At 39.3% G+C, this 60,948-nt stretch overlaps 5 protein-coding genes across 6 annotated transcripts; 3 read left to right on the forward strand and 2 right to left on the reverse strand.

Annotated features, from left to right (window-relative positions):
- Positions 1-31,232: 31,232 nt before the first annotated feature.
- On the reverse strand, positions 31,233-34,530 carry tmem53 (transmembrane protein 53). Its single transcript, XM_067475436.1, has 3 exons — positions 34,292-34,530; positions 34,016-34,119; positions 31,233-33,888 (listed from the first exon to the last, which is right to left on the reverse strand). The coding sequence occupies exons 1-3, from the start codon at positions 34,344-34,346 to the stop codon at positions 33,187-33,189; spliced, it is 861 nt and encodes a 286-aa protein (XP_067331537.1). The 5' UTR covers positions 34,347-34,530; the 3' UTR covers positions 31,233-33,186.
- Positions 34,531-37,124: 2,594 nt separating this feature from the next.
- Positions 37,125-41,532, reverse strand: toe1 (target of EGR1, exonuclease). Of its 2 annotated transcripts, none has more exons than XM_067474624.1 (8): positions 40,946-41,532; positions 40,724-40,764; positions 40,490-40,586; positions 40,045-40,203; positions 39,735-39,848; positions 39,394-39,542; positions 38,397-38,559; positions 37,125-38,175 (listed from the first exon to the last, which is right to left on the reverse strand). In XM_067474624.1, exons 1-8 carry the CDS (start codon positions 41,057-41,059, stop codon positions 37,558-37,560), a joined length of 1,455 nt encoding a protein of 484 aa, XP_067330725.1. In that variant the 5' UTR covers positions 41,060-41,532; the 3' UTR covers positions 37,125-37,557. The 2 variants fall into 2 exon arrangements, with proteins under 2 accessions (XP_067330725.1, XP_067330724.1); XM_067474623.1 differs by having other exon boundaries at positions 37,125-38,244.
- Positions 41,533-41,585: 53 nt separating this feature from the next.
- si:ch73-382f3.1 (uncharacterized protein LOC100151273 homolog) lies at positions 41,586-45,269 on the forward strand. The gene is made up of 4 exons (XM_067474626.1): positions 41,586-41,977; positions 42,236-42,395; positions 43,006-43,190; positions 44,004-45,269. Exons 1-4 carry the CDS (start codon positions 41,828-41,830, stop codon positions 44,385-44,387), a joined length of 879 nt encoding a protein of 292 aa, XP_067330727.1. The 5' UTR covers positions 41,586-41,827; the 3' UTR covers positions 44,388-45,269.
- A 2,400-nt stretch (positions 45,270-47,669) lies between these two features.
- selenop2 (selenoprotein P2) lies at positions 47,670-50,887 on the forward strand. Its single transcript, XM_067474627.1, has 5 exons — positions 47,670-47,822; positions 48,558-48,801; positions 48,948-49,160; positions 49,406-49,514; positions 49,950-50,887. The coding sequence occupies exons 2-5, from the start codon at positions 48,575-48,577 to the stop codon at positions 50,223-50,225; spliced, it is 825 nt and encodes a 274-aa protein (XP_067330728.1). The 5' UTR covers positions 47,670-47,822; positions 48,558-48,574; the 3' UTR covers positions 50,226-50,887.
- A 3,132-nt stretch (positions 50,888-54,019) lies between these two features.
- On the forward strand, positions 54,020-58,048 carry elovl8a (ELOVL fatty acid elongase 8a). The gene is made up of 7 exons (XM_067474674.1): positions 54,020-54,068; positions 54,169-54,356; positions 54,793-54,873; positions 55,070-55,126; positions 55,210-55,324; positions 55,452-55,579; positions 57,398-58,048. Exons 1-7 carry the CDS (start codon positions 54,020-54,022, stop codon positions 57,566-57,568), a joined length of 789 nt encoding a protein of 262 aa, XP_067330775.1. The 3' UTR covers positions 57,569-58,048.
- The last annotated feature ends 2,900 nt before the right edge of the window (positions 58,049-60,948 follow it).

Below are 60,948 nucleotides of genomic sequence, written 5' to 3' on the forward strand. Positions count from 1 at the left end.
TGGTGTTTCACTGTGGTATTTTATTGTATTTTCCAAATCTTAAGCATGGGGGTTTTATGATGCATAAAATCTTGCCTGGGGCCCCAACAGACTCTATGATCGCCACTGTCTACACTTAACCAATACTGTTAAATTCTAGCTGGTGGACACAGTGCAGTATTTAGCAACTGAAACCATATATTTAGAAAAGTCCTCCAACCTTTACAATCATAGAAGTGGTTTTTCCCTACTCCCTTATGTGAGCAACAGAATCACTGGTTGAAATACTGTAGCAGCCCCATGTAGGAAGGCAGGTGTCTATTGTCCCCCATTTTGTAGCAGACACCAAAATGGCGGCTGCTTTCTCTTTCAATGGCACCAAATTGATGGCAAGTTTCACGCAATGCCTAAACAGTCAAAAACTTTGGTTAGAGTTTGAGCATAAGACATCAGGCTTAGATTTAGTAAAAAAAAAAGTCACAGTTCGCCTTAAAAAAACTTCACAAGACATGTGTGACATGAGTGGCTGCAATAACAGCAATAGCAGTAATTTTACATTCACATTACACTTACATTTAGTAATTTAGGGGTGTTATCCAAAGTGTCTTACAACAACAAAAAAAAGTCAAAAGAATCAAAACATTAAAGCAAAGTCCTATCAGAAAAGTATTCCCATTTTACACTAGACACACTAGGCCTTGTTGACCCATCTATCCACCCTTAACCCCAGCTTTCCAATCTTTTGTGGGTTTGAACACGGTGATGGTTTTAGGTTCACTACAGCCAGTAGACATTGTCAAACAATAATAATTGGGTTGTTTTTGGCTGCTGGTACAAACAATCATTATAGTCATATTTTACCAGACAATGTCAGATACTTCCTTCAGGAGTTGATACAGAGCATAAACAGACCTAAGAGCGAGTGATTGTAACTCTCCTTCCAGAGAGTATCCCCTTTCTGGGTGGGTGGATCATTTCTGGAAGTTGTACACCTGTAGCCTACAAAAAAAGAACTGTAGATTATTTCAACTTAATAGCCAGAATGAAGAGAGAATGCTGGAATAAACTCTCCCCCTCTAACAAGCTAATGTCACTCAGTTCCTTTGCTAATACTGTTATGTGGCTTTTTAGATTATACATTTTACTTTAGCTGCTAAGTGTGTTTGACATCAGGTGCCTCTGTTAAGTGTGTGCTCTTCTATTGTGTAAATGTGTTAGAGGGTGTTTTTGAAACAAGATCCACTACAGGGAAGCATGATGGGTAGGTGGGTGGGGGCTTTAATTGTGCTGGCAAATGCACATATGCAGTGTTTTCACATGAACACACAATTACACACAAATGCATGTGTATAGTGTAACCACAACTTCTTTGGAAACCACAAAAAGCCATCTGTGATGATAGAGCATCATGTAAGTGCTATCAGATATACACACACTTCTGTAACTACATTTACTGTATGCTCTGGCTGTGTTTTCACTGACCTCACCAAATTGCTTTACTACACATAACTCAAGTTTTACAGACGGAAACTGACTTCTTTGCTGAAGCTGACTGTCATTTTTAACCTATTTCATTTATTTGAGCAGTTGCCAATAGAGAACAAAATTCCATCTAACTCTCGTTTGTACAAATGTAAAAAAGAGTTTTAGAGCATCAGTGAAAGCAAAGCCTCCAGCTCGTATTTATTGAAGGTGTTAGGTAACATGGTGCCAAATTGTTGTTTAATGATTCTGGTTTCTACAAACAAGTGTGTGTGTGTGTGCGCTGTATCCATGGGCCCTGGTCATAGCTACGGGAAGGCACAAGCCTTGAAATGTTTTCCTAAGGATTGTTTTGAGACTAATTTTGAATCTTTGTTGCTCTTCTAATCTGATTGTTTGTGTATTTGTCTATTTGTCTAATTGAATTTTTTCCATTTTTGTTTTTAACTTCTTTGTATGTTTTGTGCGTATTCATAGATTACTTTGTGCCTCTTTCTGGCATGTTTAGGTTGTTGCTCATCATCTTTGACTTGTTTTTAACTTTTTTTGGTTGTGCTATGAGTATTTTTATATGTGTATACAGAATTGAGCATTTTCAAACAAGGCTTACCAATGGGCCCATGGATTTGAGTCAGTAATCAATCTATTTTTGTGTGTAAGTGATGATTGCACACATTTTTTGTACAGTGAGGTTTCAGTGAACTACTGCTCTGAAACATCAGTCATGGAAAGTGTCCACTACAGCGAGAGACAAGAAAGTGAGAGAAAGAGAGAAAACCTCTTCCGGTCTTTGGAGCTCCAGGTCCTGCATGGCTGAGGATCAACTTTAATTAAACGTTTTGGCCACACAGGTGGTCCCATTTTTGACAAGGTGATTGAAGGCAGAAAGGAAACATTGGGTAATTAAGTAAAGCAAGAAGATAAAATTAGCAAAACTATGTTATATGTGGTGCGTGTCTGTGTGCATCCGTATGCATATATGTGTATATATGTGAACTGTGTATATATGTGTGAACTGAACTGCGACAAAGTAAATCATTATTTATTTGGATGACTGATCCCTTTTAACGTAGCATGAATTCCGATGTAGATCTATTTTTTAGCTCAAATTAGGAGAGAACCAAGCGCTTATTTGACATTGTTAGAGGTTTGTATCATCCATAAGCAAGATTCTCCTTGCTGCAGAATGGTTCCTGTTTGCTTTAACTGGCTTTTGCTAGGGTTTCGTTTTAAATGTCTTCCAGGTTTTAATGAGGTATAATTTCCTGACTCCCATAGAGCACGTTTATTGTGAAATATGTATGAGAAGTGTTCCTAAACAGCAAACATATAAAAAAAAAGAATGAGTACAATAAATTATGAACAGCTGTAGATTGAACCTAGATTGAATTTGAAGGTTTCATCTAGTATTAAACTGTACTAAATTATAATTAGTAGCACATATTTCTGTGTCCTGAAATGCTCCTGTTTCATTTTAATGATTCAAACTCAATAAATTTTTGTGCTTTATCCAAAAGACCACAAAATGAAACAGTATCTCCGGTTAATTTGCCACTTCTTTTATTAAGTGTAATTCCACATTTTTTGAACAAATGTTTTAGATTAAATGCTTTACAGTTGTTCAAGGGCCATAATCCCAGTCTGTCCAAATGGCCGTTTATTGTGACTCAGCCAAAGATAATTTTACTCGAGTAACCGATTACTGACACATTAACAAAAAAATCAAAGGGTTTTTTTTTCCTATTGGGGCCACTTTGCCTTTTTCATATTTCTCCTTCCAGCCTCAGTGCAGCACATCTGTGGCTTGTACAGGTGAGCTGAACATGAGTGTATCTGCTTTCTTGTCACTAACCCTATGTGTACATGGTTTGTGCATGTGTGCCTGTGCGTGTGTGGGTGTGTGTGTGTGTGTGTGTGTTTGCGTGTGTGTGTGTGTGTGTGGCTCTGCAGCAGACTAGCAGATCGTTGCACTGTGCAGGCCACAGGGACAGTGAAATATAGCCACAATTAGCCCTGGACACAGTTCAATGATGATAGAGAGGCTCAGCACCCCTTAGACCATGATTAAAAGGCCTGCCCAGCCCACCACTGATAGAGACAACTGATTTCACATTATTAGTAGTACGATCACTACCAACCAGCAGCAGCAGCAGCTTCATTCTAATGTGATCTGTGATGGTGTTTATTCATTTATCATTTACTACTGAAAATACTTCATCTTAATTGTTATATCTGTTGTGTTCTTTCTTCCTCTTGTTAAACATTTGTAATCAGATGTATAGTGGTTTGTCCTTTACAACCTTGGGGCATGTTCGCTGAATGTGATTTCTCAGCCAATTCCTCACTCAGAGCCATGAAAAAAAATTTTAAAACACATCTGAATTTATGTAAAAAGAAAACAAAAGAAATTATGTTCACCAGAGGACTATGTTTCAGTGGTGGGAAAGTACTAGCATTTAAAAGCATGCAAATAAGTAAAGTTCTCATTATGCAGGTTGGCCTGTCTAAGAATAACATGTATTTCTGTAGATATTGAGCTTTATCTATATTGATATATACTGTAAAGTGTATTTGTATATATTTATTTATTTATTTATTTATTTGTCCTTTCAGCTTATCCCGTGAGTTCAGGGTCGCCACAGCGGATCATTGCCCGCATGTTGATTTGGCACAGTTTTTTTTTACACCGAATGTATTCGTATACTATAATTTGCTTAAATATTCCATGTCCACAAAGTAAGTAAGTAAGCTCTCACATATAGGTTAAATAAAAAGTACACATAGACATTTGCCAAATGTTGAGAATGTAAAGTCACTGAAGTACTTAAGTAAAATCCTCAGATTTGTAATTATGTATAGTACTGCAATGTCACTTTCCACCACTGTACAATTCAATCTCTATTTCATGCATTTGATCCATATCTGTGTATATTTAACACACATTTCACAAAAAGTTTGTTTCTGATCCCTGAATTTCTTGATCTTAGTAGCATTACTGTGTTGTTGTGTTGTTTTTTCTTTTTTCTTGGTGGAGGGGGGTAAATGTGTTTTATTTTCAGATGTGAATATCAGTTATTTAGCTTTTTTATGCATTTTTTAGATGGGTCTGCAGCTCTTTAACCCACCCACCTATTCAATGGGATGTACTCAATTTCCCACCTGCTTCCCTCTGCTTTCTTTTTTCCCCCTTCATTCCCTTTTCCTCGTGCTCGTAGATCAATCCTGAGACCTTCTTTATCTTTTACACATCAGTAGTGCAGCGCCGCTCAGCCCTTTGCCCCATTTATTCTGCACTTTTTTCACATCTGCACCTCTGGTAATGCTGCTGCTCTGTCTCTATTCACTGTTCACATCAAATCTGCACTGGACAAAACTGCTTACCCGACTGACTCCACAGCAGAGAGAGTAACTGTGACAAAGGTCAGAGAGGGTCACAGAGACACAAATACGGGCATTTACCACATACATACATATATATGCCTTGGCAAAGGGACATGTGCCTGCACTTAAGACACAACTAAATACTCTGCAGGAAAACACACACATTGTAGTAGTAATTCAGCTTTCACAAATGCAAATCACGCATCATGCTGTAGAGCTTTCTTAAAAGGTAATATCCAAATACTCATAGACATGCAGTTACACACAGACACTCAAAACACACACACACCGTTGTAGTGACCCTGGGACAGACATCAACAATCACAGCACCCTATCCAAACTGTGAGTGGGGAAAGTCACTCCTTAAAAAAAGGAAAAGGTTGATAGATGGAGGGGTGCTAATGAAATGGAGACATCAAGGAGCATGAAGAGGAGAGGAGGGAGGGAGGGACGGAGCAAGCATGGAAACAACCCAACAGAGAGCGAGAAAGAGAAAGAGAGAGAGGAAGAGAGGGGAATAAGAAGAATAGCCTTTCGCCTGTGTTCCATCAAGGGAGAAATTACACATTTACTAAGGTTTTTTCTTAAGACGACGGCCCTCATAGATCAAACCTCTTGGATGTACCAGGCAATTTTCAACATGAAATATAGACACCACAAATCTATTACACCTGTGTTCCCTTTCCCTTCTCCCATCTGCAGCTTTCTGTCGCGTGTTCTCACAAAGGTTGATGCATCTACATCACTGTCTGCTCTCTTCTCTGTATCTGTCCCTGTGTCCCTCTTCCTCTGGGGCTATGGATTTCCCACTCTCTCTATCTGACATGTACATTATGTTATCCACCGGTACGTCTGCTTGACAAATGGGGAAGTCGATCATATTCAATAATTATCTGACCTTTTCCCTTTGTTGTATTTCTGATGCTTCTTTTAGTGCAGCAACATTAAGAAGATTTGATGATATTTTTCACTGCATTTAACTATAGCCACATAACATTTGTAAGACTGATTTACAAGCCTTTCAATAAGGTGCTTAAAGTTTTTTGTGGACAACCTGTAATTGGTTTAAAATAAAATTTCCAAAGAGACAATTAAAGAAATCTTAGTAAAGATCAGTATATGGTTTATCATTAACCTTTGTTTGGCCTTATAAAAGAAAGCAAAAAAGAAGAGTTTTGAGTAACTGCCTGGTCCCAGTGTTATCAACCTATTTAGTGGTCCATCATCTGTTCTTATAGGCCCAAACTACTTGGTAAGGGAAAATAGTGGGTAAAAATGAAGTCAAAACATTGACTAAATATACATTATGTTTGTGTTTTGACAATTGATGATAATAAACCTAGTGGACTACTGTTAGGCAGAAGGTGGCCTGCTGATCCATAACTTTGGGCATGATAATGACTGATCTCAGACCACATAGGATGATGACAGATGTGTTCTAGGAGAGAGTTCAAGGGAAATCAAAGGGTCCTGTCGTTCCAGGTTACACAAACACCTCCAGTATGGCAAGACCCCAATTGAAAATGTACATTTACATATAGTAATTTAGCACATGCTTTTATCCAAAGCGAGTTACAAGTCTTACAAGCGACTTACAAGTGGGAACATGCTGGACTATACCCTTTAAACACAAGACTTAACAAGAGCCAGAAATGGTAAAGTTGAAGTTAAAAAGGTGTTGATATTATGCATCTATTGTTCTGAAGGCCTGAAGAGCAAAGTGTTAATGAGGTGTTGTTACAGTCTGACGTGTGAATAGAAGATGAGTATCAATGTAGCAGGAGCAAATAAGAGTCATACAGTGCAGCTGCCACCTGGACGACAGGAGGCAGCTGCACTGTTCCAGGATGTGCACATCCTGGAAGTCCTCCTCACAAATAACACAAATAACACACACACACACACACACACACACACACACACATGAGCTGAAGGTCAAGTGATTTGCAGATACCTTTAAGAACATGACCAACGATAGAAAAAAGTAGCACAGTAACAAGTCGTGTGAAAAGAAATTTTGTCTTAAACAAGTTGAAACTGATGCCAGAAAACACATTTCACAATCTAAGTGTAGGTAGCAGCTATGTGTCCCTAGACATACAATAACATTTACTGGGTTTTCAGTGCTGGTGCAGCCTGTAAACATGTCAGGGGTTTGCTTGGGTAATGTGTTTATCAGAAACAGAGATAAAACATTCACAACTCAAACAATGTCTCACAGTGATTTAGTATTTTATGACAATCCCTGGTTGTTGATTTGTCTGTACTAGAAAAATGCATATTTTCTTCAGTGATGGGTGGATAGTGGACTGTTTGCTAGTGTTTCTCTCCTGGACATGTAATTACTAATTGCACAAAAAAAACCTATGTTGTACCATTGTACTTTAACATTGCATCCATCGTGGAGCTCATTCCTCAGCAGAAGTAATACTAACATCCCACCGCTGGTCTGAATCTACTAATACGGATATATGGTTGACACGCCCACCCCCTTCATTACACAACTATTCTGACTGATAAATGCTGTGATAGAGGAGAAAGGAGGGAAGGGAAGGGAGGATCTTCATGTAAAATTCACTTAGCTGCCATATTTTTTCCCTCCAGGACATGATTAATTGCGTTGTAACTTGTTTCAGCACGGGATGGAGGGTGTTCAGAGAAAAATGGCAGCCCAGCACCAAGTCCATTCCTCCCTCTCCTCTCCCTGGTGACCAACTCTTAATACATCCTGAGAAATTGAGGTTAAGAGGGGATATCCAGGGGGTTATCTGACGTTGTGGCGGCCGGCGTGGGGAGATTGATGGTCTTAAGGGGCCGGGGTGCCATGGTCATATTCATATGGTAATTCTTTCGTATTGTCCCTGCGGAAACTGAGGCTTTCTTTAATCTGAGAGGGAAGCCTCCTCTCCCTCTTTCTGTTGAAATGAAGCCCAGCATCACTTTATCATCTCCGCAGATGCTGATGATGACGGCGGGTGGCCAGTGACGTCTGGATAGATGTATCACAGTAACCTGTTTTGTGTGTGTGTAAATTAAAAAGGAGAAGAGGTGGGAGCATTGTTGATCGGATAATGTTGGTGGGTGATTTTGGGGAGGGAATAGTGAACGTGATGATAACTCTATACTGGGTGCTATTTTAATCTCTCACCCTTACAAAAAGGCAAAGATAAGTTCAATCTATTTGTGACTAAGAAGCATTCTGTGCTGACAATCTGGCAATTTTAAGTCCAATGCTGAGATAGAAATCCTCTCTAATAAAGGTATTTTGGTTTTACACTTGTAAATCCACCTATTCAAACGTCCGGGATTGTATGAATGCATTATACCTTTACATGTTATCTTGAATATTTTTTGTAACATATTTTTTTCAAACTGAGCAAACAGATTGTGGAGAAGAGAAAAAAAACATTTTATCTATACTCAACCTTTAAAGCTGAAATCCACAGTTTTACATGTTTTTGTGCATTCTAACAGACATAATAACGTGAATGTTGTACATAAAGTTGGAATCATTTTGTTTTCAGACGCATTCCTCTTTTTAGCTAAGTTTGTTTGCGCTTTAATTTTCACTGCGATATGTTTGGAAGAGATCAATCAATAAAGTTTCGAGAAGATATACAGTTTATCTACCAAGAATAAATCCCATTGTCACAATACTTTCATGAGGTAAAAAATATTTTATTAAGACTTTATAAAAATTAAGATTACTTTTCTTAAGTGGTTCCATGCTTCCTGTTCACTGTCAAATACCTGATGGCCGAACACATGAAGCAAAATGTAAAGAACAGTTGAGTCAAGATGCAGATAATGCACCATAAACCTGTCTGTGGTTGATTTATTCGCTCACATGGTGAATCTATACATCTATACAAGATCAGGCATAATAAATGGCTTATCTATATACTTGGTGGATCTATATATCCAGTACATGTTTGATCAATAGTAATGAATCTGAGCTGAGTAGAAAGACAACAAGATGTCTCCTCTGAGAGTCAACTATACCGGGCCGGTGTTTTGTATGTACACAGATATAGGCAAAAACATCTTTCCTGCCTTTCAACAGGTTTGGGTTGAAAAGTTATGATCTCCTTATTTTGAAATGTCAAAAAAGAAATAATTAAAATATTTTCTTTCTCTCATCAACATAATGTTTGATGAAGATTCAACTAGTACAATTATTATTTTATTAAAAATTATTTAAAGCCAATTTTTTAAATAATTTAATAACTTTTTATATACACTACTCAACCATTTTTGTTACTCCTGATGATGAAAGAACATTTGTTCTAGATGAATATCCATTGCTCTTATTATGATTAGTAAAGGGATGCAACACATGAGTGGCAGGATTTGAACAGGCAAGTTCATAGAACTGGAAAGCAAGAATGACTGAATGACTGCATTTGAATCGTGACATATGTATTTGATTGACCTACAGAAATGCAAATCCAAAAATAAATGCCAGGCAAATATCAACTTTTTTGCAGATGAGTCTGTGTTTTTCTGTCATGGCCCTCTGTGCTAGGACCCTTCCTGTACCAATACAGTGGTTTACTGAAATCAATAAAGGAGGCAGTGTGCTCCTCTTTTCCCCACATCATTATTTGGACAACTATTTGGACCTCAGTTGAAAACAATAAAAGCAGCTAGTATTTGCTTTTTTATGTAAATTTGTGTTGTCACCTGAAAGATCTGTAAATTTTATAATGAACTCACTGCATCAATTTCAACCTCTCTTCAGTCAGAATGACCCGTTCACTGTCATTGACTGTCAGTTATTTGATCTCCCCCAGTAAGATCATTGCAGGCTCCAGTGTCAGGTCATCAAAAGCCAAGTTATAGCTGAAGATTTGCTAATTTTGATATACTGTAGTGAAGAAGATGGAACAGACAGGTGGATTTAAAAAGTAATAAAGTGCATAAATGTGATTTAAAAAGACATTTTCAGCTTAGCATTAGAAATTCTGAGAAACAGTATAAGTGGGAAGTTGATGGAGCCATGCCAGGACACAAACCACAGCTTTGATTAAGTTGGGTCGCAGTGATTTTCTTACCACTGCTCTACTCTTCTTCTCTTCACCAACCAACAATTGACTTCCTGTAGCCCACTGCTGGTGTGTGCACTTTTCCTCATATCACCCCTACTAACATACACACACTCGCCACTGCCTCCTCTTCTTAATCAATACTCATATTAATCATCCAAAATTTCTGTGTGACAAACTAATTATTAATCTGCACCGTCAAGTCCAATACAGTGATAATGAATTTAGTGGGAATGCTGTGGACTCCATCCGTTCATTAACTGATGGCTGCTGTAATGACTGCTCAATGTCACCAGGATATTCTACCGCTATTGATGGATTGGGCGCTCACGCACGCACACATACACACACACACACACACACACACAAGTATGTAGTACATAGGGAGGTGCAGAGGCACGTTTAAATAGAAACTGTTACAGAAACTTGTCTCTACAGTTGCAAACAAACAAGTAGATATCTGCCTCACCCACTACAGGGTGTCATCCTTTTTCTTTTTCTCCCCCTTTACCTTCATCTCTTACCGTCTTTCATCCTGTAGTTTCACTTATCTTCTTCCTCCTGTCCTCCCCCTCTTCATATTGATGTCGTAGCTCCTCGCTCCAATAAGCGTCTAATCAACAGCAGAGGGGATCAGATCAGATCAGATGATGGATCTGAGAATCATTTACTGGGACTGGCCCACTCTGCTAAACCACATTTAGTATACTGTATATCTTCCGGATGACAGCTTGAAGAAATGATGAGCTCTGCGTTCCACATCACAAGTCCACATCCGGCACAAAGTAAGACCTAAAGAAACTTTTTGATTGCCAATTGAACCTTTTTTATTTATTTTTTTATTTATTTTGGGGGTCATTGCTGATGTTTACTATTTGTTCCTATGAGCAAAACTACACACTGACATTTGCTATCTGTTTAAAACTGATGTTGTTGTTGTTGTTGTTTAAAACAACAACAACATCATACACTTATATTGATAATATTAAATGGTAAATGGTCTGCACTTAGAATGCGCTTTTAGACCTTATCTGTACCCAAAGTGCTATTTTACAGCAGGTCAATACTATAATCTGTTAAACAATCAGAAACTAACTTAATATGGGGAATCTCAATGGATTACAATTGTGATCATGATAATATTCCACCTCACCTAAATTGTGAGATTGAATAACTGATGTGGGATCAGCTAATGTTTTTCCTAGAGATGATGCCTCACAGTTCTCAGGTTGTAACCAGTCTGCAAACAGTCCATTCTGATTTTCCCACAAGTGTTACAGAGCTACACCTCTTCACAAACAATCTTTAGGTTTACGGACAGTGGCTTTGTTTCCCCAAAGACATGCAGAGAGCACAACCCACTGACGGCGGCAAGTTTAATTTTGGCCTCACCTTAATTTACCTCAGTGAATTCATATTAGCTAATCTAACCCGCTGACATACATCACCAACAGGAACAAAGAGTGGTTGAAAAGAGGATCTGTGCAGCAAGTCACAAAATAGCCATAATGTAACTGTTTTAATTGTGCAATATTAACAAAGGGGAAAAGGATGTTCACCACTATAGACACTGCACTTGATACTGTTTCCTAATCTTTGAATTCGAAAAAGCACAGCTATGATGGCACAATATTATCGAGAGTAAATATTTTCCTTAAAACACATTAAAGCAAACCTTATCTAACATTAACCCAGAAGTTCTTAAAAGAATAATAAAAATCAATGATTTTTAGGACCCCCAAAAAATCATATTTAAGACTTTTTAAGAGTTTAAGAATTTAAACTAAGAATTAAGAATAAGAATTTAAGAGTTTTTAGAAGTTCTTAAGGCTTTTTAATGCTTAAAATGTATCTTTTGGAATTTTAGACTTTTTTAAAGACCCACAGACACCCTGGATATGACATGCCAATGTGGAAAAAGAAGTTTTGAACTTCATCAGTGTTGACAGAATTTAGTTAGTAGTCTATTTCATAAAAATGAGGAAATATGATACAGTGCTGAGGTGCCTTTCTTTGTTAACTCATGCAGGAAGAGTAGGCAAAAACACCAGACCACCGAACTTCAATTTTATACTTCTTCATTTGCAAGCATTGTTTTCATGGATGAGACTGTACATACATTCCTGTATATCTTGAGTGTGTGTGTTTGCTGTGTGAGTGTGTCAGCACAGGTAGTTTGTCTCCCCTGTGGATGGTCTTGGTAGCAGAGCTGTCATCTGTTTTACGAGGTGCCCATTAAGGAGCTCACATGGATAATGCTGATTGCATGGGGCGCTGCCAAGATATGTGAAGAGTGTGGTTATGTGTGTGTGTGTGAAGGAGGCAGAGGTTTAATGTGTGGTCCTGTGCTTAGACATATAGTATCTATATCTATGTATAACACTAAGCATGTGTGCATATTTGTTGGCAAATTTATCGCAGGATACGTGAACAAATTTGCTAGTGAGAGTGTGGCCGTGCGTGGTGTATGTGTAGAGTTCTGGATGAATGTACAAGGTCGGTGTGTCTGTGTGTGTGTGTGTGTGTGTCATGGTTAATGTTGATTGTGTCGGGGCACAGCGAGGTGCTGCCAGTGCCGCGTCTGCTGAATGACGGAGATGATGTTAACAAGCACAGGGAGGCGGTCACCACCCCCCTGTTTACAATATAGGGGGTGCTAAAGCTGTCGAGACCATAACTACCATGGTGTGGGTGTGGGTGTTTGTGTGTGTGTGTGTGTGTGTGTGCGCACTAATACCTCCTTTTCCTCCACCTCTTTGTTGTCACACTCCTCATCTCTGGATCGCAGCAGAACGGCAGGCCTGGCACTCCAACTGAGAGAGACAGAGGAACAGACCTTTTCAGTTAAGTAGCCCGTGTGCCTGCATGCAGGAGGAATCGACAAATAACAAGGAACAGATGAGAGCACATGTATACAGTGGCAATGGTAATTAGAGCTAAGTGTTTTTGTGTGTGGGTGTGTATGTGTGTGCATGTGAAGGCACAAATATCTCAGGTGTAAGTATGTAATTATTTTAAACATGAAATGACATATTGATTGTGAATCCACTGTGTAATTTTTCAATCTTTAATCGAATCAGTCGCTTACTTTTCTGGAATAACCCAATCAGTATTATTAAAAATGGCAAATAAACAAAAATGTAGTCACAATACAGAATAAAGCTGAGAAAAGTCAGTCTCTCTGAAATTAACAATTAGCACAATGTCAACCAATAAATGTGAATTCTGCCCAGCCTGAAATTTTGTCCAATCACTGCAGCCTTTCGTAAACGTTTGACCTACCGTCCCTGAAGACATTGCACCAGAGCAGCTGACGAGAACAATGTGGAAAAGTGACCGTGCATGCTCACTCATTTGTACTGTATAACAAACTGTGTGTTTGTGCACGTGTTTGTTACTGTTAACATTTAGAACAGTGATGATTATTCTCACTAGAACAGCTTGCCTCTGATTTTTAATGAATTATACAAAAACCTTCCATAATTTTTAGGAACTTATTAGCAAAATTGATAATAATAATAAAAACACAGTGGGCCTCATTCATCACAGATTCATTTTTTAATGGTTGAAAGATACTTTGATTTCCTGTTACTTTAATTTTGTCTATGGGTCTATAGGTAAGTAAACACAGTATTAGTGCCCTGATGTTTACTCTGCAACACTCAGACAAAAGGCCTTAGAGACTTGTACAGTGCAATAATGTTACAAGATTAATTTAAAACAGAACCTGAACACATTTGTTTGCAATCTGGATGAAAGGAAAACTTTTTTTCGTGAAGGTCCAGCTATTACAACTTCTCCACCTCCATTTATAAAGACATTAGCATAATGGCCTACATCTTGAGTCACTTGCTATTCTGGCCCATCTTTTAGCTTTTTGGAATTCAATAGTTGTTACTTAGAGTCAAACTGTAAGATACAAGGCCCTTAATGGGCTAAGCTAAAAGCTTGGCTCTTGTAGAGCACCAGAAGTTAAAAGCTTACACAGAGTTATCATAATAGGCCACGTTTAACGTCAGCCAAGTCATCTTTCTGAAGCGGGCCTAATTTCCCATGATGATGATGATGATCGGCCGGACAACATGCTCAGAAACAATTAGTGCTGGTCGCTGAAGTGGACACTTTCCCCCAGTCAGACACTGAGGGCCAGGGCATAAATAAGTCCCCTTGTCAACCATTGCCAAGCGACAGCTAATGACTCTCATTAATATGCAAAATAGCAGGCATTTTTCTCCCCTTTTGTGTGTGTGTGTGTGTCTCTTTTCATTTTGTGCACTTGGTCCATCCAGTGCAAAGTGACCAGCTCAAGAAAATTTTTAATTGCAAGTCAATTATGTCATTGAGCCTGTTTATATGTTCATTTGTATGCAAATTTGGAAGCTGCTGGGAGAGTAAATGGGTGCTGGCGTCAGACAACATGGAGGGCAGTAACACTCGGTGAACGATGACCTGCACACACGGAGCAGCCACAGTCTGCCATAATGACGTGACTCACCATTGTTTGGGTGCACAAATATCAAAGATACTCAACACTAGTATTGCTAGTATTGGACTTATCAATTCCAGTGGGCTCCTGTGATGCTACATTAAGCTTAGTTTAAGTTTTTGCAGCCGGTTGAAATCAAGTGGTGCAAAGAAGCATCTAGCTTTTGCCAAAAGAGAAAGAATTCTGCCTCCTGCAGACTTATTTGCATGTGGATTGTCTCACTGATGTAAAAGTACCTATGTACATTCAGAAGGAGTTGGAGGGTGAGTGAACAAGACAAGTCTCTTGGTAAAAACTCTGACTAGTTTTAGGCAATAAAAAAATCGTAGAAATTAGAGAGTATTTAGAGAATCTTTGAAGACTGAACCTTCAGAATGTGCTGTGACAATCACATCACACACCCGAATAAAAAAAGAGACAGAAAATCAACACACACACACACACACACACACACACACACACACACACACACACACACACACTAAATAGATTGTCAAGGCTCGGTTGAGTTGAAGATGCTATCAGGTGAAGCTGGTGCCATGCTACCATGTGTGGAAATGTTTGAGTGTTATGTGTTGGTGTGTGTGTGTTATGTGTGTGTGGTCACTGGGTCTTAAAAAGGGAGCACGCCACCCATGTCAGATATACTGCCCTTTCTGCTAACGGCTCCAGAGGCCACAGAGGCTAACTGCCATTGCTGCCCCCACCCCTGCCACCTACACACACACAGCCTCTCACATACACTACTACAGTCCACACAGCGGTGGTCATTCTGTATGTCTCCAACCAGCTACAGGCGACATTCCCGCCACAACTGCCAGTACATTTGACCTTTCCCATCCGGGCCTAATCGGATTGTGTCCCTCTTTATGAAATCAGACGGTAAAGGTCAGCAGGCTGTTTAACATGGGGCGGAGGCCCAGAGCTATGGAATTTGCCTTGGCAGTAAATTACCTTTATTATGTTTGGTCCACGTGATTCTATACCCTCCCAAATGCCGCGGGGCTGTGTAAGTGGTGATACATGGAGAAGGGCCATGGTTTTCTTCAAAAGTACAAAGAAAGTCTTTAGTCTGGAAAAGGAAAACTGAGCTTGAGCGATGCATGATATGACACAACTGCTGCACACTTGCAACACGGTCCAGTTTCTTTCGCCTGCTTTGCTTCGTGTTGCGTGTCCTGTCAGTCTCTCCTTTGTTCTAAAGTAGAAAACACAGATCAATCATGTTGTCACATTATGTTTTTATATGAAGGAGTAGATGGGATTAAAGCCAAACCTGCTGGTGTATCAAGTGATGTATTTACATGACTGGGAGGATAACAGGACTTGTGTGGTTTTCAGTTATAAAAATCCCATACAGTTGCTTTGTGTAGCTAAAGATCTTAGACATAATGTTTAAAACTCAAAGTTCAAAGTTCAGTGGTGGCAGTAGTAATTACAATTATTAAGTTTGGTAATGAGTTATAAAAAGCCACCATAGAGAGGAGGAGTGGGTGAAGGAATAGGTCAGCAAATCTTATCTTAACTTTATGAATGTCTAATAGGAAGCTAGTGTTATATAGCTAAATATATATGTAACAAATTCTAATTTTGGAGGTATATATGTAACAAATTCTAATTTTGGAGGTTGGCTGCAAGTAACTGCAATTCCAGATCCCCTAATTGAGGGGACATCCATTATGATGGAAGTTGAATCTGAGCACATCCAGATGTAGCCCTGAGTTAAAGACCTGATGGACAGAGGCCTCAGCTCACTTTCACTACACGAGTATGGCAAGTCTGTCTCCTCTGCCATCAGATCATCTGATGATAATGATAAAGTGGATTGCCGGAGACGCTCTCATTGTTGGCGGAAGATTCCAACACAGCAATGCTCAGCTGCTGGCTTGTCCATACCTCCATAACACGAGTCTGCTGCCTCTCTTCCTCTTCTTCCTCTTCTTCTTCTTTGTCTTCTTCTCCTTACTTCAGCCGCTCCCTTTAGTGGTTGCCACAGCGGATCCTCCGTTTCCATCTCACTCTGTCTTCTGCGTCTGTTTGTCTTTCTCTGTCACACCAACTTCTTGCATGTCCTCTTCCACAGCATCCATGAACCTCTTCTTTGGCCTTCCTGTTTTCCTCCTGTCCGTCAACTCCGTCCATAACATTCTTTTACTGATATACCCTGCTTTCCTTCTCTGTGCATGCCCAAATCAACTAAGTCTGCTGCCTCTCCACCTGGGATAGTCCACAAAAAGATACAGTTTAGCACAAAATCCAGTGCTGTGCATGCAGCTGAGCCCAGCTACAGTACTTGTATACTAGACCTCCTATGTCCGCTTCTTCCACACCAGACAGGTGACACAGGAGGTCTATTTGGCCAATTGGTCTAATTAAGTGAAAAACTATGCCAAATCATCTTGCGGACAAATGTGCTGTGGCGACCCTAAACTCACAGGATTAGCGAAAGGACAAAAAATACAAATTAAAAGAAAAACTGAACATCTAAGCAAGCAATTACTAAAACAGAAATGCATAAAAGTAAGCTAAAATTATTTTTAAAGTCATATGATTAAAATAATTTATAAAATTTAAAGTTAAAGTTAGAAAAAAGATTAAATACTTTAAAAACAGAAAAAATATCTTCTAACTACGAAGAATCAAGAGCCATCTTGAACAAATTCGTCTTCAGGTGGGATTTAAAACATGCCAAATATGTAATGCAGCGGAAGTTTAAGGGTTAAAGGACTCCACAATTTTTAGACCAGCAACAGCAAACGCACGATCTCCCCATCTTTTTCACAGGTATCTTGGAACTTCTAAAAGAAGTTAACCAGATATCTGAAGTACTAGTCATGTTTGCAAAGAACTATTAATTCACATAAGTAGAGCGCAGCTACACCATTAGGAGCTTTAAAAACAAACAAAAACAACCTAAAATAAATTCTAAAATGTGAAAGCCAATGGAGTGAATAAAGCTTGGTGGTTGAGCAGCAGCATTTTGAACCATTTGGAGGCCTGAATGGTTGACTCTGATGGGAAGCTGAAAAAACTTGCTTTTACAACAGAATTAATCTGTTTACCAAATCTCAGGTAACAGTCAAAAATAACCCCTAGATTCTTTACCGGTGTTCTAAGATAAAGGGCTAGACCACCAAGATCAAGGTTTAACCCATTATCCTAAACAGACAAATAAGCACGATACACTCTGTCTTACTCTCATTCAAGGTAAGAACTTTTTGAGACAGCCAGAGCTTTACAAGATCCAAACAGTTAAACAGGGACTACAATGTATTATCTACATTTGGCTTGACTGACAAATAGATCTGCAAATCATCTGCGTAACAGTGAAAGGACAGATTGTGCTTGTGGTTGATTGACCCGAGTGGGAGCATATACAGTGACAAAAGGACAGGGCCGAGTTTGGAACCCTGCGGCACCCCACAGGAGAGAGTGTGTGTCGGTGTGTGAGAGAGACATGGGGAGAGATCAGAGAGATGAAGATAAAGATAAAAAAAAAAAAAAAGAAAAACCTGAAATGAAACATGTCATCTTGTATACAGGACACTGTCTATTTGGGGGATAATCTCTCTCTCTCTCTTTCTCTGTCTCACACACACAAAAACACAGTTCTGTCTATCTGAGGAATGTTTCTGTCAAACCAGAAGTCCTCGCCTGGTTGTCATGTAACCTTCTGATCCATCACGTAAGCCAGTTCCTGATCCCTCACCCATTCATACGTACTGATCATCACTCACATGACATAGTTCCTACAACTCACAGACACGGTGCTGAATACATGTTTGTATCACTATAGGTTTGCTGTATCCATCTTGACATGTGTCATGCTCCTGGCCACTAACAGAATGATGACAGAGATGAAAATGATCTGTGCAGACACACACGAAGGGGACGCCTCTTCAAGACCTCTAACACACCACAAGTATCATCAAAGGGGACATACAGCAATAAATGCTACGAAATGACAGTTATCCTGAAAACTGGTACCCATGTGTTCAACAGCGGTTTAACTGTTGATGAAAAGGCAACATCCTTTCCTTTATAAGCAAATGTATGCAGTTGCATAGACCGTGGCAATACATGACATTTTGATCTTATAGTATGACATTAATAACAGGACAAATACATTTTAAAGTTCTGTTACTCTAAATGAAAAAGAAAGAAAGGAACCAGAGACAAAGTAAAAAAAAAAAAAAGACAATCTTAAGTCATCTCTCACTAAAAGCCTCCCCCTAGAAACAATTACAGATAAAAAATGAACATTGCCTATTTCAAATAGAACATGTGCACATTCATAACCCCCTAAACCAATTGTAAAAATGGCCCCTTCCCTGGATGAGCTGCAAATGTTTTCAGACTAATACCATTTCCCTCATCAGTCGGCTGCTAATGACTGCAAGGTTTCAGAGTTGATGTGAGGGAAGGGTCGGTGGCACATAACTTTGTCTGGAGAACTCTGTCTGCAAACTCTGGGTAGTGCTTCTTTACAATAAAGATGAAATCCTCAGAGTTTACATATGTGATTACTATATGATCCAGGACACGTCATTATTGACTAACTATCTGTCTGTGAACTCGAGAAGAAAGAGTGAAATGATTCATTTGTGATGCTATCAAGGAGCATTTCGACCCTGGGGAAACAACTTTGTCAATCATAGAAAACTTTGTAAACTTTCCAGTGGTTTTTGCAAATTCTGTGTAAAAAGAAGAAGATTTAGTATATTTCACTATTCTCTGTTGGTATTCCAAATTCATGTAGAATCACATAAACACATAATTTTCCTGATAAGTGTAACACAACACCACCAGGATAACCACTGATTTCAGCTTTGTGTCATACAAAATTCTGTTTAAGCTCTAGTTTCAGCATAACAGATGAGTCTCAAGATGTGTATGGCGTGTTGCCTGTGAGAGGCAAGAAAATTTAATTTAATCAATTTACTGCATGTTGTATTGTTGACCTTCCAAGTTGGTGAAACTCACAGAATTTTAGGTTTGTGTTTGGGTGTTTCTTACTGAGATGCACTCTGGGGCTTGTACTTATGTATACATGCTTGTAATCAAAGATATTTTCAAATGCATTAATCCTTTGTACTGATAATTCTAACAGTACAATAACATGATGATCTAAGCCATGTACAATAAATGTACCATAAAGTAAGGTTTTCTTTTAATTAGCTTGTTAGCAGTTGATCTTCCATCATGAAAATTAAAAAGGAATATCACTTTCATGTATTTCTTATTGTGTCCTTATTCCCTTGTTTGGTATTTAACATAATGGTGTCCTTAAACAGTGTGTTTTCATTTTGGTGTGTGACATTTAGACAGTTCATTTCTGTGTTTGATACACCAATAAAGTCTATTGGATTCTTTAAATTCTAATGACTGACAGTAATTAAGACAGAGTCTGGCCTAACAGTAACACAGTTTAATGTTGGATTTAAGCACAGGAATAATAGGAAGGCACTAAGAGACCATCAAGGTTTCACAAGATATATACTGTAGCTCGCTGACAGGTCACTAACTGGGACCGTAAGTATATATTTGAAACCTGTATTTGTTGGTCAGTTCCTGTCTCAATCGTGTCTTTTTTGTGAAGCAGAGGTTGGTTCAACTAAAGTTGATGGTGCAACACAGCTCATAAGCTATAAGAGTTTCCTTATCATCTCTTTGGTTTACTGATCCCTTAAAACATCAGCACTGTCAAGATGATTTCCTGTTGGTAAATAGCACAAATTTAAATATAACACTAACAGTTTGTTCACAAATTTCACACAGATTGTTTTGCTCCTGTGGCCTTTTCATCAATTTGATTCAAATTGGGACCAGAGCTTAGGGATGACAGAGTACTGAACACAACAAAACAGTCAGAAGACGGATGGAGATGTCTTTCAATGAAGCTAAACAGACAAGTGAAAGAAGCCCTGTGTGGAGGGGACCGTGCATGAAGTACTGTTCAGTAAACTCTACTGTTTCACTCACACAATTACTGTACAAAGTAAACAGAAATAGCACGGCACTTCAACATAGACCAAAGCAGCAATAGCAGCTGGCGAGGCAGAGGTTTAGCACAACAAAACCCTCATTACATTATTCCTCTCATAAAACTATAATCCTAAAACTTGCATTATAAAAAACTCATTTGCACATTAAACGCTCTACACTTGTTAAGCTGAGACTCTGTTATCATTACAAAGTCTACCACTTAAGCCTACAACATAAATACAATGCGGCAGTGGGCTGTACAGTAAAAACACTTGAGAGTGCACATGCCTTCCATCAAAAATTAACTTGAGTAGCTTTGATAATTATATGATGGTGTAAAATATTAAACAGCAAGGGGAGAGAAAGTTGTTTAGAGCCACTCGAATGAACAACTTCATCCAGAACAATAACAATTACAAACTGCTGATTGCTCTGTGCGTATCTCACAGTGTTTCACTTGTTCTGCTCTCTCTCTCTCTCTCTTTCTCTCTCTCTCTGTCTCTCTTTCTGTGGGTCTCTTTCTACATGATTCTTTCTGCACCTTTCTATTTGCATCTTGCCCTCTCTGCAGCAAAGAGAGGGGGGAGGGGGAGGAGATGATTTAAGGTAATGAGAGGAGTAAAACATCATTAGTGCAAATTAACTTTTGTCAGCTGAGGTGATCTTGGTGGGGGCGCTTCTGCCACCGGCGGCAGCTCAGATAATGGCAATTTATGCATTAACGTGTGTTACAGTGTGTGTGTGTGTGTGTGTGCGTGTGTTTTCCGGTTTGTGTGTATGTGTAATGCTGGCCATCAAGGACACTTTCAGTCTTAAAGGGCAAGCCCAATCTATCGAAGGGCCTGTCTCAGACACCTTAATAGCAGATCATCCAAATACTTGTGATATGCAAATGTGAGAAGACAACACAAAAAATGGCCAATTGTTGTTTATCCTCATAATTACCAACAATCTCAAAAAAGTTGTGTTAAAAAATGAAGGACATAACAATTCACAGTTTCCTAGCTACTTGAATTTATTCAATAAACTTGAGATGATTACATAATGTGCCAACATAATGAAGCCACAGTTTAGAATGTATTTATTCAGGCTAGTTGCACACATTCTTACCTGGAATCTACAAAGTACCTGCACATAGTCTGATCTGTGGCAAGCTGACTGAGCAGCTCCACTGCAGCAGTTGGGGTTAAGGGCTTTATGTTCAGGGTGTAGACATTTTAGTGCATTGCTCATGGGCTCCAAAGTGGTGTTGAAGAAAAATGGGACACGTTTTTCCCAGCTGAAATTGAACCTGCTGGGCCAGTGATACAACCAGCAACCTTCCAGTCACAAGCTTAATTCCCAAACACCAGGCCAGCTTAAAGATTCAGAGAGCATCCTTCACACCGACTGCATGTTGTGGACACCAATTTTAATTAGAGAGCTGAAATTAGTTGTTATATACACCAAGTACCTTATCTTTTCTCTAGAAGTGCTAAAAAACTTATAAATTACTCTCAGATCCAACTAGAATTACCACCTCACATTTGTATGCCTATACTAACCACTCAAGTTTACATAGATGTTTGTCCAGACTCATAATCTAATGAGTTCTTGTAATATTGCAACATTGACCCAGAATTTAAACCTCAACATGTTTTAAACTCCTCATGTATTACATAGTTACATACAGATCCAGATCTTTAGCTTCCACTAAAACCTTAATTTCAACATATATGACTTGATCTTTTATATCAAAAGGAACCTTGAGAGTCATAGTGACTTTACACCGGATACTTTAAATGTCTGTGAAGATTATTTGTTTTCCAGCTCCTTGGTAAAGAACGTGGCAATACATGACTCCTGGCAAAGTGTCTCTGAGCAAGACACTAAACACCTAACAGCCCATTCCCATCTCCAGCTGTGCTGTGCAGTGCCGGTCCAAGCCCAGTAGAAATTGGGGAGGGTTGCGTGAGGAAGGGCATCCGGTGTAAAAACTGTCAAATCAAAATGTGGACGATGATCCGCTGTGGTGACCCTGAACTCAGGGATAAGCCGAAAAAAAAAAAAAGTTGTAGATGACTTCCTTTATGACTTTCTCAAGCTACCAGTTTTCGCAGTCCAGTATGTGGACTTAAGTGTTTTCTAAGGACTGGCTTATCCTATACAGTACAGTAAATTCTGAGGAGCTCGCTCTCCTGTGTTGTACCATGCACATAGGAAGTGATGAATTATTTTTTTCCACTGTACAAATCGGTGCCTTTCTTGTTGCATTCTACTACATATGCTACGTTGCTTATGTCTTGGTGTTGTGTCCCTGGGGTGATCAAGCTTCCCGCCTCAGTATTTTGCTGGGTTTGAACCAGAGCATCCAAGTACATTTAAAACTGTTCAGAAACTTAAAGCAAACCCAGTTGCCATTGAACATCACTACTGGGAGAGCGAGGTAGGTTGTAATGCAGATTAATTTACACTGTCGCACTATGCAGCACTCTATGTGCACTCAGCACTGGAGAATGGTCCCTTAATGAGTCGCTGGAAACAAGAAAGGCTGAGCCCAGGCTCCCCAGCTCCAAGGTCTTGAGTGCTGTGGACACCGATGCCTGCCCTGGAACCATTACTGTCTGCAGCTGGACGCCATATTATAATTTTACTGATTCACAACGGAAACAACACTGGGCACTTTCTTCAAACTTATCCAATGGAACTCCCCAATTTAAAATCATATTAAGATTTTGGTTTTTAGATTTTTTCCTGCTTAAATGCTACCTTGTGCAACTATTGTTATCTACTGTTAACTGCTATTGTTATAATATTTAATTTCTCTTTTTGCACCTGAAAATTAGGGGACAACAGTTTGTGGCTAGCTGGCCAAACTACGTGTTTAGTCTAATCAAGTTCAAAGATGGTGTAGTAGGCTCTAGTAATTAGGGTCCAATTCTACTGCCTCTGGTCTTGGGTCAGTGTCTTACTATTTTCAATGCTCTAATGGATTTGCTTTCAATTTTAATCACTTGTCAATGAGAGGAACATTTTTTTTGGAAAGACGAAGAGCTTGAACAGTGAAGTGCAGAAAAAGAATAGATACATTGTATCCTAACTATGTTTGACCAGGGCTTCTCTTTAATTGGTGGCACATCAGGCTGCTGGTTATATGGGTATCCTCTGTCCATGTTGGTGTGCTTAGCTCAGCCTAATGCCAGGTTGTTCTGAGTGTTATTGTCTATTGTTGCACACTGTTTTTGACCATTATGAGTCCTTGGTTGTTATGCACTTTATTTACTTTATTTATTTTGGAATCAACTCAAATGTTATTCATAGAATTTCAAGGGTTTGAACCCTCGTGACTGTGTGGAGTATCCTCCCACCACTCTTGTCTCCTCCAAAGACACGCATGTTAGTGTGAATAGTTGTCTGCCTCTTTGTGTACATCCTGTTCTAGTCTGGTGAGCTGTGGAGGCTGTACCCTCCTCTCACCCAGTGAGAATGAAAAGCCTTCATGTTCCCTCCTGAAATGAACACAGTGACTGTCATCATTTACCAAAATAAAACCTTAAACCTTTTACTGTACATGTGAGCAAATCTTCTGCTTTGCATAATTATAGCAGAGTCCACAGACTTGGCTTTACACTTAACCACACAAAATGTTCCCTATGTTTTCAGGAGTCTGTGGGGAGAATATAAATTAATTAACCAGTTGGAAAAAATATTTGTAATCATCACCACAGGTCCAAAGCACAGAGAGCGAGAGACTAAGAAATGGAAAGAGAACTCTAAAATAAAATCTTAATCAAGCTATGATGAATTTTCCACATTCAAACAAACACGGTCTCTTCATGAGTCCCCTGTGCATCCCTCTTATACACACACACACACACACACAAAGAGCACAACAGAGTGGGCGGAGAGGAGAGAATTAATTCTATGAACTGAGCTGGCAAGCAGGAACTGTATGTAGATAAGTGACGGGGGTGTGGGAGGTGCGTGTGTGTGTGTGTGTGTGTGTGTGTGTGCGCGTCTTTGTTTGAGTGCATGAAAAAGTACTGACAAACACATATATGTGATACTGTGTGTGGGTGTGCGCACAAGCAGAATATACTCAGCAAGGTGTCACTGTTTTTGTGTGTGTATCTGAGAACTTAAGTAGTGTACTGTTGTGATCCTGGTCACGGTGGCAATGACATATCTTAATCTGCTTAGTTAGCGGCCAGGGGTCTTTAGCTAACGGATTATCAGCCAGATTTGAGTAATAGACTCCTCATTTAGCTTTAATGCGTTTTGCATAGAGAGCAACCTCCCCTCATCACTCTTTAAGATGAATCTGCTTCCCAGCTACAAGATAAAAGAAAAAAGAAAAACTTATAAAGATATTAGTCTGCCAGAACTGCATAAATCATAATATTTTGCTAATGGAGGCAAAGTTAAAACATTAACACAACCTCCATAGTGTACGGACACTATAATATGCATATTTATGCACTCAGGTAGGCAAACAATTAGCTTTTTTGGATGTTTTTTTTTCGGTTCTTTGTGGCCCCATCAACTTCCCATATCTACCAGCAGGATTTCCATTACAATTATCAAATAATCAACTTTGAATGCCTTTAAATTCGAACTCAAAAAATAATTCTAATGCCCAAACCTAAAGAGGAGTGCAACCAAAAAGGGATTAATTTTCTTTGCTTTTTCATTGAAATGAATAAATCCCTCACGAAATGATAAAAGGCAAACAGAGAAAAAGTAAACATTGTATATAGTGAAAACACAAGACATATCTTTACTAATATTCCATTATAACATGGCCCCTAACATTTTTAGTTTTTCTATTTCTGTGTGTGTGTGTGTGTGTTTGTGTGTGTGATTGTGTCCCCGGAGGTTAGGGACCACTGCCTATCTACAGCTTAACCACATGTTTAAATATGTTATTGCAACATGAAAGAAAGGAGGATTCTGCTTTTTTGTCTTGTGAGTACAGTTGGTCTCTACAGTATGTATGTAATACAACATGTGACAAAGACCTGCACACACACATACACACACAGTGGAAGGCTCTGTAAATTATTTAGAGTTCTGACATAAATGTTACATGCATTTACTTCTGTTTCTGTTCATAGTAACTTCAGGACTCCTACAGCTTTCCTTTGTGTTTTAATAGTCATTTATTATCTGACATTTATCACAATATTTCAACCACCTCAATGTTTTCTCAGAAAACCATTTGTCATTTTGTTGACCAAAATATCGAAAAGCATGCTGGTTATTACTGCTAACTGAAAACCATCAATAAACTGAAAAGAATTAATTTCTGTTTAAACTATAAATTAACAAGCTGATACAATTTTATATTACATAATTGTGAATGTTAAAATAATAACTGCTTGTATTTCAAAACCATGGATTATCATATTGCTGGATTTTCCAGCAGAACTCCTGCATAATCATGTAAAACCATTTGAATGGAGACATAAATGTTCAGTATGCAGGTTGAATGTCTGTGTGTGTGTGTCATTTGTGTTTGACTTTTATGCACACCTCATTAGTCTTCCTTCACACATATGTGTGCATTTGTTTATTGCAAACAAGTGAAAGATGCATGTAAAAAGAAGCATGCCACAAAATCCAAATCTGTTTTTTTACACTCACACAAGCACACACACACAGCCTCACACACAGATTTTCACCCACAAACAAACACAGACAAAGCAGCCCTAGGTCTACCACTGCCATCATACACAGACTTGGCCTGTCTGTGTGACACACACAGTTTGTTTGGTAGTTTTAATTTGACAGGGCTCTGTATAGAGCCTCTGAAACACACACATTCACACGCGCACACACTTTTCTCAGACCTACACACCTTTAATTTGACAGCGCTCTAACAAGAGCCTGCTGCTTGTCAAATGTTCTCCAGTGGCAGCAGGGATCCGCAGAGCTGAGGGGGTTCTGTTCAAGGACATCTGTGAAGAAACACTCACACGCACACACACACACTCCTTCACTAACACACACTCACTTTGAATAAGCTGTGAGAGGCAGCCCGCTGCACCACACGATGGGATAGAGGCTGCACACATGCTGAGGGGTTTCTACACTGCTGTTCCTCTCAGTCTCCATCTTCCTCTCCTTCTCTGGCTCTCTGTCTTTTTGTCTCTCTATCTAACATTCCATCGCTTTTTTGCCTCTTTTGGTCTTAAGTAGAGGGCTGAGAGGCTGAGATAGACCAGGGGAGATTTTGATGACGGCTCCCTGTCTGGTCCAACAAGCTGATTCCCTTCTCTAACCACACTCACATACACACAAACATTTTTCCTTCATTCTTCAATCCAAAACACCAGGAGACCTTTTAAAGTTACTCAAAGGCGGATGGGACTTTGGTCCTGATCCTCTGGATTTCTTCCTATTGAAGCTCTTTGTGCGCTCTTGTGACGCCATTTATTTCTCTTAGTGTGTGTGTGTGTGCGTGCATTTGTGTGTATGTGAGTGTGGGAGCTCCCATGCTGTCTTGGACTTTCAACCATGGGATACTTTGCTCATTAGAGGGAAGAGAGGGTGACTTGAGTGACTTCTCGTCAGCTCTCTGCTCAACTTGATCACAGGGCCGGTCCTGTGGAGCAAGAGAGAAAAGCGAGGTTTCAATGCTGCATGTCCCCTGGAAGAGACAGCATGACACATAGGTGCGAATGTGTGCATGTGTGAGGAAAGATACAAATGGTAGTATTAATGGATATAATACTACAGATAATATATGGACTACATATAAATGTAATAGTCTATATGTAAAGCCATCTAACAGTTAATACAAATCCTATCATTAAAGAAACTCAATTTACATAACGAAGCATACATTTGCATACTCAAAAAGCAGATGGCACCTTGTTGTGTTGTATTTATGTAAAGAAAGATTCTGGGGTAAGAAGGTATTGTTATCATGTGCCAGAAAAATCACAGAATGTCAGACTTAAAATCAAAATGTCACAACATTATACAAAATCAGTCCTGATCGCGAAAAAAGAGGCACAGTGCTTTGCCATTAGATCCTATCTGATACTATGTGTATCTGTGTGTGTTTGCCTGTCAGATAAAATACTGCACACCGGCACCCAATGATCTAGAAAGGGGGTACACAGAAAAGCATCCAAAATGTCAGTGTGTACATAAATGCGAAGAGCCCTTCAATTCATAGTGACATTAAACCAAGGAGGCTGCTGCTGATGTTGCAGAGAATGAATGGATTTCTAAATGGAAGCTCCATTTTTTGGCTTTGCATGATAACCAGCAATCTAAAGTGCAGATGGGGAACATGAGCCTGCTTTAAGGTGTTGACTGTATTTTCTGATAAAACTGGCACTGATGGGATTCTATATTGGCGATGCTCCATCTTACAATGATGAAAAGCCACCCAGATTATTTGAATCCTGTAAATCACAGCTAAAAGTCAATGTGTAAAGCCAAGGTCTATGAAACTATCAGTGTGGAATAGAGAACATAGACGATATGTTACTGCATTGCCAAGTGCTACCACTTAATACCATTAATCTTGGTGCTCTCCCCACCATCTCTCTCACTCCATCTCTTCGTTGGAGTGCTGAGCGTCCTCTAAAAGTATGGATCTTGACCGCAGCCATTTTCCGCGGAAGAGGGAAAGGCTAAAGAGAAAGCGCTGACCCCTCTTCGCCGCAATTTTCCCCTCATCAACTTGTGAGACTTCATTAACTTCCATGGGGTAATTTCTTCTTTCAATGTGTTTCTGAGCAGAGGGTTGGGGGGGGGGGGGGGGGGGGCTGTTTTCCTCCCATCCATTCATTCTCTGCTCTTCTCTAGCCTTTACCTCCCATCTTTAATTGAAAAGATTCATTCAGTCTAATGTTTTCTTTCTTTTGTGTATCATCTGCAGTGCTGCACTTATTTAAAAAGTGAGATGAAGGGTTGGGTCTTGGGTACTTGCATTGGTGTTTACCAGCAGATATTTCTTAGTATACATAAGATAAACCCATACAATTTTTCACTTTTTTCTTATTTAAAGCACTGCTGAGATGATTCAAAATAGCCTCTAAAGGTAATGTTTCACAGTCTTCATCCCTCAGGAGCCAAGAGTAAAACATCCGGCTTAATGCACAGGCCTCAGTGAGATGCTGTATGCTGGGAACTGTGAGACAATGCTGCCCTCTTTAGGAATACTAGCATCACCGTATGGATATATGTCAAGTATTCGTTCCCTGCATCTTGGATATTGTAAAGCTTTATACTGGAAATATCCAAAACCAGTAATTTAGCTCTCATCAAACTCTTTGTTTAAATCACTGTACATGTGATTTAATAGTTTGCAACAATTGTGCTATGTTTTGTGGTTTGGAGTTCTAGGTTGCTTTGCTTTAAATGCTACTGTATCTATATGTGCATTCAGAAACAAATCAAACACATTGTCCTGAGTAAGTACATATCCAGCATACATATACAAAGGACTATTGTAATATTACTAGATTTTTGCTTCAAATCATTCTTGAGGTAAATGCCTTAATTAAATTTAGACCTTTTCAGTGTTACATTTTATATAGTAGTTGGGTTAAACAACATGGTTAAGTTTTAGATTTCTCTATGATGGACATCCTGAAAAAATGCCACCCCGACTTTAATCATTGCTGTACAAATTCAAATGATCTGCCATTAGAGAGTTTTATGAGCAAATAAAATCAAAAAACACAGTAACCTAACCCGACATATGCAAGGCTTGGTCATTTTGTAATTTATTGGTGCCTTGGCGGCTGTGCGGGGCCACACCTGGTGAGGTGGGATTCAAACCTGCAGCCTTATGCATCCCAACTAAATGCTCTACCACTAAGCCATACTGCAATGTTAATATTACCAGGACAAGGTTAGCATCACCACTGACACCAGGAAGCTTTAGTTTCAAATCATTGCTGTACCCCCTTCTGCCTCCCTTCACTGCTGATGACTTGACCAGCTTTTTCGCTAATAAGGTGGCAGCCATCAGTTCCCAGTACTCTCCACCAGATGGAGTCATCTTGCTACTTTTATCTAAGCGCATTATTTTTCTTGTTTTCCACTGAGGATGACAATTCCATGTTCCTCATCTCAAACCATTCTACCACCTGTTCTCTGAAACCTAACCCTTCCACTCTGCCTCAAGCACCTGCACCCACACTAATCCCAGGCATTACACAAATCATTAGTATCTCCCTCACAGCAAACACCTTTCCCGACACATTTGAACACACCCCACTGCTTAGGAAGTCTACTCTCAACCCCTCCTTCAGGCCTCCTTTCTGCGTCTCTGACTTGGGGATCTCTGATACAGCTCTGGCCTGGCTCAGGTCGTATCTGGATGATCTTCGTGGTATCTTGGCAGGGGCAAGTTTCTAACTTTCACTGCCTCTCTACGAGTGCAGCGCAGACCTCAGTTCTTGGTTCTTCTTTTTTTTCTCCATCTTTACTACATCCCCGGGTTCTATTATCAATTCACATACTTTTTCCTATCATTGATGACACACTCTTCCTGTCCTTTCCACCAGATGACTCAACTGTGCTATCACGCATTTCCGCCTGTCTCTCTGAGATCTCTGTTTGGATGAAACAGAGACATCATAAGCTCAGTTTCTCCAAGACAGGTGTTCTACTCTTCCAGAAACTGGGGGTCATCTCTGATGACTGACTAAGTTTCACTGACCACATCTCCTAACTCAGGACTGCAGATTTGTCCCATACAACATCAGAGAAATCAGACCCTACCATTCTGAATATGCAACCGAACTCATTGTTCAGGCACTGGTCACATCCCGTCTAGACTACTGCAACGCCCTGCTGACAGCACTACCAGCATACACAATCAAACCCATCCAGATGTTCCAATATGCAGCAGCAGCAGCAGAGTCTAACCTACTAATTCTTCATCTCAACAGCACCTTTCTATCTGAACTCTTCGGCTCAGTGGTCCCACAATGGTGAATTAGCTGCCAAACTCATTCAGAACAGTCAGAAACCTTAATGCCATTATCCAAAACATTTTTGAATTCTAACCCTTTTTTTACATTATACTATGTAAGATAGAAATATAATGCATGTAGTATAATGAATTTTCTGTAACTGAAGTCATGTTTAAATGTTCTGGCATTAAGAATTACAAGTACTAAACTTCTGTTGTGAATCTGATATTTTCCAATCTTGCTGATGTTTCCAAGGTCACATCCTTAAAAAGATGATGGTGGTTGCTTGGCACTTGTAGTTGCTTCAAAGTAAACAGGTCTAGCCTTACAGGTCTTCCTGTGCCATTTTAAACAATCCCGCAGACCACCAACAGGATTAGTGCTGCCTGTCTCATGTACTCCAGAAAGTGATGTTCATCAGTCTGCATTGATATGTAAACTTCCATCCTTCTCCCTTTTCTTGAAGCAGCTCTGCATGATGCATGAAGTGCCAGGGCCGGGCCTGGCGCAGGGACAAATGCCAACTCACTCTTCCAAATGTCAAATTTGAAATGTTGTAGACATTCGATGACCCCTCCTGCAAGAACAATTCAGATCCCTGCTCCTCAAACAGTCACTGACATCTCAAGACGAGAGTGAAAGGGAAATAACTGGATGTGTATCTGCCCCTGGGGATGAGTTACTTTCCCTTTAGTGAGCCCTCGATTGCTGATGTTTGTGCTCTTCTAGACGTCAGTCCTGGTGCCATACATCGGTTCAAAAGACCAAATAAAGTTAAAATGAAACAGCCCTGATTAAGAAGTTGCCATAAACTGCTTAAAAAGCATTTTAATATTACTCTGTTTAGAAACCATCTTTAATCCAGATATTGTAGAGATTTGCAGTTATAGTCAGTTACATACCATCCATCAGTTTGCCAGAAGTTGAAATATGCTCTGAAATTTCATTTTTATAATGTTTAGGTGAAGACACCTTTAACGCAGTGCAGTTCCAGATCCCAGTAGACAAGTATTTTTTTGTTATTTAATATTTTTTGAGTTCGTTCACATCTGTAACAGCCAACAGCAACTTTACAATTCACAGAAATATTTGAACATTTTAACAGAATACAACACTTTGGGGCATTCCCACACCATTAAAAGTTCCTAGAGTAACAGGTGGACAGAGGGTACAGTATGGATGGGTACACCATCCCCTCTGATATCTTAGTTAGGGAGTCACATTTTTTTCAGGGCAGTACTTAAAATGTATAAATTGCTGGTTCGAAATATGGGAAGCTCTCATACTCTTAGACTTTTTGTCCTAGTCAAATTTCCTATTAACATAAGACATTACCTTTTTCCCTCCATTCTTTTATTCCAGAGATTGAGACTTTAGAGTATGAGATTATCCGCCAAAGAATTTATTATATAAAAAAATAATTAAATAATTATATAAAAATGATATAAAAACTCTGAGGTTTTAGAGCTGATCTGGGTCTGAGATACAAAAACAAAGAATGCTTATCAACGTTATACTCTGAGACACAGTCTTCAAAAGATAATGTCCTTTCCATTAACATCACCCAACACTTGCCCAGTCCTTCCTGAACAAGAGGTTTACCTCCTGATAGTAAGATATTATCCCTCCAGATAGGTGAGGATTCGTGGAAACTGATTTTACCCTATTAATCCTTCAACTGATTTGTATCTTTGTAGCACATGGGCACCTATAGACAAGTAAGTGATTTTTCAAGCAAGTCAAACATACTTCAGTATAGGAAGTGAACCTGGATACAGCTGTTACTAATGCAAAGCACTGCCGCATTATGCAGAACATAACAGGTTAACAAAGGCCAAACACAGTCATAACAGGAATGTTTTTACTGATGATAATAAAAAATAATCTGCAAAAACAGAGTCAATGTGGTTTATGATACACCAGAAGAAATTGGCAGCAAACATAATTCATAATGCTTGCTAACATTATAATGTAGCTCTTCTTATTAGGACCAGAAGTGTTTCGCCCATTTCCTGCTACATCTGGAGCCACTGATTCAATCTTCCATTTTCCAATATCTTTTGTCTCATGAGGAATTAGGGAACAAAAACATTTTTTTTTTCTTGGGAAAAAGCAGCAAGCATCATTAAAAACAATTAGGCCACCATGCTTTTCTTTGACCATTCTGATTTATTGAAGGCACATTAGTTAAATGAACACATCAGTTGTGCTGGATACTGTTTACATTCATTGTCAATCTTTTTTCCCCTTCAATTAAATCAGTGTCGCAACACATTATTAGAACCAACTATTCTACTACTGTAATTCTGGAGAAAACTTACATCAGAATGTATTAACTATTTAAGGCAACAATTATGATGCTAAAAAAAACGTGTAATGCTGTTAAATTGTGACAGTTGCCTTTAAAGTGAGCTGCATTGTGATCCAAGTTTAATGAAAATTGTGAGATTAAAACAATATATATTAGATATTTTATAAATACAAGTTTTTGAATCACTACTAACCTACAACACATTACATTTTACAGCAGCAATAATATTATTTAAATTACTTTAAAGGATTTAGGTCCCAATTTTCCAGGCTATAGCAACTTTTGTATGGTTTCTTTTACACGTGGTACATTGGAGTAGGTAGAGTTAAGCTTTTTTGTCAGGGATGTGTGAGTTACAGTGTTTTACATGGCTGCTTTTCCAAATATGGAGTTAGCACAGCAGGGCTAGACCAAACTTTTCTATTATGTGCACTAGGAAAGAAAACCAGTGGGTTGCATTCAGTGCAAATTCAAGCTAACTTGCTGAATTTTCCTTCTTTTTTTTTGAGAAACAACTTAGGAGTCTGATTTCCATGACTTTTCTTCAAAATGTGGAAAGACCGCTTCACAAGAGGGTTTGCAAATCCTTTCCAAGTTTCAGTGATTTTGAACTCTGTGTCTCTTCCTCATCTCAGTCCCTTCCATTTCCTTCATACACGTCACCAGGAAATCGCGGCACTTCAGAGTATACTGATCAGGAAAATCCCTGAAATGGCTGACATGGGCACTGGAAACAAAATCAAAACTGTCCACCGGGACGCCTTTGTGTTTCAGGGTCTCCACGAAGAGCTTTACATCCCTGTGCCTGATCACCTGGTCAGCTCCGGAATACAGACAGAAATGAGGCCAGGTGGGTGGACTCTCCCGCATGGCGTCATAGTGGTTCTTATGGATGTACTTTGTCAGGGGGTACAATACAACTCGCAACAGAAAAACAGTCACAGCGAAAAGCCCGAACAAGACGTACCTTAAAAGAGGACTTATTTTTGGCCCTAAGGTGGCCCTCAGTGCACGCAGGGCTCCACGGACATTCCCGCTACCAGGAGCACTGTCCACAACAGCCCCAATCACACACAGGGAATTGAACTGTTTGTCACTGTGCAGCAATTCTACAATGTATCGGTACAGCATGAAGCCACCATTACTGAATATGTGAAAGAAGATAGGACTGTTCTCCACCTCATAATCATAAAGGATCTCCAGCAGCTTGAGTGCTGTGCTTCTCAGCTCCCTGTAGCCAAATGACTCAGAGATGAAGACAGTCTTCAGAGGCGCAGTGTAGCGTATGGTGACACATCCCTAAAAGAGAAGAAAAACATAGATACAGCTGAATGAATGCTTGTACAGCTTCTGTGATTCCAACAAGGTGCCAAAGGGAATGAGGCACAAAGTCTAGTAACTTAAGAGGTTGGTATTTAGTTTTCACCTGTTCATTGTAGATGGAGCTGTATTTGTTGAGATGTTTGTCTTTGCAACCAGCCCAGCCCAGCAGTATGACAACCGGCTCCTTTGTGCCCTGCCAGTGTCTCTCTGAAAACAAGCCGGACGATATGACACATCACGTTAGTGGAGCTGTCACTGCGGGCTAGCGCTTAAGCGATTTAACATGCGATTTAGCAGAATGAGGCTACATTTTTTACGCGTTGGTATAATGTTAGCATGTACGCTAAGCGAACACACAACACAGTTGAATGATGCTTACCGGATGTTCCTGCATCTGGAAACACAATATTGTAGTCTATTTCATCGTCTGCCATTTCTGTGAGAGAGAGTTATCAGCTGCTGTTCTTCTCAAGCTTTAATGTCCGGCTCATTTGGCCGCTGTAGGAAGATGCTAACAAAGCCACAGAGCTCTGAATGGGTGACAGGGAGATGGACAGTCACGGCGTCGTCATCCTCCTCTTTTCTTTTTTCTTTTTTCTTCTTCTTCTACCAACTACTACTACAGCTACTGCTACTTCTTCTTCTTCTTCTTCTTCTTCGCATTGTTGAACAGCTACTAACAGCCAATGTGGCACTACCGCCCCCTCTGGATAATGGTATAAATACCTGCTAATTAACGCGAACTAAGCAAATACCTTCCTCGAAAAACAACACTTGTTGGTCAAATTAATTTATTCAATAATATATTACAATCACTCATTAAACAGTGGACAATGAAACATAAAATACAGCTATCAATATGAACAGTTTCAGTCTTAATTTGTGCAATTTATTCATAGTTATTATTTTTTTTACAATTACAATTACTACAGCTTTAATACCAATTCAGATAATATTACATTTAGACTTGACACTCAGCAAACCTTTAGCCCAGATATGCACAATTATAAGAAAGTTCTCAGTTTCATACTTCAGCAAAACACTGAACATTTCTTTGTGTGCAGCTACATAGTACAGCAGTGTTTTTTACCTGTACAAAAATTACTTTAGGAAAAAATATCATGCTTTGATATTTACTGTATATGCCTTTCTTGGCTCAAATGTAAGGTTTTGACAAATAGCCCAGCTATACGGGGAAAATTTAAGTTGATGCAGTTTTTAATGACTAATTAAAATAATATGTTTGTTTCAACACAAGTTGTGTTGTTCGAGTATAACTGTTTGTTGTTTTTTAGGGAAAACAGAGAAGTGCGTCTTTATTATGTCACTGCATGTCCTGGATCCAAGATGTGACCATCTCTTTTACATCCCATGATTCACAGCTCAGAAACTGTGACCAGTGGTCAATGACCAGTGAATTGAAAAGTGCAGATGCGTGTGTGTTTATTGTGGAGAAGCACAATTGTTAGTTAAATCTGATATATTGAAGCCATCCACAGATTCAGCGGGCGTAATGGCGCGTGCACTTTGGTGTTTGGCTGACTGACAGCTCAGTCCCTTTGAACTGCCCACATATCAACATTATTTGATTACAAATAGTGACACGTGTAAACACATCAAATTAGAACTTACAACAATTTTTTTTTGATGTCCTTTTGGCTTATCCTGCGAGTTCAGGGCCGCCACAGTGGATCACTGTCCGCATGTTGATTTGGCACAGACCAAACCACTGTGGCAGGCGTCGTGAATGACTGCCTTTACCAACTGAGCTACAGCCGCCCCCAACAACTTAAAAAAAATATTTACATAAAAAAAATATTTAATATGTAGAGATAAAATCCAATAAATACACCATTTAAAAAAATATTAATCTTACTTTAACTTACTCTACTACCTAAGCTGCTGCTTTCATGTTGGAAAAGAATTCAGAAAGAATCTTCAATAATTTGTCACAGTATATATAGACCGTTTGTACGTACTGTATATTACAAGCTGTTTATCAGCTATTGGTAATAACCATTACTCTGCTCTAATCTTACTTAAGCACCTGAGCTGCTGCTATAAGAACAGAACAGTAAGAACAGTGAGCTTCCTCCTGCTTGTGTATTACTGTTATGGTAAGTCAAAGATTATTTCCATTTGTATTTTTTTGATTTAAAGGATTTATGCTGTGTTTGTACGTGAAGATGAGAAGACCAATAGATGAAGAGCAGCGGTAAAGCAATTATTCACCATCTGGGAAAATCCACGTATTGACTTTCTTCCAAAATACAGAAAATGTAGAGCGATTCATGTATTAGTCTGCAGACCTAGACTTATTATTCCATCACTATAACTAAAGTGTGGGACACTGAAACCAGAGCAAAGGAAGGGTCCTTCCTCGTGACTTGTTTCTGATGTCACAGGGCAGGAACTCCCTTTGTTGTTGTTCTTTTGTTTGAGAGGAAGTCACCACCTGATCACAGTGAACCATCCTCAGGACCAGATCTTTCTTCATTTTACTGCTTTAATGTCAAAGTAAATAAATACATTTCTCAGGCATTTAAAATGATCACGTGTTCTGTGAGATCCTTTACCCTCAGTCTTTAAATCGACGGTTTAAGAAAAACATTGCAGGTTAAAACGTCAGAATGGAGACAAATGAGTGTTAAATTCTAAGGGGTTATACCTCTACTGTGGTTGACAGCCCAATCACAGTTTTCATACTTAACCGAGGTGCATTGTTGTGTTTAAACTATTTAAAGTAACAAAATATTACAGAGGTTTGAGTGGAAGCTATGTTGGGAAGTAGAAAACGTCTCAGCTCAAGTCATTGCACCTTTCCATTGAGAAACTTCAGCATGTTCAATGTGATGTGATGACAAGCTGACAGTTTAGTTCTAAAGAGCTTTTTTTTTAGTCTTTCTTTCAGGTAAGTCCAGAGAATGAAATAAAGACTAAATTGTTGTTTTAATTACTCCAAAAGCAAATTGTTGTAAATTCTGGAATCAAGCATCATCTCTCTTGACTGTCTCGACAGAAAAAAAAAAAAAAAATCTGTATGTATACATACAAATAAATCAACAGAGATTAAAAATTTGACCACTTTTTTATCTCTTTAGACTTCCAACAAAATGTGTGTTTTTTGTATATTGATAAATCTCTAAACCATGGGAAACAAGGCCATGTCATCATCAAACGGTCCAACCAAGTGTCAAAAACAAGACTACACATTTTTACATTTTACTCTCAAATCAGTGTTTTATCAAAAATACTCTCAATTAATTGCTACAGCTCTATGCATTCACTCCATTAACCTAAAGTAATGATCTCAGTTTTTCTCCCCATTTTAGAACATCAGCAGAAATCTCCAGGAAAAAAATGACTGTAGCACTTTTACATTGCAATGAGTGTTAACGTTAAGCACATTAGCATGTAAGTAATTAACACAAATTAAAGCTCAAAGTGCTGGGAATCTAGTTTTGCAGGTGTTTTGCAGGTCATAATCAAAACACTGGACAGGTAAAAGTGGTGGTAGATGAAACAATCTACTAAGATTTTAGGAATCCATTATAAAAAAAAAAAAAGAAAAGTAATTGGATCCCAAAGTCAGTAGGATTCATCCAGTGAGAACCATGAATATCAAAAGCTCATGAAGTGGGTTTACTACACTCTCCCTCCCCACACCATCTCCATCTTCTGGATGTGGGCCTTAGACGACTTGGAGAAAGTGCTTTTCACCACGTTGAGAGGAGCCGCTTTGCCACTGAGATAGACCTTATTGAGGCAGTTAGGAAGCCAGAGCTGTCCGTCCTCCTCTTGCTCTTTCTCCTCCACAGCTTCTCCCGCTCCTTCCTTCCTTAAGTGGGTACAAGAGTAGGCAAAGATGAATCCCGTCATAAATGCGTCAAACCCCGCTCTATGCGTTCCTGCATCAGCCTTCTTCTCACTGCCAGTATTCGCAGCATGGTCACTTTTTTCTACGCCATCGTTTGTGTTGGTATTTTTGTTTGTGTCTTCAGTTGCTGTGCTTGTTGCTGAGTTTCTGTTCCCCTCGCTGTCTGCTCCCATGCTGTCTCCTTCATTCTGTTGGGTATTTTTATGGCACAACTCAGCCCCCTGCTGGTTATCTGGTGTTTTGTCAGGATCAACCTCCATGTGGGCTACTTTGTTTTTAGGGCTGCCATCAACTATACTGGAGTCTTCCATGAGCTCTCCTTCACTTTTCTTCTTGTTTCTTTGTCTCTTCCTCTTCTTTCTTTTGTCCTCCTTACTTTTCTCATCCTGGAGGATAATAAGGTCAGTGTTATGGGATAATAAACACTGAGTGCCATTCGGACACCAGCCGAATGCCTGTGACAGACAAACATACACACAGTTAATAAACACATTTGCACAGATACAGAAGGCAAGAGAGATTGTACTTTTTGTCAATTTAGGCTCTTCTAAAGCCAAAAGATTTATCTCAATTTAAAACAAAAGAAAGAAAATAGGTTGAAACTCACAGAGAAGCGCAGGCAGATGTCAGTCTGTTCTTCAACAGAGGCCAAAGATGGACACACTCTGTAGTCCACATAGCTGGACATGTGCCCAGCATACTGACAGAACTCTACATGGACATGGGGTCCACTGCCTCCAGAGGCCACACTGCGACTGTTATCCAGCTTACTGCACAGAGGAGAAGACAAAATTAGGGAATGGAGGAGAACATAATGACCAATTAAAAGATACAGTGCTGTGAATTCAGTCCTGTCGTAATTTCTTCTCTTTTTTGTGCCTCTCATAATAAACAGTGTCAAATCTAAATCCAATAAAAAACAGCCTGACACACAACATGAGTTTTCAATGCAAAATCATTAACAAATCCAACACCAAAATCACTAATATAAAAAAACTAACCAGCCTATGAGCTTAACAGCTAGTTCAGGTCCGGACTTGAATAGGCTACTCCAAAGCTTTAATTTCTTTCTTTTTGAGTCATTCTGAGGTCGACCTACTCTTAAGCTTGGTATCATTGACTTACTGCGTAACCCAATTACAACATAGCTTTAGCTCAAAGACTGATGAACTAAGGTTCTCCTTCAAAATTCTCTGATCGAGAGATACATTCTTGTTTCCCGTTATTATGGCAATTCTCCCTGGCCTCAACACAGTAAAGCCTCCCCACAACATCACACTGCCACCTAAGAAATTGAACATTTATGAAATGCTTTACAGGAATTTTTATTATTGAGATACACATTGTATATCGATATATAGCCCTATGTCAAGTAAATGCTATCTGAAGCATATTCCTGATTGTATTAGAGTAGTCATTGAGGACAAGTGCCATTTTAAAGTCTTGTTCAGCATTAAGCTGTGCAATTGGAGGTCTGTGTTTTAATGAATAATTTCCACCTGTACCTACTTGTAGAGGTTAAAGTGGTATCGGGTATAGTTTTATGAGTACTCAAAGCCAGTATCAGACCCAATTCCCAATCCACACTATAAAACCATACTCACCATTTCTTATAGGCATACTCCAAATAGGAGGCAGCAAGACGAATTTCAAATTCCGTGACATATTTAGTGTCATATATACCAGCAGGAAACATCTCAGACAGGTCGGCCGTGAAGGTGGCCAGGCGCTCGGGTAGGTGGGCATAGAAACACTGGTTAAAAAGAAAAAGGATCAATTGCATTGCAAAAATAATTACAAAAGGACAGTGTGACCTGAGACAAGCACAAAGGGTTCAAACGCTTTGTAATTGTTTGATGATAACTTCTTACTGACTTCACAAGCAAGATACCAACAACACATCCTAAATTAAAATAGAATGAAATTCAAAGATAATAGTTTGTACCTGGTATAGGAAAGCCATGTCTATGAGGCCATTGTGAAGCACCAGAGGCTTTCTGGCACGGAGCAATTCAGTGAATAGTGCACGGATGTGGACACCACGGTCATCTGATGCTGCCTTATACAGGAGTACAACAGAGAGGGGACAGCTTGAAACCAAATAATCACATCTTAGGAAGCCAACTAAGTTATATACACAAAAGTTGCAGTAAAAGACAAAGAAGCATAACAGAGAAATACAAATAATAGCAAATACAGTGGACAAAAGAAAGGGTTTCGGAAGACAACATGCCCCTACACGTAAGCATCATCACCTTATTATTGCCCTTGCAGTATGGGATTCCATGAGCATACTGCTTGTTAAAATCAAACCCATGCTGCACCAGAAACTGGACTGACTGGGGCTCTATGATGTACTCCTCCGAACACAGTAGAGTGAGGTTATACACCTGGACAAGGTATGTGTCTGCTGTCTGGATACAATGAAAGAGCCAAACGTCACATAACCAAGTCATAAAGTGTGCAGCGGAAAATCCTGTTATTTGACGTGTTTCTGTGGGGTGTAGTCGCATGACTTGCAGTGCACTGTAGTCACAAATCGCTAAAATATGTGTTAGAGCTAAATAACTTGCAATGTCCTACAACTAAATGTTATGCTCATTTAAAATATCTAATCATCAGTACTATATTTAGTATAGCGACAGAATTATATGGACACACAATTTATAAGCTATAGTACAAGACAGACTTTTTATGTACCTTGTCGCTGAGTTTCTTGTAGCATGCAACTCCCAGGGAGAGGATGGAGCGAGAGCGAGCTGCATGGCATATGGCTTTATATCTGTCTTCTATGGATCTGAACACAACAGTACAGCACATGTCAGGGCAAACGTATATACACAATCACTAAATCACAGTGCATGTCATAGACTCAGAAACCTGGCTAGAATCCATGGCTTTCCATAGAATGAGTTGACCGCTGTTTATACTCACTCAGCGAGCAAGGATTTCCTGTTCCCAAGGCCACTCAGCTCCTGAAACACAGTGAGCATATATTCATGTATTTCTTATGGCTCTGACGCACTCCTTGGCCCTAGACATAGGTAACTATAAATAAGAGGGAACATCTAGGGACACTTGACGAACATATTAATCTATTGACTCACATAATGTGAATATACCCACGGGTCGAAACAGTCACTCACTGGCACTTACCGTGTCTAGTGCAACAAAGGAAGACGTTTTAATGGCTACAACCATAGCAGGCCAAAGTTCTTTGAAATTATCATACTGAACATCAATAACCGGAACTACCATTGAAGATGTCATGTTTGTTTCAAAGCAAATAACTGTACGGAAATCTAACAGCTCACTTTCTACACAACTACCGAGTGCTAACGTTACTTCAAATATTTAGCTAACTATATTGCAAAGGTTTTCCTTATTCAATTCAACTTCGCTGTCGAACGTCTTGACTAATGTCTGCTTGCTTTACTATCTTTCTAAACTTTGTATTTATTTTAAGAGTTGCTAAATTCTAGCGCTTCACTGGTCGGCAGCTACGAGCTCGACAACCGTAAACATTTCAACGTGCTTCCCCGGGTCCTGTGACAAAAACCCATAGTAGTTCGACTATTGCCAGATTGAAAATAAAAATAATTTGCCGTTAAACATGAACACTTTTTTTATTTTTAATTGATCAGTACAACGTTTTATTCATATACTGGGTGAATTAGTCATACAACTTTCATCTCTGATGGAGTTTTTGTTTTTAAATAAAATATCAAGCAGCCGTTTATAACAGACGCCAATACACAATACGTCACCAAACTGAACCATCGAGCAGACGTACGCCATTTTGGCTCAAACAAAGTCAGAAACATTTTATCTCTTTTGAATTGTATCAACAGAATATTGTATAACAATCAACTGGACTGCACTCCACGTGTTTCCACGAGTTAACATTTATTGTAAATGTGACATCATCTTGTATTTACATGGCGTGAGTTGTTAGCTATAAGTAACGCTACGACTGTAATCACCAGCTGAGCTTCCGTCTGCTAAGATTTAGCCTTGCTGTTCGTTTAACCTGCTGCTATGGGCGGCTGCTCCGCTCCGAACTGCTCCAATTCAACCAGCATTGGCAAACAACTGTTCCGATTCCCCAGAGACCCTGTCCGTAAGAAGAAATGGGTGGTGAACTGTCGACGGGACTTTGAACCAACCGAACATTCAAGACTCTGTCAGGTAAGCACTCGTATTGAGAAGATGCATCCGTCTAAAAGAAAACACAAAAGTTAAATCGGATAGGACACTGCATCAAAAAATGTTAATTTCTAATGATAAATTAGCTTCTGGGCCCAGCTTCTGGTAACCTAAGTCGTTTCTTCAGGAACATGGAACTAGCCATTGTACTCTCAGTGTGCATGATAAAGGTTAGTGCTTTCTGTGTGTATCAGTAGCTGGATAAAATGCATCTGTGTTGCCTCCCTTGTTTCCTCCAAGGACCACTTTGAGCAGAGCCAGTTTGAGGAGATTGCCAGGTCTCCAACCGGGGGAAAGAAGCTGAAGCCCAATGCCATCCCTACCCTGTTTAACTTTGGAGACTCTTCTTACCCGGCTTTCACCCCCCCATACATACTAGTGCCCTTGAAACAGGAACCAGGTAAATCATGATTTGAACAGAATCAGCTTTATTGATCAAGTATGCTAACAATAGAAATATGCTCCTGGCTGTTGGTAGCTCTCAAGGATGTGTGCCATGGTAAACAAATACAGACAGTACAAGAATGACAACTACAAAGCCAGAGTAACAGTTACAGAGAGCAAAAGTAAGAACTAAAGTAAGTAAACCCAGGTGCAGTGTGGGTTTTTGGCAGCACCTACACAGTTAAATCTACTTAAAGGTTTTCCTTTACATTACAGTTATCAAGCATGATTAGTTTTGCTACTTTGTGACCCATATAAACCTTCTCAACCTCATCAGCTTTTTCTGGAATAATGTGAGGGGCTGAAAACTTTGCTATGCCAGCAAACACTGGTGGATATGACTTTCCTAGTGTCCAAACCCTGATTAAACCATTTTTATTATGTAGTTTAAAAAATAATCTGAAATAGCAAATCATCATCCCCACCCTGTTTTTTATTCCGAAATAATATTTTTTTTTATGTCATAACGTAAAGCAATCAGTGGAAAGATAATGATTTATTGTGACAATGCAACAGATTCCTAAAAGGAAATACAGTAGTAATAAAGCATTGCTTTATTTCGGTAGTGGAGACAGAGCTGAGTTTTGGGGACCATGGAGACCATGGCTACGCCAGACGCACCCCTTTGCCTGGCATGGAGGAGGAGGATGCAGACGGGACAGCCGAGGACCAGCAGCCCTGCTCGCAGTGTCAACTCCTCAGGAAACAGTTGGAGCAGCAGATGCAGCATACTGCCAGGCTACAAAAGGAGGTGGGAAGTTTGCTGACAGCTTTTTTTGTTTTGTTTAAATTATTGTTTTGTTTGTTTTTTTATTTTTAGGGATGCCCCAATCCAGCTTTTTTTTTTTAATACCTTGTTAGTATTAGGATACCTATATTGCCTACAGTAAATGTTAATTAGATATTTATCTAGTCCAATCAGACGCACTATATTATTCAGGACTTACTTTATCAAATAACTGGAAGGACAAAAATTATGGTATAAATTTTTTTTTTTTTAAAAACTCAGGTAAATACTTACACCTACACATTCCTCATAGTAATTCATTAGTGAAACTGAAACCACTTTTGTCTTTTTAACCAGTAAATGCAGCATCACTACTGACAAAGTGTTATTAGCTGCTAGCTTGGTGTTTTCTATACTGAAACAAGATCACAATCAGAACTTTTAATAGTTCTGCTCTTGCATCTGACTTGCACAACTTGCTTCAAACACTCTCATAAGCACCGTGTTAAATTATTTGTATAGGAGCCATGGCGGGAAATAATGTGTTTTACACAAGAGCTTCTTCAGGCGGGCTCATTCACCAATTAAAAAGTCATCAAAATAGGTGTAATTTATGTTGCCTGATAAGATGTGTGTTGCTGCTTGTATTATTTTTTTTTTTTTTATTAAATGATATGTAGGATATTATCTATTATCTGTGTTGACTCTGATCTGGCAAACTGTAATTGTAAAATGTAAACGTAGAGAAAGTAAGTCAGTTAAAGAGTCATTGAAACAAACAATACATTTTGACTGTTGCAGCCTGAATAAATTATTTAAAATGTTTGTGTCTGTCAGGCAGTGGAAATGAAGAAACGTCTGTGTCGTCTGGACCAAATTGAGAAGGGCCTCCAGAAGTTTCTCTACGAGGACCAAATCCGTGCCCTCTCCCTCACAAAGCGCTCCCGACGTGCCGTTTGGTCTCCAGAGACCATCCTGAAAGCCCGAAAAATCCGCCGTGCAGTTGGCACCAAAGGCTATGAGTATCTGAGAGACATAGGGTACCCATTGCCTTCCTACAGGACTTTGTGTAATCGCCTAGAGACAAAGGTCATGGTGACAACTGATATGAGTTGTGAGGAGCTGGCTGAGCTGGGCCTAGATCTCATTGCCCCTTGTACCAGTCCCAGAGATGCTGTTGGGGACAATGATGATGAGGAAATGATTGGTGTTTTGTCCTGATCCTGGCAGTTTGCACCCGCTGTTCACACTAACCTGGGGACAATGTGCAGAACTTTCTGCATTTCTACATTTTAGATGTGATGTCAAACCACAGGAGATGGGGATGTTTGACTTCTTACCCATGAAAGACCGAAGTGTCATTCTAAAATTCTGCTTGTCTTGACAGAAATTGGGAGTTCACACATTTGAAATGCCACGTGGTTCTCCTTGTGATCAGCACCAATAAGGCATGGCTTTGCTTTGTGAGATGCGGGGCTTGAAGCTATCATAGGCTTGTGCTTATGGTGTTTGTTACTATGGAGATGCAGAGCTACAGAATGAGCTTGAACATGTAATGAGATGTACCTGTAGTCCGTGGCAAAGCAGGTTTACACTGAGTGGCTGAGATTGTGTGTTACATATAGACAGAATGTGCACAAAGCCTGTTGAATTCGCTGCTTTTGTGTGTTGGATTTCCCTTGTTTACATGCATAATAAAACCCTTGTTGTATTTGGTACATTCAAGTGTACTGAGAGAAAATAATCTCATATTTGTTGTGAGGTATTTTGAGTTCCCCTGTACTTCATAGCTTTAATTCCTGAGGAAATTCATCAAAATATGTATCTGTTGTGTGTAAAGCAGTAGAGTCTGGGATTATGTTTGAATTTAAACACAATGGGTTTGGTCTCAAACTATGCTGTTTAAAATATGCTTTATTATTATTATTATTGCATTTAGATGCTGTCAGGATCTGGGTTGGTTTCCTTTAATTTAAGTAGGCCATTTTGATCACATTTGTAAACATTTTCAAAATCTTTTTGTCAGACATCTTATTTATTAGGCAAGCAGAATTTTATTGTTTAGTCAGTGAAATAAAAATAAACCCTCCTGATAAATACCTACTTACATTCTACATTTTTTTTTTCTTTTGGATATTTATCTCTTTGCTTTGTCATGAAGTGTTCACATTTGTAGCGTAGCTTTAGCTTTAAGTTCAGGCTAATCACTATTAGTCACATGGTTGTGGGTTATTATTGAAGACATATATCTGCGAAAAACCCAAACTACCCACATTTGCATATCCATAGCAGCTAGCTGCTAACGTAGCAGGACACAGGTTAAAAATAAATCAGCACAAATGGAGAAAATATCTCAGGTGGGAATAAAGACTTGTGGATTTCTTTAATTTTTGAAGCCAAATAATTCAAGTTAATAAAAGCGCCTACACATGTAATTACTCTGTGCACATTCTTTTACACATATACAGTTTTGATGTTTACAGATTTATGTACAAATTCACAGATTGCAGTACACACTTACACAAATGTAGGCTTTATTTTGGTTACACAATCACAGCTCTCTGTACACTGTAAAACAAGAATACAATTTTGCAGATTCCTACTAGAGCTTTACAATCAGACAACAGTTTCACAAAGTAATATTGAACAATAATACCGTGTACACATAACACTCAGTATCCATTGCATTGCTAATAAAGTAACTGTTGAGAATGTATGTTCCCTGTTTTGTATGTGTGGTTGTGTAAGGGAAGCACATACATGTTACTACATCTAAAAGCATGGCTCAGATCCAAAGTGGACGAAAGCTCAGAATTGCCGCTTTTATCTCTAGATGTTTACATCTAGCCATATTAAACAACATTCACGTCCTGACTCCAGCTGTTTTTGCTTGCCGTTCCTGAGCTGTTTAGTGTACATTGCTCAGCACACCAGTGGTTTCTTTCTCTTTCAGGACATTCCAAAATGTACTCCACAACAAAATCCAAGGCTACAGCCAAGACTAGTGATTTAAAGCTAAATACACCTGAAAAAACATTTGTTCCAATATTTTGCTCACATAAAATGTAGGTAATCTGATACAAAAGGTGCCATGTTTTGTTTTTGTTTTTTATAAATGTACAGTAAATATCATCTTATCCCAAATGTCTTCAGTGAACAGCAAACACAAATTAATTGGCCGTGTTTTCCAATATTTTTAAAGGTGAAATGTGGGTCTGTACTGCTTATTGGCAGCAGATAAACAGCATTGATGCCATCAGCACAATTGTTAGATTAGAAATAAAATGACAAATTACAGCTCCAAAACATAGCAAAATCTTTCTTGAATATCACTGTTTTAACTAAATCCCTTCACACTTACAGTTGATTTGTCCAGCTTCTGGCAAAACTTCCTTTACCCTGCATAAAAAAATTGGATTTCACTTTGCCCAGTTGGACTTTGGGTAAATCACTCACATACAGTATTTGTTTTGCAGCTGGTTTGTCACCTGAGTTGAACTATAATGTAAAGCCAACATTGCAGTTCAAAGCTAAAGTGGTAAATGTTACATAGAGGTTTGTGACGATGGATCAATATATAGAAGTGCATGTATACAGTACAGTTGACCTCAGTAAGCCTGTCACTTTGACCTTCTTGTGCTGATGGTCATTGATTCTGGATTTTCTTGTCGTACAAGAGTGGAACCTTATGTTTGTTTGTCCTAGTGGCATTCACCTCTACACAGTCCAAAGCCTGACTCAAGCATAGTAAAGCAAATATTGCTCAGTAGTGAAATCAATCTCACATGCAAAAAGATAATAAACAAGATCGGGCCTACAGTCATGCTAGTTATCAGGTAGGCAGGGTAGTGTTTGCGCTGAATGTTGAATGCCTACTCAAGTTTCTAAGCAAGCTTCTCTCACTGCCTCTCACCCGGGGCACCTAACTAACCTAATTTGGGCCTGCAGATCTGTCCTCTATAACATCAGGAAGATCAGACTCTGCCATTATGTGTATCTAACCCAACTCATTTCGCAGTTGCAGGTAATGTCTTGTGCAGACTACTGCGATGCCCTGCTGACAGCACTACCAGCATACACAAACCCATCCACGTTAACCAATATGCAGTAGCACGTCTTTTATGATGAGGCATAGAAAGGACATGTATCTCACAAACTCTGCAGAACTCTGTACTTGCATCCATTAGCTGCCCACATTAAGTTCAAAACTCTAAGTCTCTCCTAAAAAGTGGTAATCTCAACAGCACCTTTCTACCTGAATTCCTTTATCCATGTCTTGAATCCCTCTAACTCCTTCTGCTCTGCCAAAAACGGTGTCTGGTGGTCCCTCCACCGCCATATAGCCATTATTAATTTTATTTCTTTTATCTGTGAGGACACATTTAAATTCATGATGTGGAAACCATGTGTAGGCATAGAGCAATACTGCACAGCACCAAATTCTTTTGACATTACAACTGCAACATGTGAACATCAAGATTCACATATAGGATATATTAGATTAAAGATTTTGTCTCTATCTGATCTGAAGTGTGTGTTATCTGTGACTCCCTCTGTTTGATTTGGGGGAAGTGCTTGGTCAGTCCCCAAAGGCTTTAAAAACAACAGGCGTTTGTTGTCTTCTGTTGTGGCTCGCAGAACTGAGAGAGGACAGAGGTAAGAGTTTCATCTTGTGCTTGATTTTGCATTTAATTTAGTTAATTATCAGTGTTTTACTTTGAAATTTTTATTTTTTTGTCCTTTCGGCTTATCCCGTGAGTTCAGGGTCGCCACAGCCGATCAGTGTCCGCATGTTGATTTGGCACAGTTTTTAATACTTGATGTATTATACTGTTGTACTTGACTTTAATATTTTTTTCTAAAACTAATCTTGATGTTTTTGGTATGGTGGTTATGAGGAGACTGATCTATAGATGGGGACCAAATTGAATATAATTTGCATTTGATATCTAAACTTTGAATAATTTCACATCACACTGACAAAAGATGCACAGTAACGGACAAAATCCAATCTTGGACAAACTATTTTTGGCTGTAAATATTTCCGCCCTCTCTTTGCCTGTTTGCCTGCCAGCTGTCCATTTGCCCTCACATTTTATTTTATTTTTTTATTTATTGTTTAGTGGATGATGAACTTGTTTTGCAGATTTTGTTCACATGTGATGAGATAGACAAAGACTGTTTATTTTGTAATTGTTTTGTGGGTCAGAATGAGTGTTAATTTAGTTTAGGGCAGAAGAATCCTGCCAAAATCTGAATCAGCTTTTAGCTCCTGGTGCTCGTGCAGCCTCTCAGACTGCTTTTATAACATTTGAGATGATTCAGCACAAGTTTGTTAAGGAAGTATAATATGCAAAAATAACAAGTGTTGTCACACGTGTATCTCCTCAGGCAGCCAGGGAGGGAGAATGCGCTCTTTGTCATTGCTGTGGCTTTATGCAGCCTTGGTAGGTGTGCTGGGGGCCTCGCATGTCACTCTGCTGGTGGAGGGGGACAATAATGCCTCCAGGATCTGCAAACCTGCTCCACACTGGGCTATCAAAGGAAAGGCACCCATGCAAAAGCTGCGGGGAAATGTGGTCGTGGTGGCGCTACTGAAGGCCAGCTGACAGTTCTGTCTCATTCAGGCCACCAAGTAATAAAAAAACTCCATTTATGGAACATTGTAGTAGTTTATTAGGCACTTATCTGTGATTATTGGTAATTGATAAAAACACTGGATTGGCAGTGAGGTGGAAATTGTTCCAAGTTTTCTGTCTGCTTTTATCTGTCCTTCCATAGAATTAAAGGCCTGCGTGAAAAGCTGAACCGCAGCAACCTGACGGAGGTGTCTTTCATGATAGTGAACGAGCGAGAATCTCGCTCCAGAGCTATGTATTACGAGCTGAAGAGAAGGGCGCCCCCTGGTGTTCCCGTGTACCAGCAGGCTGTTCTTCAAGACGACGTTTGGGAGGCTCTGGATGGTGACAAAGATGATTTTCTGGTCTATGATAGGTAAGGCCAGACATTTTTTATGACATGTAGGTTAAATTTAGCTTTTTTCTTAAATTTGACCAGGTTTGATAGAAAAAACAGCAGGGATTCAACAGCACACACAAAACAAGAAGTGATTGAAGCCACCTGGCATGGCACAATATGTAAATTAAATTAATATCTGCATGACATTGTGAGAATAATCCAGGACCAATTTTATCAGCTTTTACATTTGCTTTTCTTAAACTGTTTTGTTTTTTTTCCAGGTGTGGTCTCCTCACCTTCCATATTGTGCTACCCTACAGTTTTTTGCAATACCCCTATGTAGAGGCTGCAATCAGAGCCACTTATCATAAAAATATCTGCAATTGCACTGTGAGTAATCCCACAAAAAAGACACACGCACACAAGTGGTCATGAATAGTAACACAATAATCAATCACTGTGTTATATTGATGGATAAAATAAATGTGTGTTATGTGGTATTGGGTGTTGCATTTGACTACAGTTCAACACTCATTCATCTCAATTCCAGCAGTGTCAGGCAGCTGCTTTTAGTGAAAACAGAAAATGGTTGGAAAAGAGGCTGCCCACCAACAGCACACACAATATTAGCAACTATTAATTAAAGATAGCAGAGCAGTTAGTAGATAAACGGGCAGGGTTTTTTTTAAGCAATGAACTAAATATGTCCATGTTTTTACCTTGTTCTGATGCTGCAATGTGGCCAAATAAATGTGGTTACTGCAACTTTAACTAAGAAACAACAACAAAATGAAAAGATTCTAACAGGTATGTTCCCTTTCTCAGGCTAATTTTACATTATCAGATGGCGGGAACGAAACAAGTATAATTGAACCTGACACTGATTATTCAGAGGAGGGAGGCAGAGCACCACGAGTTCATCACCACAGCCATCATTATTATTATCATCATTATGATCGTCATCAACACAATTCCACTAATACCAGCCACAGGAATGAGACCCGGACTCAGCAGGATACAAGTCGGAAAAAAACTCAGAATCTTGATTCTCACAGTGATCATCGTCACATCCAACCTCATTTACAGCATGAGCATTACTAAGTTGTTTATTAGTTAGATAACTGTTTTTATTCTTTCTGCTTCCATATTATTGTTCATTAGAATAGGATAACTTGTATTTCTTTTTAAGGTAAACTGTATTCATTTTTAGATATAGAGTATGGAGTTCACTATCTAGTTGAATCGATTTTGAGCGGTAATCAGACTGTGATTCCTCAAAAAGTAATTCCACACCTCACTCCCCTGTGAGGACAAAGTAGACAGCTCTGCCCTATCTTTTCCCATTAATGAAGTCTACGGTGTGAAACCTGCCTGCAGGGGGCTGTAGATAGATGTGTGTGAGGAGATGGGGTGGAAAGACTGTTACTGCCTTTCCCACAGAGCTGGAGGATGATGTGTATTTCTGCTGAGCCAACCTCAGTCAGGTGACTGTCCAAAGTGGATTCTTCTAGTTCATTTTACTTCCATCAGTCCATGTGTAGAGTTTCCATTGGATTCACTTATTTTGCATTGGGTTAAGAGGATTAAAGAAATGGTGAAGGCTGTTTAACTCTGTTACAGGATTAACCCACATGTTACAAAGTTGCATAGTTTCTGTGTCACTTTCTTCTACCACCTTTAGGTTGTTATGTCTAAAAACAGAGGTTTGAAATGTAATTGCTTTAGATTTCATTTCCAAAAACATTAAAACAGATTAATTATTATGTCTGTGGCCTTTTATATTTCCTGATAATGATTATATGAATGAATAATTATATAATATAACATTTCATTTTTAACCCCAAAATTACAATAAAAATAAAGTGAATTTCCTACACACACGATGAAATCGTACGTACTCTAAATAACAGTGAAACTCAGAGTGAAGATTCAATTGGCCTGCCACAGTACTAAATGGGAAAACAGTGCCATTTGTCAAGCCACACACACACGTGCAGGCGGATTACCTCAGTGCGGCACCTACATGGCTGAGATGCAGCATGCACTTACCACTTGATGAGCTGAAGAGAGGAACAACATCGACCAAAATGAAGGTAAAGTCATTTTCTAATAATTGTAGATTGTTCTAAACCTACAATAGTTTAAACTAAAACTTACTATTTGCTGTCATTTTCAATCATTCTTCTGTTACTGGTTCTGAAAATATCTTCTTGTACATTTCCATTCAGTAACAGTCTACATGTTAAGGTTGTTCAAGGCCGGCTCTGTTGGGGATTTTCCTCTTTAAGTCCTTGTAAAGAAGCTACAGGACTCAGCTAAACTACTTAGCTCTGTCCACACATATTTCTTCTATCAATAAAGTAAATGGTGCTTTCACTTAAATATACACTGTAAGAATAATTTGTTATAAGAGTAATATTTACAAAAATGTTGTTTGGAAACATGGATCAAGGAAAACAGGAAGGAAGAGAGGCAGAGAGCGAGAATGGGTGGAGGACAAAGGGAGAAAGATATAAGATGTGATGCTTATGCAGGAGAGAGAGACGACTTGAGCTGTTACAGTACTGTACATACAATATGAGCATTGATACTATACATTTTGAAGGGGAATATTATCATTGCACCCAGGAATTTCAGTAAATTATTATATCTAAGGAAACAAAAATACATTTTCCTGATTTTATCTTACACATATATACATAGTCAAAGTTAAACTGTCACTTTTGAGTGAAAAAAAGTTCATTGCATTGTGTTGAAATGGCAAAATAAGTAAAACAAAGAATGTTTTTTCATCAGCACAATTAATTAATCCATTATCTTATCTGTCTATTATCTGTTTATTATCTGTTTAGGGTTGCCAGAGGCCAGTCTACTGTGTAGTGACTGAAAGACTGATTCAGTGACTGATTGAAGTTGTTTTGTTTGAGCGAAACATTTGCATTTGTTGGATGTTTGAGAGCATTGTGGGCAGATATCTCCTGTGTGTTAACTGATTTGAAGAAGAGACTTTAGAGTGGACACAAATGTCTGAGCAAATGAGACAAATTGTATTTCTTTCTGGCTTTGTCCTGCACACATTCTCTCTTTCCTGTCTTCCTTCCATGTTTCTGAAATAATCATTCAGCAACCCTCCCGTTTAATGAAACAGTGGTAATGCGAGTATGCAAAGGGCAAGTGCAATTGTAAATATTCTGCTAAGATTTTCTATATATTTCAAGTGTGTTTGCATTTGTGCAAATGTGCTGCAAATATCTAGTGTTTTGCAGGTGGTGAAGTGAATGAGAATTTGTAAGAGGCTGGGGGCTGTCTCAAGCAGTTTGCTTAATCCAACAAAAGCAATGAAATCAGGAACCAGCTTTAAGAAAACCACAAAATCAAATTTGTAAATCTTTATGGGGTGTTTAAGGATACTAGTACAATCTATAAAGACCATGATCCAGAAATGGAGTAAACCTCAGCACACTGAGACATTTTCAAGTATTAGAACAAAAGAAGCTAAAAATGTTGAGACGGTGGATCTTTTAAGAAGACAATGATCCAACATCAACTCAGGAAAGGTTTGCAAAGAATTAGGTAAATTTTTTTAGAGGGCCTCCGCGATATCTACAATTAAATATTGAAAACATGGGCATATTTGAAGAAGGCTGTATGTGGCAGACAACCAAGAAACCTGGTAGACTTTGAACAATTATGCCACGAACAATGGGCCATAGTTGCACCTGTAAGGACACAAAAGCTGCTCAGAGAGTAAAGGAGGTCTTCCCAAGGTGATAAAGACACGGGGACACTGCTATATACCACAGAATAAATATTATTTTTGCTAAAATATAAGAGATGAAATAAAGCAGAAAAGATGAGGGTGTGATTACAGTTATTGCTCAAACTGAGAAAAAGAAGCCTCTGGGTTACAGTGGGATGGAAAGCAATTCAAGCTGTATAAGTACAATGTTGGTAATAGTAATATAGTAATAATAGTTTGTTATTAAAAAATTCAAAACACATCTCAACATAAAGAGGTGCTGTCAAAAGTCTCTCTGACCTGAACCTATTGAACGTCACTGGCACAGTTTCTACATGTGCAGACCGACAGTTGCATGTGGATGCCCCAAAACCACAATGGGGAGCTCAAGGCCTGATAAAGTGGCCTCTGACAATAGAACAAATGTACAGGCCTGTAAGCAGCAGAGCTTTGATCTACAGACTCTAGATGGCAGCACAAACACACTTTAACAAAATCCATCACCCTGTTGTCCACATTAGGCAGCCATTAATCAGGAGGATTATTAGTTATTATCCATTATCAAGAGATACATTTGGATTAGTGAACATAATCCTTGAATTTTAATCCTGATCATCTCCGGGTGGCTTAATCAAATTTCCAGGGGGGTGTCCTTCTTTATGTAAGACCTTCGAACACTGAAGTTGTACTTTAGTTTTCGCTTTGACAGTTTTTGTACATCCCATAGAAAAGTGCTTTCATTTGTTCCATGATGTATTTTCAGAGAGGATCAGCTTCTGCAGAGGAATTAGTGGCAGATTGAAATCATGTAACAGTACAATAAACTATACACTAATGTCCCCCTTGGTGGCTGTAAATCACTCCTGTCAGTTAACATAAGTAGATAGCAGGTATTAAGCAAGAATATTCTTTAAATAAATTAAAAATGAAGGTAAAAAACTGTGAAACTACAATTTTAACTTTAAAATCTATTGTATTAAGCATAAAAGTCTTTTTGCGTTGAAAGAGCAATTATTTCAGTTGCACTTAAACCAACAGCTGTGTATTTGACACCCTGTTTGGTTCAGTTGAGCACTTATATAATATTATTATATTGTATAATATATTATATATAGGTATTTCTACTGAGCTTGTGTATCCATCACAGGCTTTCACCATGTGGCAGAAATTACAGCTATTCTACCAAGGGATCCTGGAAAATGGAGGCAAGTTCATCACTTTGTCAAAATATTCCTGGGATGTATTATTAGATATAAAAGACGTGAGCACAATCTTCTGCGTTTCTCTTGCCCTTTGTCCATCTAGACAGGAGGACAGAGAAGTGGCTCCTGGTTTATTCTCCTGTACCAGTCACCTGTATCTTCCTGTGCTACCTGATCATTATATGGGCAGGGCCCAAGCTGATGGCGAAGAGGCAGCCAGTCAACCTGAAGGGCATCCTGATTGTTTACAACTTTGCCATGGTCTGCCTGTCTGCCTACATGTTCTATGAGGTAATATAAGTGGGAACTGGGCAGCTGGGTACTGTAGAGACAAGTATGGGGTAATTTAATGGAATTGGTAGCTAATATTTGTACCTCAGCAACTTACTGACATCAAGTTTCTAGTACTCCTGCATAGTGTATTTGAGTCTGCAACGTGAATAGTTTGATTGGTCTGTGCCTTAGACCTTATGTCCAAAATAAATAGAAACCACATCAGCCACTGGATGACATGTTTCTTCATCCGTCAATGCTGGTTGACATCGTCAACAGCTTGTTTCTAATGCCCACTCCCTCCACTTTGAATGTGTCCCGTCTGCTGTGGGAGGGTGTCAATTCAACAGGAAGTGATTTCAGTTATTCAGTTATTCAGAAAAATGGGATGAAAGGTCTCTGTGCTGACTGAGAGAAACCAAAGAAAAGATGAAAGGAGCTTTTGTCTTTACAGTTCACAGCCTCTTCCTGGTTGGCTAGATATAGTCTGCTGTGCCAGCCAGTTGATTACAGCGACAGCCCACTGGCCATGAGGGTAATTTTTTCACGAATTGTACTTTGTGAAATATTTCATTTATATGTCCATACGTACAGACTTTAGCTCAGCTCACCTTTATCCTTCATTTACAGCTTAAAAATACTGTCAATAAAAATTTATGATCAGCAGTAGAAATTACAGTGTGAAAGTTGTCAACTCTAAGAGCAGATTACTAACATGTTCTTCCTGTCAGATGGCCAGAGTGTGCTGGTGGTTCTACTTCTCAAAGGTTATTGAACTCAGCGACACTGTGAGTAGAAACTGTTTTCAAAGTGTTTGATTTGCTATTTAAACCTATTTACATTTTCCTTTCTGCTATTTTATGTGTTTCAGATTTTTTTTATCCTAAGGAAGAAGAATAGTCAGTTGACCTTCCTCCACGTCTACCATCACGCCACCATGGTCTTCAACTGGTGGGCCGGGGTTAAATATGTGGCCGGTGGCCAGAGTGAGTACACGTCAACAGACTGGTGCAGTTTCACAATATTTTGTTGTGCAAATTCTGTCTATTTCTGCATAGTATCCCCCCCCAACACAAAAGCTTAAAAATGAAGGCTTATCTTGTGTATCAATAGGTTTTCTGATGTGTCTGATCAACTCCCTGGTTCATGTGGTGATGTATCTGTACTACGGTCTGGCAGCTCTGGGACCGAGCATGACCAAATACCTCTGGTGGAAACAATACCTCACGTCACTACAACTGGTCAGTATCTGCCCCTGTGTGTGTGTGTGTGTGTGTGTGTGTGTGTGTGTGTGCGTGCATGCGTGTTTGACGAGCTCTCATTTACCATAATTCAGCCTGACTTCTTTGGACAAGTAACTTATACAAGAAAGCTGAGTATTGGGCCTTGATAAGCCTGCCATAGAGAAATCCTGCTTGGGCTTTCATGTTATGGCTGACTGCTGGCATAAATAGATAGATTAGCAGCAGTGATGCTCCTTAACTAACTACTGAACCATCTGTTTTCTACTAACAGCATGACGTAGTCTATTTTCTTTCTTTCTTTATGGCTGCAGCATATATAGGTCAAGTATGGAGACTGACTGTCATTATCTAAAAGTAATTAGAAGTCACCCTCAAGCTTTCATTACTTCACAATTTATTGATAGTAGAGTTTATTGGGGAGTGAATGTCTGAAGTGGTTTTAGTTGGGATGTATTTGTTATATACACAAGAAAGGGAGGAGGGTTTGAAGTAGGACAAATTAATTGCACAACATTCAATATGTTCATTTAAACACACAAAAACTGTAACGATTCTGGAGGATGGAAATTACTGTAGTGAACACTTTCTTCCAGAAGAAGCAGGACCATGGTGAGGTTTGCTGTAGGTGTGACAGAGGAGTTCAAGGTGGAGGTGGGTCTGCATCAAGGATCAGCTCTTAGCCTGTTCTTGTTTGCTTTGGTGATGGAGAGACTGACAGATGAGGTTAGACAGGAATCTCCGTGGACTACGATGTTTGCAGATGACATTGTAATTTGTAGTGAGAGCAGGGAGCAAGTGGAGGAAAATCTAGAGAGATGGAGGTCTGCTCTGGAAAACAGAGGAATGAAGCTTAGCCACAGTAAGACAGGTGAGGTTAGAGGGAGCAGAGGTGAGGAAGGTGCAGGACTTTAAGTACTTAGGGTCAACGGTTCAGAGCAACAGAGAGTGTGGAAAAGAGGTGAAGAGGCGAGTGCAAGCAGGTTGGAACGGGTGCAGAAAAGTGTCAGGTGTGTTGTGTGATAAAAGAGTATCAGCGAGAACGAAAGGAAAGGTGTTCAAGACGATGGTGAGACCAGCGATGTTGTTCATCTTAGAGACAGTGGCACTGAAGAAAAGATGTTAAGCTTAAGATGTTGAGGTTCTCTTTGGGAGTGACGAGGATGGACAGGATCAGGAATGAGGACATCAGAGGGACAGCTCATGTTAGATGTGTTGGAGATGAATATATCGGTAGAAGGATGCTGAGGTTGGAGCTGCCAGGCAGGAGGTCTATAGGAAGATCAAAGAGGAGATTTATGGATGTAGTGAGAGAGGACATGAATTTAGGTGGTGTGAGAGAAGAAGATGCAGAGGACAGCGTTAGATGGAGGCACATGATTCGCTGTGGGGACCCCTGAAAGGAAACAGCCAAAAGGAAAAGAAGAAGATAGTACACACAGTGTTGATTGATTATATTTGTGGACACACTAAATGTCCGGAGTCTCAAAGAACCAGTATAAACTACAAAACAAGGGTTGTGTACTTGTTTAATATTTACATATTTTCTGACCAGATATTATTTCCAATATTTTATTTTGTTTTGGAGGTGAAAGCGGTAAGAAAGAAGTACAAACCTAATTTCCAGATTTCCACTTTTTGTAACAGTATTTAAAATTAAAATGTGTGATTTATTATTTTGCACATTATTTTGCATTATTTTGATTTATTATTAAATACAAAGAAACGATTTTCATTGAGCATTATTGTTATTGTAGAGCTTCCAGATAATCTGGGAGATCGTGTCTTATTTCTTCTGTCTGTCTCTTACCCTCCCAGCTCCAGTTCATCATAGTAACCGTTCACACCACCTCCAACCTGTTTGCCGACTGTGACTTCCCAGACTCCATGAACATGGTTGTGTTGGCCTATTCTGCCAGCCTCATTGCTCTGTTCTGCAACTTCTACTACCACAGCTACCTCGCCAAGAAGGAGGCCAAGACAAAATAGGGAGGAGGGTGGAGGAAGAAATCACGTGTACAGTGCAGCATATGACGTGTGTGGAAGGAGAGGACAGAGTTGAGACAGAGGGGGTGTCAGAAGCAATTTCTCCCTCTTTGGCCTGTTAATTACTGAATTTGTCATATGTGCAAAAACACTACCTTATGCACAATAATCCATACAAACTGAAAAGAAGTAAAACATATATATGATTTGTAAATAAAATGCAGATATATACACACGCCCACACAGACTTTTACCATATATATACAAAGGTCTTCAATGTAATCTAGTCAATAACCTGCTAATAGATAAGACTTTCTAATTATCAATAAAGTCAGTTTATTCTTCTGTCACAGTCCCAGTCAGTCAGCCGTAAACTCTGTATCCTAAATTCTCCAATCTATTACTCACCCTTTTATTTAGATCAGGTCCACATCCCCCCATTTAATCCTTCTTACCAACAGGGGGACCTCACCCTACCCCACAACGCCCCATTCCCCATCTGTTATGTTGTAGAAATATAATTGCCTGAGTCCTACTTGTTCCCCCTTGTGGACAGTAACGAAATAACTGTTAATAGTATCTCCTGCTCTTATTTTTTCCTGCCATGGTCCCTTTCTGATTATTACTCTACTTTTATCTCCAGCAGCATATTGGTTTTGACTATCCTCTGTTACAGACGCAACAGGGGAGGTGGACAAAATTACGGATCTTCACATGAAAAAGCACTTTGAAGTGACTAAATCAAAGTCCCTAAGGCAGGCGAGTCATTTTAATGCCAATCAGCACAATGTGGCAACTTGACAAAGTTCAGAGAATCAACACTTTACATGTGAGTTTTCAAAGCAACATGAAACAACCTAAAAGGAAAACGGAAGCCAAGCTAGTGCATTTTAATACAGAGCTGAGATCACTTGGCAAAAATACATTTTATATGTTGAAGGATGCCCAAGCCCTTAATCCTTCAAAAACAGGAGACCCTACATGTATTTCAACACAGCAAGACCGAAGGCTCCTAGCAACAATAGTCTGTGAAAAAACAGATACATAGAGTAGTTTGCGTCAGCAGAAAGGCAGAGATCCTCATGGGGAAAGCTGAGATTCAGGCTGCAGAAAGTTTAAGTCTGGTTCAACTTGGTGACTGTGGTGCAGAAGGTAGAGCAGTCCACCAACTCCACAGTTGTTGGTTCAGTCCCCGGCCCCTCTAGTCACATGTCGGAATGTCCTTGAGCAAGTCTCTAAAATCCAGCTTGTTTGTAGTAGTAGGTGAGTGTGTGAGTGAGTGTGTGATTGTGAGTGTGAATGGGTGAATGAGAAGCAGTGTAAAGTGCTTTCAGTACACACAGGTAGGAAAATGCTATATAAGTGCAGAACATTTACCATTTAACTTTTGCTGCATAACACTAACATAAGGCTTAATACCTTAATACAGTTTAAGAAGTCCAGTTTGAGTTGCTTAGTTGCCCAAACAATACTCCAAACCTCAAGCCTCAAGAGTTTGATCAAAGTGGGTTTGATCAGGATCCCAGTTTTGTTGGAATCTCATGCCTGCACAAACATTCAGGATCAGCATTTACATTGGGCAATACAGAAAATAACTACATGATAGCAGGCATGGATACAAACGATGCAGATTTTAAAATGCTCAAAGGGTTTCAGCTCATTTGTTGATCTTAAAGTAAACGTGAATAAGAATGTTGCGGGAAAGCTCTATATATTCATTTTTAATACACACTTGATTGAATGTATCATCTCAGACACTTTTTTAGGTAGAAGAAAAACTCTGAAGGCTGCATGATGTCACTTGGCTGACACACAGGATATTGGAGACTGTGTGTATCTCTGTGTGTGTGTGTGTGTGTGTGTGTGTGTGTGTGTGTGTGTGTGTGTATGACTAGCACTAAAACAACACCAGACACACTTCTGTAGCAATATAAGCCATTTGCCACTTGCACGTACATAATCTAATCTCAACACAAGCACAGACACACACACACATACAGACACACACACAGCTGATTTCCTGACGCCAACTCAAAGACTGCCGTCCCTCAGCCTCCCTGCAGGCACAGCTCAAGGTTGATTACCTCTGAATGTTTTGAGGCTGTTGAGATGGTGACAAATTAGTTACAGGTGTCACCTAAACACCAGATCTTGATTGATCACATTTGATCAGCACTGAGCTTGACGACACTTGATGCTCATTTGAAAAAAACCTTGAGTAGACTTAAATATACTGAAACAAGTGTGCTGCAAACATCTGTGTTTCCTGAATCTTCTTTGTGAATGACTTTGTGTGGGTCTCCTTGGTAACAGTGATAGACATTGTTTGGGCTGCGGTCAGCTGGAGGCAGACTGTAATTAATAATCAAGTTAGAGTGAGAGGATATTGAAGCGCTCTTGAAGCTGCGGCTGCTGACATTGTAGCCAGTGAGAGGGACACGGATACACTCTCACACACAAAGGACACAGACACATGGATGCACACACACATTTAGAATTATTGATAGTGTTAGAGGTTTGGGAATAAGAGGCTGGTAAGTGCTAGAAGGTGAGTCACTGGGTTGTTTCATACAATTAAGGTCAACAAGAGGCTGCAGCAATCTAAGGATGATGGGAGCACACTCAACCACACACACGAGAGTGTTCATCAGCTAACCAACCACCTAGTAGCTCCATGTTATAATTAACAAGCTAAGTGGTCACCAATGCAGACTCTTAGAACGAAGAAGAGGTCCTTTTTTCATCTAGCCACCTTTTGAACCTCAAGGATAAATCACATCTATTAAAAAGCATCATTCAGTCATATTGTCTTCACTTGTGTTTGCATGTGTGTTTTCAGCAAGAGAAACCCTATCTGCTGGCCACACCATCCCCATTTATGGACAATGGGATGCCACACCACCTCTATCTGTGTTATCAAAGTTATATGGGGGATAAGTCATTTATTTTGACAGGCAGATAGCTTGATTTATGGCTTTTATTGTTTGCTGCTGGTCACACAATTTCACACATAAAGAGATTTGTTTCATGGGGGCTCAGGCCCACGAGATATTGTTTGATTTGATTCATATTTGCATGAACCTGATTCTGTAAAAGTGTCCCGTTAGCTAAAATTGATTCCTGCTCACGCTGTCACCTTTTATTTGAGATTCAAATTGCGTTCTCACACACAGACACAGGAAAAACATTAGTTGTATTGAATGAAACAATCTGCCAGGCCAGAAGGCATCAGGCTGTGGCCCTGAACTCCAATAAATGTGTCACTGCATGTCTTTTCATGTCCGTCACAGACTATTGTTGTTCTCTTGGTTAACACAAAGTGGAGAAAGCTGGCGAGCCGCGATGAATAGATAATTATGATGTGACTGTGAAGTTATGTGAGG

This window comes from Channa argus, chromosome 14 (genome assembly GCF_033026475.1).
Source record: "Channa argus isolate prfri chromosome 14, Channa argus male v1.0, whole genome shotgun sequence".
Taxonomy (NCBI): Eukaryota; Metazoa; Chordata; class Actinopteri; order Anabantiformes; family Channidae; genus Channa; species Channa argus.

What these genes read in the sequence shown, in the direction of transcription:
- tmem53 (XM_067475436.1), bottom strand. Translation starts at nt 34,346, where the DNA reads ATGGCAGACGATGAAATAGACTACAATATTGTGTTTCCAGATGCAGGA. An exon ending in TCCAGATGCAGGAACATCCG is followed by an intron (nt 34,120 to 34,291) that starts GTAAGCATCATT and finishes GCTTGTTTTCAG; the next exon opens with AGAGACACTGGCAGGGCACA. An exon ending in GCTCCATCTACAATGAACAG is followed by an intron (nt 33,889 to 34,015) that starts GTGAAAACTAAA and finishes CTTCTCTTTTAG; the next exon opens with GGATGTGTCACCATACGCTA.
- toe1 (XM_067474623.1), bottom strand. Translation starts at nt 41,059, where the DNA reads ATGACATCTTCAATGGTAGTTCCGGTTATTGATGTTCAGTATGATAAT. An exon ending in AGGAAATCCTTGCTCGCTGA is followed by an intron (nt 40,587 to 40,723) that starts GTGAGTATAAAC and finishes TGTTGTGTTCAG; the next exon opens with ATCCATAGAAGACAGATATA. An exon ending in ACAAGAAACTCAGCGACAAG is followed by an intron (nt 40,204 to 40,489) that starts GTACATAAAAAG and finishes CATTGTATCCAG; the next exon opens with ACAGCAGACACATACCTTGT.
- si:ch73-382f3.1 (XM_067474626.1), top strand. Translation starts at nt 41,828, where the DNA reads ATGGGCGGCTGCTCCGCTCCGAACTGCTCCAATTCAACCAGCATTGGC. An exon ending in GCCCTTGAAACAGGAACCAG is followed by an intron (nt 42,396 to 43,005) that starts GTAAATCATGAT and finishes TTATTTCGGTAG; the next exon opens with TGGAGACAGAGCTGAGTTTT. An exon ending in CTGCCAGGCTACAAAAGGAG is followed by an intron (nt 43,191 to 44,003) that starts GTGGGAAGTTTG and finishes TGTGTCTGTCAG; the next exon opens with GCAGTGGAAATGAAGAAACG.
- elovl8a (XM_067474674.1), top strand. Translation starts at nt 54,020, where the DNA reads ATGTGGCAGAAATTACAGCTATTCTACCAAGGGATCCTGGAAAATGGA. An exon ending in AGGGATCCTGGAAAATGGAG is followed by an intron (nt 54,069 to 54,168) that starts GCAAGTTCATCA and finishes TTGTCCATCTAG; the next exon opens with ACAGGAGGACAGAGAAGTGG. An exon ending in ACCTCACGTCACTACAACTG is followed by an intron (nt 55,580 to 57,397) that starts GTCAGTATCTGC and finishes TTACCCTCCCAG; the next exon opens with CTCCAGTTCATCATAGTAAC.